Raw genomic sequence first — 72,089 nt, forward strand, 5'->3', positions numbered from 1 at the left:
GTTTTATATGTATAATATACAATAATGTTATATCTATTATTTGCATGTTCAGGAATAAATTCTGTAAAATTCAGAATTTTGCTATTAATAACAGCTGACTAACATTGTGGGATTGTGCTATAAAAAATACAGTAATAAATACATGTAATGAATACATGGAGTGTGCCATTTAATTCCCACTATAATCATAGAAAGCAGAAACCTTTGTGAAACCTATTGTAAAGATGAAGGAACTGAGCCACGGAAGGATTATGTGTCTTGATAACATTATAAATCTTACTAAGACTATAAAGCTATTGATTGAGATGCTGGAATTGTTACTTAAGTCTCATACCATCACTCTTATTTCAAAGTGCAAATTCTTAACCACTTTTACATATGTACTTCCATTCATACACACACCACAGATGGTTAAGTAGCATGTAAAGGGTACACTGTTTTGTTTTTTCTTCTTTTTTATTAATTTGGCTGATATTTACTTTCTTAGACCTTTACAAGTTAGGCTGTGAGAAGATGTCTTACATTTAGCTAATCAGAACTTTCATCTAGGTTATGGTTGGTGTGTTTGTTTTGTATTGTTGCTAAACTCTTTGGTAATATCAAGGCCAAACATGAATTTAGAATGTATTTATCTCAGAGTCATGGGAATTTGCAGTATTAATGGTGCACTGAGCAGTGCTAGCAGCAGCAATGATGATGCTGGGGATTCCAGAGCTCTGTGGAAACTGCACAGCAGGCAGGGACTGGGTTAGCACTGGTGGTGGCCTGTAGCACCCAGTGTACAGAAACAGTGTTCTACAGTTTATTTCTATCTTTGATTTGGTTGTGATTCTGACACTAATCTTGTTTCTCTTTTTGTTTTTTTCTTTCTTTTTAAATTTTGTTGTTTTGTTTTGCGTTTTGGTTATTCTCTATGTCTATTTTTAGTTTTATGTTTAGCAACTTCTGGGCTTCTGGGCTTTTGGCATTCCCATCCAACAATTTTGTGTAATTTCTTATAGCCATTTATTATTTTGCTTGAATTAGCCACACACTTGTGCATTTAGGAATAAGACTTCAACTTCCAAGTAGAAAATTCTTGCTCCAAGTCCTTGAATGTTATTCAAATCTTACATACACTTCCTCCAAATGACCTTTCAGTAGAAATGTTTGGTGTAACTTGATTTTATTCACAAGTACATAGAATAATTTTTCTGAAACATCTATAAATACAAGTGACTTTGTTGATTTTTTCTTAATTTACATAAGCTAACACTGAGAGCACAAAATAATTTTATTTTGGTAAGAGTGGTCAATGATTTAAGGCTTGGAAAGTTAAATATTAATAGTTTACAAATTTATTCTACTTTTGAGCAAGCATCTTTATTGATCATAAGCATTACAATAAGAGTTAAGGTATAAAAAAATGCATGTAGCCAGAAAAATGGTGTGCTTAGGGATATTTAAATTGTTGTAGACCTTTTCAGAAGTTATATGGTTTTGTATTAAATGGTAATGCAGTGATAAAATATTGTGTTGAAAAGTTTAACCCAAGAATGTTTTAAGTATACAACAAATGAAGAAGAAAACAACATTTGTTATAAAATGTTTTAAGGATAAAAGTGCAACTCAGAAAAAGCTGTTTAGCTATAGAATCCTCATGCTTTTGTAAAGAACATAGTATACCTAGGGAAAGGGCCTAGCTATTATTTCTACAGACTGAAAGACCTTATACTAAATTTTTCTTTTCTTATCCATATTCTGGGGTCATATACTCTGTGTATTTTTGAAACATATGCACTGTTGAATTAGTGACTGGCAGGCTAATTCAGCTGTAGTTTTGATGAGAAATCAAATAATCTGTTATTTGAACATCAATTAAAAATTATTTTTAATGATTTACATGGGACTGAAAGAACTCATTTTACTAATCTGTCATAATCAGGTTTAATTTTTTTATAAAAATGTTGGTAATTTATTTATTATTCTACTGTTATAACAACCTAGTCTGATTTTAAACAGAAAATTCAATAATTAATGTTTGGATGTACTTTTATACTGATTATGAGTTGTAGTTAGTAGGGTGAAATCATGAGACAACTCAAATATTTTGTTTTGTATTTTATTTTGGTTCCATTCAATTGAAAGAATAATCTCTTCATTAGGGGTTATAAAGAATATACCAATTTAAATCAAAATTTTGAAAGCAGGGGAATGGGGAAAAAATAAGAACCAAGATATATCATGTAAAATTACAAACTCCCAATGATTAATGTCATCGCATTGTCTATCCAAAATGTACCAATAAACTCAATAAAATAAAAAAAAGTTTAAAGTTACCTTTTTCTTCTCTCTACGTAATTCCATATCAGATGTTCATAGGGAAGCATGTTCTCAACTGACTTGTTCTTTTTATTTCATGTTCTACTTCCTCTTTTGAGCCTATGCTTTTTGTCTTAAGCCAGGTATAGAGTTGTGAGGAGGAGGAAAACAGATGGGCGAAAAATAAGAAACCAAGGCCTGTTTCTTCAGTTGTTGCTGATTTTTGCAGTTGAATTCTTCTACCATGTGAACTTTGAAACAGATTTTGTAACTTATTGGGAAATCCTGTAGAGACGTTTCATGACCTTGCTCCTTGAGAATGTTCATGAGCAAGTCTCAGGATATCTTCATGCTCCATGTTAATTTCTTTACCAAAAAAGGGTGCTATGGTTTCCTTCCTGTTTGGGAACGCATGTACACAGGCTAGACCCACAGCCCCATTGTTAACAGGAAAACCCACCCACTCAAGGCCTATCTTGTCAATGTACTTTGAATAAGGCCTCCAACGAGATTCCATCCTTTTTCTCTACTATAAATTTTCTTAAAAGGTTTGGGGGCATGTGTCAGATTCTCCCAAGGACTCACTTATGCTCATAAGTGAGCATATACAGTCTAGCTGTATAGCATTGTCATACACATTTCTTCAGCTCACTAAGGAGACAGCAGGGAGTGATACACTTATCTTTCCTTTTATAACCTCATTATTTATGATCTTATTTCTGGGTAGCCCTTTATTTTGCTAAGAAATGTATCAAAAAACACTACTCTTTTCCCCTGCAGAGAATGTTCATTATTTTCTAGGAACTTTTGTAAACATATTATATGTTGGGATCTTGAAGAGCCCCTGAAATAATTACCTCTGTTCATGGAGTGAATTATGAACCATTTGAGAAACGCAACAGAGGGCAAGGAAGATGAAACTCAAAACTAAAACTTTATAAGTGATAAGACCACAGAGGTAAGATATTTCTTGATGTTAGGGCTAAATGAGTCTTTCTAAAACCAACATTGACCTCTGGAACCAGGCAGAGATACTTATGCCATCGTAGAGATCTGTCCTGGGGCTTTCCACAGGCGATGCTGTTATGTGAGGGGCCAGAGAAGGCCTGTGCTCTCAGAATGCATCCAGCTCTTTCAGAGGAACAGGTGGGAAGTGAGCTCAATTTCTTTATTTTCAGAAAAGAAAAGCAGAGAGAAGAGTCACGAGTAAGACAGCAAATGTGTGTCCTCTTGTAGGAAATCATCAGAAGAGGAAAGGAGGATTATCTTTAATGACAAATTAATTACTTTGTGTCAAACAAAGATAAGAAAAACTTAATTCATATATAAAATAGAAAATGGTATTATGGGAGTATGGCCAAGATACCATGTTAATAGAAAGCATCTGTTCTAATCTGGAGTATAAACAATAAGACTATAATGACCTACTATTTAACTGTATTATAGTTATCTAAAGAATTTAAAATTAAAAATATAATATCCAAAAAACTAGTTCTTTTAATGCCAAACATATTTTGTAGATAAAGGGACTAAAGCCCAGAGACGATAATTTTCTAGTCAGGATATAATAAAGGGTAAGATCAGTATGCAAATTCAGATTTGTCTGATTTTTAAAATCTTGCTTTTAGTTTTCTTAAAATAATATTAAAATAATATTTCTATTGAATTTCAGATGGAAAGGAAAAGTAGGAGTATTAACTAAATTGGACATGAAAAGAAACTCCTTGTAAAATGTTTGTATAGCTTTTATCTTTTAGTATGTAACACACTATCACAAAACTTACTGGTTTAAAATAGGGATCAGTAAAATGACAATAATACTTTTATTAGAGCTATAAATTAAGTTTAAATAAAGTTTTATTGGCACACACAATCATTTATATGTATGCCATAAAAATCATTTATATGATTTACAGTTCAGAAAATATTGTCATGTAGTGCTTTACAGGAAAAATTTCCTAACTCTTGGCTTAAAAAATGCATTTTCATCATTTCTCACAGTACTTTGAGTTACTTAGATGGTTCTTCTGGTGCTGGTCAGCTGATCTAGTACAGTATGGACAAAGAGTCTTCTTTGAAGTGTTCAGCAGTAGACAAAAAGGTTGTCATTGAAAAGACTCAAACTGGGCTGGGTGGTCTCTGGTCCATATGATCTCATTCTCTGGTAGGTAGATCCAGGGATTTTTTTCCTGATCATGGTCTCAGTGCTTCACAGAGCAATAAGAGAGGGTAATTACCAGTGCATACACATATTTCTGGTCTTGGCTCACATGCCACTCACTAATTCCCCACAGTCATAGCAAGGGTGTGTGGTTACAAGGCACACAGTGAACATGCTCTCCTGAGACCCTCAGTCTCCATAGGGACTTGGAGCACCATGCCTTTCAGTGATCAGCAGTACCTCTTTCAAGCTGAGCACAGTTCAGATGACTTAACAGCAGAGTTCTTATATTTCATACCCTGGAATAAACTGCAGCTTACTTCATTCTAAAGAAAGCATGTTACATCCTTCACTTAGCTTTCTTCATTCTTTTTTTTAAAATTCTCTTCTACTAATTTGTTGTTCATGCTCAGATTTTTTGACTTTTTTCTCATTTTCTTTCTCATGGCTCCTATTGTGTCATGAGTTCTATTCTTTCATAATTTGTACTGCTTTTATTTTAAAGACAGCCCATTCTTTTTAACTTTTCTTTCTGTATTCAACTCACACTTCAGAATCTTTTTTTTAAATTAATTTTATTGGCACATTTTAGGCATACAATATAATGACATTCATCATTGGGAATTTGCACCTTTACATAATCTCTCTTGGATCTTATTTTTTCCACATTCCTCTGCCCTCCCTTCAACCCCTCCATCCCTCCCTATTTACAAAGACTTTGTTTCTATTTTTTCGTTTTCTCATATTAATTCCATTCCTTTCTTTCCTTTACTCTACCCCTCCCACTTTCTCTTCCCCTTTGCCCTTTTCTTCCTATTTCACATTATCGGTTATACCTTTTAGTCCTTATTTACACTTTCAGTTTCTCACACTACAGAAACTATTCAGAGTCACACATGTGTGTCCTACTTATTTCACTTGAGTATGGCCTCAATGTGCATCCACTTAGCTATAAATGTCTCTAATTTCTCATTTTTTATGGCTGAGTAGTACTCCATTTTATTTTAAAAAGCCACATTTTCTTTAACCAGTCTCCAGTTGATGGGCAATTGGGCTACTTCCAAATTTTAGCTATTACAAATTGTGCTGCTATGAACATGGGTGCACCTATATCACTGTGGTATGATTCTTTTAATTCTTTAGGGATTACTCAGAAGGGGAATAGCTGGGTCAAATGGGACTTCCAGTCCTAGTTCTTTGAGGAATCTCCATAGTGATTTCCACAGTGGTTTCACCAGTCTACACTTCCACCAGCAGTGGAGCAGTGTTTCTCTTTCCCCACAACCCTTCCAACATTTGTTATTCGTGGATTTCATGACAACAACCCTTCTTTCTGGGGTGAGGTCGAATCTCTGCATTGCTTTCATTTGCATCTTTTGAATGACCAGTGATGCTGAACATTTTTCTTATAATTGATTGCTATTTCTACTTCTTTGTCTGAGAAATGTCTGTTCATTTCAAATGTCCATTTTTGGATTGCGTCTTTAAATTTCGGAGGTCTGACTTTTTAAAATTCTTTATAGATTCTACATAACAGACCTCTGAGGAACAGAAAGTGAAAATCGTTTCCCACATTGTGGGTTTCTCTTCAATATGTTTGTGGTTTCCCTTGCTGTGCAGGAGCTTTTCAAAGAAGAGATCCCAATTGTTGATTCTTTGGGCTAGTTCACATGTGACTGAGGTTCTGCTCATGAAATCTTTTCCTACACCAATTTCTTCAAGAATTCTATCTAACCTCTCTTCTAGTTGGTTTAGTGTTTCTGTTTTAATATTTAGATCTTTGATTAATTTTATTTTTAGTTTAGTGGATGGTGAGAGAGATATAGGTTTAGTTTTAATCTCTGGCAATGTGAAACCTAATTTTTCCAGCACCATTTATTAAAGAGGCCATCTTTCCTCCAGTGAGGGTGTTTGGGTCCTTTGTCAAAGATGAGGTGGCTGAATGTGTCTGGAGTTCTTTCGGCATCTTCTAATCTTTACCACTGGTTCTCAGGTCTGTTTCTTTGCCAGTACCATGCTGTTTTTATCACAGTAGCTTTGTAGTATAGTTTTAAGTTAGGGGTTGTGATACCCCCTGCCATGTCTCTGTTGCCTAAGATTGCTTTTGCTATTCTAGATCTCTTCTTGTTCCAAATGAATTTTTAGTTTTCTCAAGGTCCATGAAGCATATGCTGGGATTTCAATTGGGATTGCATTGAATCTATATAGCAGTTTTGGAAATATGGCCATTTTCACTATGTTGATTCATCCTACCCAGGAGAAAGGGATGTCTTTCCATTTTCTGATATTTTCTGCAATCTCTCTTTTCAGAGTGCTATAGTTTAAAGAGAAGGGATCACTGATTTCTTTTGTTAGGTTGATTTGTAGGTATTTCAGTTTTTTGTATGCTATTGTGAAAGGAATTGTTTGCCCTATTTCTCTCTCACTGAGCCTGGTTTTCATGTTGCGCAAAGCTATTCATTTTTTTTTGTGTTGACCTTGTATCCAGCTACTTTACTGAATTTGGTTATTAAGTCTAGACGACTTTTGGTGGAGCTCTTAGGGTCTTCTATATAGAGTATAATGTCATTTGCAAATAACGGCAATAGGACTTCTTTGTTTCCTATCTTTATTCCTTTTATTTCTTTCTCTTGTCTAATTGCTGTGGCTAATGTTTCCAAAACTATGTTGAACAGGAATGGTGGTAGTGGACATCCTTGTCTTCTTCCTGATTTTACTGTGAAGGATTTCAGTTTTTGACCATTTAATATGAAATTTGCTGTTCATTGTTAATAGATGGCTTTTATCAGATTGAGGTACAGACTATCTATTCCAATTTTTTGGATGGTTTTTTATCATAAATGCATGTTGGATTTTGTCAAATGCTTTTTCTGCATCTATTGAGATGATCATATGGTTTTTGTCCTTGCCTCTATTGATATAGTGCATTACGTTGATTGATTTGTGTATATTGATCCATACCTGTATCTCTGGGATGAATCCCACCTGGTCAGGGTGTATGATCTTCTTGATGATCATCTACTTTCTATTTGCCAGTATCTTAATAAGGATTTTTGCATCTATGTTCATTAGTGAGATTGGCCTATAGTTCAGTTGGGTCTTTCTCTGCTTTGGGGATCAAGGTGATGCTTGCTTCCAGGAATGTATTTTGGAGTATCACTTTCCTTCAAATTTCACTGAAGAGTCTAAACAGTACTGGCAATAGTTCCTCTCTAAATGTCTTGTAGAATTCAGCAGTGAAGCCCATCAGGACCCGGGCTTTTCTTATTTGGTACGTTTTTAATTATGTTTTCAATTTCATTGATTGATATTGAGTTGTTTAGAACTTTTAGGTCTTCTTCACTCAACTTTGTTAACGCATACATATCTAGGAATCTGTCCATTTCTTCTGTGTTTTCCATCTTATTGGCATGTAGGTCCTCCAAGTAGGTATTGATGATCCTCTGGATTTCTGCTGGGTCTGTTGTAATTTCACCCTTTTCATTCCTAATTGCATGGATTTGGGCCTTTTCTTTCCTTTTTCTGATAAGGTTGGCTAAGGGTTTGTCAATTTGTTTATTCTTTCAAAGAAACAACTCTTGGCCTCATTTATTTTTGGTATCATTCTCTTAGTCTCTATTGCATTGATTTCTGCTCTGATCTTTATAATTTCCTCCCCTTTATGAGCTTTGGGTTTTTCCTGCTCTTCTTTTTCTAGAAGCTTGAGGTTCAGCATCAGGTTGTTTAATTGAGCTCACTCTGTTTTTCTAATATGAGTATTCACTGCTATGAATTTCCCTCATAAGACTGCTTTCATTGTGTCCCACATATTCCAATATGTTTTATTGTCATTGTCATTTAATTGTAGGAACTGTCTGATTTCTTCTTTAATTTCCTCTGTGACCCACTGGTTATTCAGAAGTATGTTGTCCAATTTCCATGTTTTTATGAAATTCTTGTGGTTTCATTTGCTGTTGATCTCCAATTTCATTGCACTATAGTCTGATAATATACAGGGGATAACTTCAATTCCTTTGCACTTTCTTAAACATGTTTTATAAGGGAGTATGTCATTTATTTTGGAGAATGACCCATGTGCACCTAAAAAGAATGTGTATTCTGTGGAATACTATACAAGCATTTTTAAGTTTATTTATTCAAGAGTTTGATTGAGTTCTAGTATTTGTTGCTTATTTTTTGTCTATTTGATATATCTATTTGTGAGTGGGGTATTGAGGTCCTCCATTACTATTGTGTTAATGCTTATATGATTTTTCTTTTTTTTCCCATTAAGTTTATTGGTACATTTTAGGTATAAAATACAGTTACATTCATCATTGGGATCTTGTACCATTATATAAGCATCTTGATTCTTATTTTTTCCCCTTCCCCTGCCCTCCTTTCACTCCTTCTACCCTTCCCTATTTGCAAAGACTTTGTTTCCATTTTTTTCTTTTCTCATATTTTTCCTTTTCCCTTCTTTCATTTACCTACCCCTCCCACTTTCCCTGCTGCTTTAGACCTTTTCTTCCTATTGCACAATATCAATTATACATTTTTAAAATTGAAATATCAAGATCTAGGAGACATTGCCACAGATTTTACAGAATTTAAAAGGATATAGAAAGCACATTACAAAAATCTTTTTTGAAATAAATTTAACACCTTCTAAGAAGTACCTTGGAAGACAAATTAATGAAACCAACTCTGGAGGAAATATGAAATTTGAATAGCACCTATCAAAGAAAGTATAGTCCTAGCTTGAAAACCTACTTATATGACAACAACAGGCTCATATACATTTTAACTGATAAATTATATCAAACAATTAAAGCAGAAAAAAGAAAGAACACTTCTCTCATTTTAGGAAATCAACATTGTACTAATCCTAAAACTGGATAAAGATAATAGAAGAAAAAAGTATGAACATAGAAATTTGTTTAGCAAAATTAATAGAAGTCAGATCTGGCAGCATGTAGAAAGTTGTTTTGTTATAGTCATGGCAGTATTGGTTCAGCATTGGAGGATCCACCCCCAAAAGTCATCATTTTAACAGAGGAAAGGAAAAAGCCATATGATCCTGTCACTAGTTGGAGAAGAAATATCGGACTAAATTCTACAACTGTTCATGGTAAAGGCTATTGGGAGACTAGAAGTAGAACAGAACCTTCTCAACAGATCAAAGACATTACTCCATACTTCCAGGAAAAACACTTTATGTGAATGGAGAAGATACAATGCTTTCTCCCTAAGGTGGGGAACAAGGGCAGATATGATTACTCTTCATCTGTCCATTAAACTTTGAAACATAGGCCTAAACCAAAATATTCTGGCAATAAAATGACATGATTAGGATAGGGTTAGCAAGGTAGGAACAAAATCTTTATATGTAGATGAAATGATCATCAATAGAGAAAATACTAAGAAATCTCTAGGAGTCCCTAGAACTGGTATTTGAATTTAGTAGGATTAGAAAACACAAGGTATATATAAAAATTCAGGTCTATGTATACTTGCTATAAAATAAAGAATTGGATATTGAAATTTAAAAGTTATGTAGGAGTACAAAGGACCTAGAAAAATAAAAAGAAAAAGAAAAAATATACAGTGTGGGAAGATGTTTAGTGCTTAATTTTAAGATTTCCTCCAAAACTACAGTAATCAAGGCAGTGTTGGTATAAAGAAAGACACATAGATCATTGGAATAAAACTGAGAATCAAGAAATAGAAACACATATCTATGGTCCACTGAATTTTGAAAGATTATTTAACATTAACGTTTTACAGAATATAAACTCAATTCAAGAGAAGAGGAAAAGATAGTGTTTTCAGCAAATGGCACTAGAACATGTGGTATCTGTAAATAAAAAACTAACCTCAACCCTTTATTTCCATACATAAAAATAACTTGAAAGGATCTATGAACCTAAATATGAAAGACTAAAGCTATAAAACTTGAAGAAGAAATTATAAGGAAAAATGTTTATGAATTTAGGGTAGACAAGAACTTCCTAGGATACAAAGGACATGACATATAAAAGAAAAAAATTGATAAATGAGATTCCACCAAAATTTAGAACTTTAAATGACATCATTAAAATGAAAAGTAGTCCTTAAACAGACCATATTTACAATGCATATAACCTATGACCAGAATATATAAAGAACTCTTACACCTCATTAATACACAACCTAATTAAAAAGTAGACACAAGAAGATGATCGCCAGTGCAGTACAAGGAAAGGTGTGTAACACCAGAATCAGAAAAATACTAATCAGTACAATAAAAAGATTGAATTGTACACTCATTAGGGAGATGAAGTCAAAATTTCTAAAGGCCTTGTCATGACTTTTTCTTTTTGTTGGATTCTCTCCCTTTACATTTAATTTGTCACACCCAATAGATTCATTCCTCTCGGCTTCCTGGGGTTATGATACTCATTTTCTTTTCCTAGGAAATGGTCTACAATTTTTTTAGAGTGGTGGTTTGGCATTCATGAAGTTCCTAAGGTGCTCTTTGTCATGAAAGTGTCTTGTTTCCCCATCAATTTTGAAAGATAGTTTTGCAGGATACATCAATCTGGGTTGGAGGGTGTTTTCATTTAGAGCTTGAAGTACGTCATTTCAAGCTCTTCTTGCCTGGAGGGTTTGCACTGAGAAATCTGCTGTTATTCTGATGGGCTTTTCTTTGTATGTGATTTGTTTCTTTTCTCTCACTGCTTGTAGAATTTTATTCTTCAGTTGGGATTCTGAAATCCTATTACATGCATGTGTGTAGATTGTTTTTATATCAAGCTTGGTTGGAGTCCTATATGCCTCACTTATCTACATGCCAAGTTCTTTTCTCCTGCTTGGGAAGTTTTCTGCCATCACTTCTGTGAACAGGTTTTTTATGTCATCTGCACACTCTCCTTTTTCTTCATTGACTCCAATCAGTCTTATTTTATTCTTCTTTGCATCGTCTAGCAGCTGCTGGATTAATTTCTCATGGTCCCTTACAGTTTTAAAGCAATTTTTCTTTTCCTGGTCACTAATTGCAATCTTATCTTCTATATCTGAAATTCTGTCCTCATATTGGCTCATTCTGCTGTGTAGACTTTCAGTTCAGGTTTTTAATCTCCTGGAAATCTGTTTGTATCTGTTTTATGGATTTTATTTGTTTCCTATGTTGGGATTCCACCATGTTCCTCAGCTCCTCTATTTTTTATCTTTATCCTCTCTTGACTTATTAATCATGTCTGCACTGTGGGCACAGTCTCTGCTGTTATCTGAGAAATTATTTCTTATTTCATTTTTTCCAGATCCTCTTTCATTGCTAGTTTAGAAAGTTCAGGTGGTTGAGCATCAGATTGTTCCATCCCGTTCCCCTTTGGGGTTAATTTATGTGATCTCGGAGTCTGTTTTTGAGTCTTGTTTAAGTGTCTTCTCATTTCAATAGAATGGGAGGAGATGTTTGCTGCTGGCTCCCATGTGGCTCACCTCCTTGGCACCAGTGTCCCATAAAGTTCACCCCCTCTGTGCTGGGGGTGGCTCTGCTCCTCGGCACTGGGGGCTGTGGTACAGTGGTCTGGAAAGTTTACCTTCTCTGTGTTGGGGGTGGCTTTGCTCCTGGGCATGCAGGGCAGTGGTATGGCTGTCTGAAATGTTTACTTCCTCTGGGGCCATCTCTGTTCCTCAATGCTGGGGGTGGTCATATGCTGACCCAGAAGTTTCACCTCCTCTGTAATTGGGGTGTCTCTATTCCTTGATGCTGACACTTCAGAATCTTAAGACAGCTTGTGATTTAGTCAGTAAGGCAGTGACTGTGGTTTAAGACATAGTTTTTATGCCATAGCTGTGACATGAAGACATTTCATAGCTCTTAATCTGACTCTAAAATGTTGTCTTTGAGTCAGATGATGAAATTCTATAGTTAACAAATAAAAAACAAAAGCAGTGATCTTTTTGGAAGGAATTTCTCAGGTGGTATTTCACAAATCAGCAATTTTCAAAAATAATTATCACAAATATCTTTGAAATGTGCCAAGGTAGTAAAATCCTGAAGCATATATACCTGGGCAGGTCAGGGAAAATTAGAGTACTTGTTTAGTTACCTTAGACATATTAGGATTTTCTCAGTTTACCCTAATGAGTTTATAAATATTGTCATATTCTACATGTTCCATACCATGAAAAAGAATGGAAAATACTAATTTTACAAACTTTGTGATTTTCTCACTTTTCTTGTTCAATTTGGGTTTCAATGTTGCATAGACTTTAAGAACAGATTCTTCAGTGTACATTTTTCATTCTTACCCTTTTGTAGCATTCTTACTGTAATATTTATTATTCCATTTAAATATTTTTATTTAGTCTGTTCCTTAATTGTCTCAATTATATATTTCAACCACAACATTCCCTTTTCCTAAGGAAAATGCAAGAATTCAAAAAATAAAAACATTCTTCTACTCTTTATCTATCATGGCACTTACTGTAATATTGGGCAAAGGGGTATATATTTGCTAATTTCTTAAATAGAATTCAAATTGAAAATTGGATAGAGAACTATAAATTTTGCAGGTAATAAGGAAGTTTCAGTAAAGAAAGCATATACTTTCCTTTGACTAACTGTGATCTATGAATAATTACATAAATTGTATAAGAAAATGTATTACATCTAAAACTCAAACAGAAAAGTTTCTGTAGATCCTTATTTTAGGACATAGTGGCTATTTAATTTACCTGAGAATTTTCCTTAGATTTCAGTTTAAAAATGAGAAGCTCAATGCTTAAACTATTTTACCAGGAAATTCTTCCACGTAGTTACCTGTTTGCTTGATTTCTAGTTTATAATGGAAAGGCTCATTGTTCAGAGGTGACACTGTGACACAGAAGGCATTGCATCCCATCATGATCAAATTAATATTAGATCATTTACTGCTGATAATCTTATTTTTTCTACTACTATCAGTCAAGTTTCTCTAAGGTTTGTTCATACTTTAACAATTTATATTTCACAGTAATGGTTTTATGGCCATGAAATATAATCCCCAAGTGCCTACACTATATGATCTTGAAACTAAGTGGAATATGAAAAATTACTCAGATCTGTGGCTAGGTTACATTATTTTGCTTGGAATAATCATGCATGCATATAGCTCTTGAAGCATGAAGAAGACAAAAATAAGTCTCTACCCTCAGGAGTCTGATTTTATGTTAGGCAGACACTATAAATATAAAGATGTCTTGTAAACTGAACAAGCATTTGGCAGGAAGAAAAAAGTTGGTGATTATTGTTAGGAGTGTTAGAATCTATAAATTTTTTATTTCTTTGTTCTTGTTGTGCTTCTTTTCCGGGAACCCTGATGAAAGCCCAGGCATAACTTTTCTATGCTCAGAAATAACATGACTAATGGGATGATAGGGGATTTGTAACTTTGACCCATGCACATAAGTTTAATACATTAGAGGTATGTTTGGAAATATGTGTGTATATATATATATATATATATGTATATATTTTGTTTATGGAAGTATTTAGGCATTTGATTTGGGAAAGAGTTTATAAAATATGTTGGAATGTTTCAGACAGTTAAGAAGTATCTGATTTCTAAACAGATTAAGAACAATACTGTAAAAACATTATCCAATATAAATTTCATGTGAGTTACAGATTCCAGCCAAATAAGTAATTTTACATTTTCCAGTTACCACACTATCAAAGTGAAAAAAACTGATAAAACTAATTTCAAATTATTTTATTTATTTCAATAAGTCCAAATATAATTTTTATATAATCAATGTAAAATTATTAAAAAGGTTTTTTTATACCTAAGTCTTCAGAATCTAGTAGGTATTTTATACTTACAGTACATCTCAACTGAGATTAGTCTAATGTCAGATGCTTGGCTAGTGACCACAATAGTAAAAGTGTAGCTTCAAATTCTTTTGTATTATCTTCCACCATTTCATGATTTTCATCCAATCCATGGGCTTTCAAAATGTTACATTCATATTCTTTCTCTCTCTGTGTCTCTTTTTTCCATCCTCCTTTTCTCCTTCTTTTCCCCCTTTCCCTCCACTTCTCTACCTCCTTCTTTTTCTCTGCTTTTGTCTTCCAACATGAATAAATGAGTCCCATTACTTAGTATTTTAATTACATCTCTAACTTTTTCAGTCTTTAATGATGTTAGGCTTTTCTCATGAAGGAACCTCTCCGTACCATTCATTATTCAAAACTCAAGAGACAGCCCCTGTGTTCTAGTGTGTCTTCTGATAACTCTTCCAATCACCAAATATTTATTTACTGTCCAGTGTACTTCTAGCATTGTGAGAATACTCACATTAGTAAGATATTTTTCATTCTTGCTACTGTAGATATTCACACATTCACATTTTATTCCAACTAAGTGTTCCAACTGAATATATATGTACTGCTAAGTATATCTGATAGGAAAAAAATCCATAACACATTCACCTGTATATTTTTCTGGTATTTTAGGGTATAGGAATTACATATAGTTATAATACATATTTGTATGAAAATTTTCAAATAAAAATTATGTAAATAAGATATGAATGAATTTACAATAAATGTTTGTGTAACAGATGTTTTTATTTTATCAACTCAGGCTGCAAAATCAGGTCAAATGTTTTTACTATGTAACCTAAGATGTTGGGACCCCTATTTTCCTATTTTAAGACTTAGCTGATTACTGACCAGTGAGGAAACTGTTGAAGGCCTTGGAAAGATGTACTTCAGGCTCCTATTATTGGACGAAAGAATAAACGGGGCTGAGACAAGTGCTTGTCACAAAGAGGCTCAAAAAATTCATGTTTCATGACTCATTTGGTATAGAACACAGAAATTTTTTACCTCAATAATGAGAAGAATTTAAACCTACACTATTCCTGTCATATAAAAATTAAAATCAATGTCTATAAGCATAATATTCTTCCCCCTTATCTTCAGTGAGTTCCAAAACAAAGCTTATAAGTTTTTATTGGTTTACAAATAGTAAACAAATAGTGTCTCCTACTAAGGCAAAATTTTTAATGTTTAGCATCCAATCAAAAAGTTATTTGGTGGGGCAAGGGATTTAGCTCAGTAGTGCTGCCACCTGCCTTGAAAGCACACGGTCCCTAGTTAAATCCCCAGTACCAAAAAAAAGTTATTTGGCAAACAAAGAAGCGAGAAAACAAAATCCTTATTGTGGAGAAAACTCAGTCAACACCAGTCCAAGACTGGCTGAAGTATTAGATGTGAGGATATTTAAAAAGTGATCATAATGTGAAATAGTTATCATGACATATAAGATAGAAAAAAGGTCCAAATCAAATTCCAGAGATGAAGACTAAAATTTGTCAAAGAAAATTCACTGATAGGAATAATGATAAAAATATATATTGTAAACATTAAACATTACTAAACTTAAAAACATACCAATAGAAATCACTCAAAATCAAAATTAGAAAGTGAAATAAAAAATGTATTATAAGAAAGAACACCAGTGGAAGGTAAGATAACTCCAAGTAGTCAGATTTATGAGAATTGGAGTATTAGAAGGAAAAGTATAGAGTGTGAAAACAGAAAAATATTTCTAGTTATTATAGACAAATACTTTTTCCAAATTCAATGACAACTATAACCCAACAGATCTAAGTAGTTACAGTCACCACAATTTTTAAAAATGACAAAAATTGGGGCGAGGATTTAGCTCAGTGGTTTTGCCGCCTTCTGTGCAAGCACAAGGACCCGAGTTTGATCCTCGGTACCAAAAAAAAAAAAAAAAAAAAAACCAAGAAAAAAATGACAAAAATTGTCACCCAGGCACATAATAATAAGAATCCTCAAAACAACAGATCAGATGAGACTTAAAGGCAGCTGCAGGAAAAACAAAAACATGATATGTGTGGAGGGACAAATACAAGATAATAACAGTATTCTTGCCAAAAACAATACAATCACTAAAGCAATTGAGTGGTTCTTTGAAAGGCTGAAGGAAAAAAAAAAAGTCAACTATGTATATTTTACCTAGTATAGATATGTTTTAAGAACAAATGAGATATAATTGCTTTAAATGTTTTCTCTACATTAAAACATACTAGGCAGTGTTGTGTTAATTAAACCATGAAACAAAACATAGGAAAATAAAAAGAAGGAAAATCTCTTGTATTTTCCTATTTTTAAAGACCTCAGTTTTCCCCCTTTCTGATATTCCCAGTTCCTTCTTACATAATTTTATTTCTGTTTCGAGAATTTACCTTAGCTATTCTTTTCAGGAAGATACATTAGTGACATAATCTGTTATTTTACCTTCATCTGAAAATGTGTTAACTTTCACTGAATAATATTTTTTTCTGGATATAAATTTTGATTAACAGAATTTTAAAATGTGCCATAGTATTGGCATAAAACTGCCGTTCTTTCACTTTCTTAATTTGGAAGGTTGTCAGTTTTACACATTACTTCATTACTAACAGGCATTTCAAGCTATAAATTGATTCCTAACACTGCTATACTTTACAACTTTAGAGTTAATTTATTGTGTTTTCTTTATCTTTTCATTAAATATATATTTCTTTTTCCCCTGTGATTGCTTTTTTGATTTACAAGGTGTGTGGACTTGTCAGACTAAATTTTCACATATTTTTGGATTTTCTAAATATTCTAGAGTTACTCATTATCACTCTAACAACATTGTGATCAGAAAACATACTCTGGGGTACCAAAAAAAAAAGAAAGAAAGAAAAAAGAAAACATACTCTGTATTATCTTTATCATTTGAAAAATTTGGGGGCTTATTTTATCATTCAGCATAGGGTCTATCACGTGGTTATCCCAAAGCATAAACGAAAAGAATGCACCTTACCTATATTCTCAGATATCCAGAGTTGCTGCTTTTTAGTTATGAAAACTTGAAATGCTTCAGAGTCATTCTCTGAGATCAGTCTTAAGGGGCTTCAGCCTAGTACTTGAGGATGTCCCTGCCTGTCTGTCTAGGGAGTTGTCTCAGCTCTAGTTTTCACACCCCTCACAGTACTACTTATATGGACCAAAAACCTGTTGGAAAGTCTGGGTGGTTGAGTGCAGATTTCCTTCATGGTTTGGACTCACTGTGTTTCTATGGTTTCATTTTTTATTCTACTTGATCTCTCCATTAGTAAGGGAGTGACACTCTCTTGCAACTTACTAAATTTTAATCAGAAGTGAAAGTTCTCTCCTTGCATATCTTTCATGACTTCACACTAATATATGTCTTCTAAGAAACCATCTGTCTTCACCTGCAGGCATAGTCAATTGCTCCTTATTCTATCTCTATGGCAATACTAGGAAACATGATTTCATGATTTATTCACATTTATATCTTTCAATTAACTGTATGCTCATCCAGCTTAAACTCAGTATTCATTGATCTTTAAACCATAATGTCTAACAGAGTGTGTAGAACATCTGTTATGGTTTTTTTATTTTCTTTGCCAAACTGGCATTGTGGAAATAGTAGTATGACTGCCAGTGTCCTAGAAAACTGCACTGTAGAAATTGAACTTGAAAGACCTGATACACATAATGATTTTGCTTTATTTATGAAGCAAATAAATAACCAATTGATACTAATGATGGATTATTAGACAACAGGCTTCTTAAGGAAATCAAGTTTTTAAAATTACTTTTATAAAAGAATGATTATGAGATTTTAAAGCACTCAATACAGGATTTTTTAGTAAACTTTTATGTTGCCTCAGGCCAACCAACTAACTTCTAACTCTACATTTGTAAATGATGTAATAAAACTTTCATTTGCTAATGTTTTGATAAAAGTACCTCAGAGACTAAAAAGTTAAAGAAATTTGATGACAGGAAATGTTACAGAAATTTGAAGCATTCCCCCTTTTTTTGCTTAAATTCTTTTATTGGTACATTTTAGGCATAAAATACATTTACATTTATCATTGGGCTCTTGTACCGGTACATGATATACCTTGGTTAATATTTTTTCCCCATTACCTGTGCAACCTTCATCCCCTCCACCCTTCCCTATTTACATGGACTTTGTTTCCATTTTTTTCTTTTCTCACAATTTTTCCTTTTCCTTCTTTCCTTTCCCCTTCCCCTACCCAGGTGAAAACAACACTGAGATTTCACCTCACCACCCCCTTTTTAAGTTTTTTCAATGTACTTTTTGTTTGTAAAATATCAAAAGCTTTTATTTTTTCTCCTAGCAAATACCTTATCACAGTGAGGTGATGAAAGAAAAGGCCATTTAAAATATCTTTCCTAGGTTTTTCCTGCCGGGTCCATATTTATTGTCAATTATGGCTATCAAAAAGTTAACTTATTACTTGAATCCCTAGTCCAAATATAGTTAATAATGGTGTAATTTATTGTCAGATATTTTTTCTTGTTTCATGGAGAGTGGAACAGCTAATCCTGTCTTTGGATGAAAGAAATGTACCAATTTACTTTCAGTCTGATCTGTTGTCTTAGTTGTGTTTACTGTAAATCTCCCTGTTCAACAGATTAATTTTCAACTCTGTTCTTATATTCTAAGCACTCTATTTCTGCTCTATCTCTTTAATTTTCAAGATATTATTTTGTTTTGAATTGTTATCTCCCCCAGATAAATCCAGTATTAACTTTTGACATTATGTCAGAAGAGCAGGTATCTTATTTCTGAACCTTAACTCCACATTTTTACTCTCGAAATTTCTTGAATGATATCTACAGTGCTCATATTTGGAAAATTTTTTTTCCTTTTATTGTTTTGGACAGGACAATGTATATTAGATATTTCTTTTACTTTTCTAACCAGTTATGTTTTGGAAAAAGAGTGTTTCCTTTGAGCTTAAAACATAAGTCAAATAAAGCACGAACCAAAACAATTCCATGAAAACATAGCATAGCCCCAATAAGGGCAAATAAAAGTTTAGGAAGATATTGATATTTTAGAATACTATTTCTCTGAGATAGGACATTTTTTCATACATTATAAAATCAATGCTAGCTTTTCTCCCTGAGTATTGGTCCTCAGATAATATCAACTACTCTGATCCTATTGAGAAATATTTATTTTAAATAAATCTCAACAATTTCAAATTTTCTAAAAATAATACAATGTGTACATTTCCTCCAAGAAAAATAACAGTGGTAGCACAAATAAAACAAGATTTTTTGACAAAATATTTTGATAAGGCATTATGTTAACCAGTTTGTGTTTTTGGTCATTCACTGTTTTGGTCATACTTATACAAAGGACACAGATTTTAAAATTGCACATCATATTTGAATAGCAATTTATACTTTATTGATTACTTTCTTCTGTTTGTTGGGTGTTGAACTTCTGTGATATGAATGATAATATAATTGGAAATGTTAAATTAGTTTAAAACCAATCTAGTCAGCAGTACAATTATAATATTGAGTGGGTGAAATAAATCTAATGAATTTAAAAGAATTTCTGAACTCTTACTATAGGTCAAAAGGCAATAAAATATAATATGTGCAATATTGTTACTCAAATTATCCTCTATATCCAAAGAGAACCACATACAAAGAGAAACATTTTCCTCCAAAGTAATAGAGTTACTCACATTAAAATACTTATTGTATAAAAAATTTTTAAACAGTATTAGAGATGCATATGATATAATCAATTGATAATAAATGAAATTATACATAAATAGCAATAAAATAATCTGAAACAAGATTAAGAAAACTAAAATGTAATTGAAATAGATAATATAGGTTTTAAAATATGTATCTCATTAGCAGTTCAGCTGAATCTAGTTTTATAATACCTCAGATATAGTTTCAAAGGGCATTAAATACAGTGGTTTCAAGGTTTGCATTCTAAATCAAGTACAATGCATCCTCATAGAAACTAAGTTTTAACCCCTCTGAACTATGGAAGTTTAGGGCTCTAAAAGTAAAGAAATGATTATCTTGAATAATGTTACACTTTATAATATCAAATAATACTATAGTTTAGATACTTTTAACATTCCATTTCATACCTGGAATCATGAACTTAGATTCGGTTTCCGAAAAAAGGTTATCAAAATCTACATTTTAGTTTGGGTTCACATGAAATAGTGTAGGACTTTGTAATTAGCCAAGTGTTAAAATGTAATCATTCTATTTGCTTTCTGTTATGCAAATTTTAAGAATTCTTCAAATTTGCTCATAAATTCCCTTATGAATTTTTCTTAAATAGAATATGCATTCAAATATAATATGCATTCAAACTATGTAATTAGAATCAAACCATTAAAATTTTCACAAAATTTTATGGCACCAACCAAAACTGAGGAAATCGATACTGCTTACAATGTCCTACAGCAAAATGCTGTTTAATGTCTTTGAGTAACTGTGGCTTGTCTCCTCCTTTTTTTTTTTATTCATTAGTTATTGTTGGTTTTACCATTTTATCTGCTAATAGGATAGCTACTCCTGCTTTTTTTCAGGGTTCCCTCACATGGAATATTGTTTTCTACCTTTTCACTTTCAGTCTATGAGTTTCTTTTTGAATTAAGTGTGTTTCTTGTCTGCAACATATCGTTGGATCTTGCTTCTTGACCCATTCTGCCAGTCTGTTTCTTTTGATTGGAGAATTGAGACCACTCACATTGATGATTATAACTGCTATGTATTGACTTATCCCTGTCATGACTTTTTCTTTTTGTTGGATTCTCCCCATTTGCATTCATTCTGCTGGGCTTCCTGGGGTTGTGAATCCTCAGTGTGTTTTCGTAGGATATGGTCTAAAATTTTTTGGAGTGCTTGTTTGGTATTCATGAAGTTCCTCAAGTATTCTTTGTTATGAAAATATTTTATTTCTCCGTCAATTTTGAAAGATAGGTTTGCAGGGTACATCAATCTGGGCTGGAAGTTGTTTTCTTTTAGGGCTTGAAGTACTTCACTCCAGGCTCTTCTTGACTTGAGGATTTGTATTGAGAAGTCTGCTGTGATTCTGATGGGCTTTCCTTTGTATGTGATTTGTTTCTTTTTTATAAGTGCTTGTAGGATTTTGTTCTTCAGTTGGGTTTCTGAAAATTCCTTATTATATCCCTAGGGGTAGATTTCTTTGTTTTTATTTTCTTTTTTTATACCAGGGATTGAACTCAGAACCTTGAGCTTGCAAAGCAGATGGTGGAACCTCTGAGCAAAATCCCCAGCCCAATGTACATTTTTTTCTATCATGTCTAGTCAGAGTCCTATATGCCTCACTTATCTGTATATCAAATTCTTTTCCCCTGCTTGGGAAATTTTCTGCCATTACTTCTGTCCACAGATTTTTTAATGTCATTTGCACTATCTCCTCTTTCTTCATTGATTCCAATCAGTTTTATGTTATTCTTTTTTGCATCATGTAGCAGCTGCTGAATTGATTTCCCATGGTCCCTTGATATTTTTAAGAAATTTTTCTTTTCTTGGTCTCTAATCACTATTCTGTCTTCTATATCTGATATTCTGTCCTTACATTGGCTCATTCTCCTGCATAAACTTTCAATGGAGTTTTTCATCTCCTGGATATCTGTTTCCATGTTTTATGGGTTCCATTTTTTTTCCTATGCTGAGATTCAATCATGTTCCTTAGCTCCTCTATTTTTTTTATCTGTGTCTGCTCCAGAGTTATTAATCATATCTTTCACTATGGAGACAATTTCTGTTGTTTTCTGAGAAATTGTTTCTGTATTTATTTTTTGCGGATCCTATTTCATTGCCAGTCCATAGAGTCTAGCTGGTTGAGTTTCAGATTGTTCCATCTCATTGCCCCTTTTGGTTGCCTTTGGTGATCTGGAAGTCTGATTTTGAGACTTGTTTAGGCATCTTCTCATTTCAACTGATGCAGTCTGCTGCACCTTCATTGAGGTGACTCTTTGCTTTCCCAGTGGGCTTCAATTCTCAGCAAGCCACCGAGAGGCCTTCTCTCTGCTGCTCACCACTGTGCTAATACCTGGGTTTGGAATGATGGCCTTCTGGATCCACATACTGGGCCATTATCCAGCTGGACTTCTGGCTGGGACCTGTACCCCCAAACTACTGGTGTCTGGGCAGGGCCCTGGCTGGGGCCTTACAAGTGCTATTGTCCCAGCAGCACTTGTTTCCTTCTTCCTTCTTTTCTTTCTTTTGTATTAACTCCTCATATTTATTCTAATATAATTAGCTCTTAATAGCTTAATAGCTTTCCTCCTGATTGGAGAAATTCTTCCCCTACTAGCAGTCTGATGTTACAGAGATTTCTTTGACTGTGGAAGATTATTGTAGGTATCTCTGTGGGTTCTCAAGTCCTTGGTAAATTTATCTCCTGTTTGGTGAGTTTTTGTTAACATTTTTAGGATTATGTCTATATATCTTCTTTCTCTCTTAATGTTTTTGTGGGGATAAATAGGTGGTCCTAAGCTTTCTAAAACTTTTCCCTTATGAAGGTGACATGTCCATTTCTTTGGAGAAAAAGCTGATCATGTCTCCCCTCTTTAGGTCAATTTTTTAAAAAAATTATTTTTCTTTTCAGGGGTCTTTGGGAAGGGAGTTTCTGTAATACTGTCTCCACATTTCTTTATCTAGATGAATACTGCTCAAATTTTCTGTAATGATGGAAAGTTCTGTATTCAGTATTTTCCAGTATGGTAGAAAATATGCAGATATACTTGATATGTGCCTGTGACTGAACAGCCTAATTTTTACTTTCAGTTAGTTTAAATTAATATGTATTTTAAAGCCATATATGGCTGATGGCTACAATATTGCACAGTACAAACTTGAGGACATAATTCTTCCTAACATAACACCTCAGAAACTACTACAGTAAATCAAATGGAATTTGCAAATGAGGTAAAAATATGGCTATCCTGATAAACATCTATTGAAGTACAGATAAAGCAGCTTAAATAACAGATGTGTTTTTTCAGAATTCTGGAGGCTGGGAAGTCCTTACCATTTTGATTTCTGGTAAGAGCTCCTTTCCTGGTTTGTAACGAGAAGTCTTCTTGCTGTGCCTGGAAGGGAGGGAGAGTGAGAGGAAAGGGGGGAGAAGAACTCTGTTGTGTCTTCATGTAAGGGCATTAATCTTATCAGATCAGGGCCCCACTCTTATGACCTACCTCCTTTAACCTTAATTACTTCCTTACTTCAAACACAGTCATATTGGAAATTACAGTTTCACCATATGAATATTTGAGAAACACAATTCAGTCCATAATTTGTACTTAAACTAGACTGTATCCTTCTTAACAGTAAAATTATCATTATTATTTTGCTGTGATTGAGATCAAACCCAGGGCTTCATGTGTGCTAGTCAAGTGCTCTACCTCTGAGTTACATTGCAGGCTGAATGAAACTATCTTATTCTTTACTGCACATTTTTGCCTGTATATGCTGCATATAGTGACTGATGTTTTAAAAGAACACCAAAGTGTCTCCCAAAAGACTCATGTATTTAAAGATTGGGATTTTGAAAGTGATTGAATCATGAAGTGTCTAAATTCATCAGGAGATTAGTCTATCCATAAGATCATCATTTGATTACAGTATTGGGAAGGAATGGCAATTTAGGAGGTGAAGCTTAGCTGAAGTGAGTGTGTCATGGGAGTGTGATTTGAGGACCCTATCTTACACTTGAATCTTTCCTCTCTAGCTCTTTTTGCCTCTCAGTTTTCTAGATTCCATTTTGCTCCAACATGCCATTCTGCCTTACCTCATATCTAAAGCAATTGAACCAGTCTACCGCATACTCATACCTCTGAAACCATGAGCTGAAATAAATATTTCCCCCTGTAAGTTGTTTTTTTCTCAGGCATTTGGGCATAGGGATGGAAAGCTGACTAATAGACTCAATGATAATTTTTAGATGAATCAACATTAATGGATAATTAGAAATTTATTTTTGAAAACCTGTAAAAGCTTTACTAAAAAGCCTTATCTTATCATAAACAATCTGTTTTGTTGCTACCTTACATTTCAATTTTAAGTATCATTGAGTTCTCTATTTCTCTTTTCCTTTCTTCTTCATACTTTCATCTTTTACCTGCCATAGCTTATGGAAAGACAGTTAGGGACTTATTGGAGATCTAAAGCAATAGTTTTCAAAAGTGTAGCCTCCACATAACTATTGTGTTTGACCTCGGATATGGTTAAGAATATAAATTCTACAGCTAGATCCGAGGACAAGTGAATTATAAACAGTAGAGGTGGGGCCCAGCAATCAATCTTTTAACAAGTCTTAAAAGTGGTTCTTTGATATATTTCTTTGACCCACTAGTGCTTCAACTAGGAAAAAACCCCTACAAAACAGTGAAAGATAGCCAACCAGTTTGAGGCATGGAATTTTATTTTTATTTTTATTTATTTATTTAATAAATTTATTTATTTTTGGTACCAGGGATCAAACTCAGGTCCTTGCACTTGTGAGGCAAGTGGCAGAACTACTGAGTTAAATTCCTGGCCCCTGGAATTTTATTTTTAAAATGACCTCCCAATTTTCATGAATTTAACAAATGTTCACTGATTATGTCCTCAAAGATTCTGGTTACTTACATCTAATGGAAGATTGTTTTGCCACTTAAGAGGAAATATTCTCAGGTGATGTGGGTCTAGAAATCATTATTTAATTAACCTTCTATCACTCTCTTTTTTAAAGGATCTAAATAATTTGTTCAAGTTCCTCTTGTTTTTACATAATTAAAATATCATACTATTCATCTTAATTTGGATTAGTAGCTAAATTGCCATGCTTCTCCTAAAAGCTGTTAAATTAAAATATAAACATTACACACCCACGCTGGCAGAGTACTCACCTAATGGTTAATTTTGAGAACAAAATAAACTGTGCTTGAACATTTCAAGTAATCACACCTTTATTCCTATATTTCATTCTTTCTCATTTATTCTTTCTCTATCTTTGTTTCTCTCCCTATCTAGTTTTCAGAGAAGGAAATGGTACATGAGATCTGTTATTTCTGCTTTTCTTCAAGTAGGGCTTATTAGGCTCAAATAAAAATATCTGTTATTTTCTTCCATTATTAGGAGTTAGGAATTCCTTATTTTTCCTGTTTATTTCACTAAGATTTACATGGTTCATTTTCTCTACTTTTTCTTTTTAAAATTTTTATTAGTATATGTTTGCAGTACATAATGACTACATTTATTTTGAGAATTGGTTCTCTTTTCTAATCATTTCAGCCCTAAATACATTATTCCATAAATTAACATATTTCAATTAATGGAAGAGAGTGGTCAGAGATTTTGAAAATAATTTTTTCTTTGAAATAAATACCTGAAACACTTAGGATAGTTTTTTGGGACAAAGTCAACATTCAATAAATGTCCATTTGTTCATTCTTTCCCTTTTCCCTGACCTTACATGGAAAGCATAGCGCATTCTGTGTTAAAATGCATTTGGATGCATGAAGAATCATACCATTTCAATTTTCTATATTAGTAACAGTTTGTTCAATAGCAATTAGCCACAGCTATAGGTAAGGAATTAGAAATACAGTTGATGAGTTGCTGTGCTTATGTCAAAATTTTTAATACTTTATGCACTAAACTTTGAATAGTTTCTGGCAGTAAAACACAGAACTTGCCACAAAAGATAAAAAGGTAATTTATATTTTGGACTGGATCAAGGATGCCAGGGTATGGAAGAGGAATGAGTGAGATTGTGGGGCCTCTTTGTAAAAAGCCAATAGTCCATGTCACCAACCCAAGAGGAAACATATTCGGGGAACTAAATTAAGAACAAATAGTGTAAAATAGCAGGGTTTCTAGATGAGATTCTTTTTCAGCATCAGTTGGTGATTTTATAGATATATCTCATTAATTTCCAAGGATGCCAAATATGTGAGAAAGTTTCAGTGGAGGAATCTATCATGAAGCATCTTTGTTCTGAGTGGAAAATAGAATCCAGGTATCAGGGACATAGAAAAATATGTCTCTAGGGCCAGGGATTTAGCTCAGTGGAGCAGCGACTGCCCGACAAGCGTGAGGCCCTGGGTTCGATTCCTCGTACCAAAAAAGAAAAGTGAAAAATAAGACCAAAAAAAAGCCCCTAAAAATACCCCCCCAAAACAAAAAAAACCCCTTGGGGCCAGGGATTTAGCTCAGTGGTTCCAGCGCCTGCCTCACAAGCGCAAGGTTCCAAGTTCGATCCCTGGTACCAAAAAAAAAAAAAAAAAAAAAAATGTCTCTAAGGCAGACTTGTCCTTTCCACAGTAATACAGAACTAAAGAAACTAAATCCAGTGACTAGGCATTCCAAACTCTTTTTTCATCCCAGGCACCTTTGATGAGTATAAGAATTAAAGAAACTTTACCATATGTATATTTGTCATTAATTGAGGTGATTAACAAGAATGCGTCTAGCTGTAACTTGCTAAAAGACTAGATTTATAACATCATGAAGACTGGTGGCCAGGAGATTCATAGCACTGTGGAGCAGTGGTTCTCAAACTTCAAATCATATCAGAATGACTTGTCAAGTTTGCTAAAACAGTACGCTAGTTGCATTCCCATCTTTGGGACAAAACACCCAACACCAGCAGCCCAAAGGAGAAGTTTTCTTTGGATGATAGTTTCAGTTGATGGTGGGCTGGCTCCAAAGCAGAAACAGCATGGCAGAAGGTGGACTACAGCTGGTCAACCCATGACAGCCAAGAAGCAGCAAGTGACAGAATGTAATAGGGGACAATAAGATACCCTAAACTATTATCAAATATTAGATAGAACACTGATATTAAAAAAATTAAAATAATATTGGCAATCCTAGAATTCCATTTCATATGTAAGTAATATTCACCATTCAAAAACACTTGGCAAGTATTTACTGAATTCTCCCATAACACATCATCACACTAGGTAGGCTAGTATAAAAGAGGTATTCTAAGCAGCCTCTCCAAGAATATGTAACTACAGCGAGATGATATTAAACAAAATATGAACAATAATATAATATTTATAATTAATAATATAATTATTATAATTCAATTATAATTACAGTAAATTCCTAGTATATATGCATGGATGAATGTTAAACCTATAAAAACAAAGGATAAATGCCAAATATTCTAAAACTGTAACTGAAGAATAAAACTTATTTAGGTGGTGAAGTGGGTGGTCAGGGAAATGATCCTTGAGAAATAATGTTTACTTAAGAAAGTGAAAATAAAACAAAAATTATCCAGGAAAAGGGGTGAATAGAATGAGCTGGTGGTTTACTTCCAGGGAGAATAAATAATTCCCTGATCCAGTGAGACATATTTACTGCCAAAAACAAAAGCAATGGATTTGAAATTTAGGAAAATAACTAGACAGTCTTAAAAAGTCATAGTGTCTTCTAAAGCAAATATAGACTCTCAAACAGAAACTAAAAAAGACTAGAGAAGACAAAAATAACCAGTCATTTCAAGTGTGTAATTTGTGCTCTGTAAAGTGCTTTACATGTAATGTGATGTTAAAGTTTCAACATCAAAAATATCCTCAATGAGTTGGCATTAGACCAGTTTTTTCAGAGGGAGGATCTGAAGCTTAAAGAATTACAGTTGCCTGGATCATACAGTTAGTATGTGACAGGATAGACATTTTCATCCAGATCTGACTCTATTACATATTTTCTTTCCACTCAATCATTGTTTATTTTTCCTCCCTTCAGTCCTTAATTCAGTACAACTATTTTCTGATTTTTTTTTTGTCTAATGAATTCAGCATTCTTGACCCTCTGGATTACTGAGTAAGTATGTCCTTCCTGCTTGGAACTTTTGGGAAAGGATCATGTATGGAGTTTCCTAGTTGATTTTAACTGAAATGGTTTTCAATTAACATCATATGGTTATAAACCAAGAGAGCAAGCACTAAAAGACTGCAGTACATGAAGACAAAGAGCATTCCCAATTTTTTCCAACCTAGAAATATAGTCCTGGGCCAGATAAATTTATGCTTCATGAGGAAATTTTCTCCATAATTTCATGTGGTTGGAAGATGATCACCCACAATCCCACAGCAAGAAAAAGTGAGATGGACCATTGGGTCAGCTGTGATCATGTTGTTTGACATCACATACTACTCATATTGCAAGACATCATTTATTTATCAAATTAAAATTTAGTAGAAATATTTGCTTGTCTTGCAGAACACTCACAGAACAAGTTACTTATAATCCAAGATTTTACTGTATTCTCAATTTTGTTACTGAATTTTCTTTATTCAAACTGTGCAGTGATACCAAGTGATGTTATATTTAGAAACTAAGGAGAAATAATGGAGAAGAATTCTTGTCCATTCAATTTTTCTCAAGCTGTACCTGTAAAGAACATTCTTGGTTTAAGCTGCTTCAGATGGTACATAAAATTTAAGATATATAATTTAATCATTTTAGGAAAGTTTAAAAAACTTAAATAAAAATAGAGATCTTTCTATCCAGTAACCTAATTTCAATTTCTATATTAGAAATGAAATCAACTTTATAAGTCAGTGTAATAATTTATGACAATTGAACAATAAAAAATTTAAGTAATTTTCTCTAACAAAAGCAGTAAGATTATGAAGGCAAAAAATGTAAGTTTATAAGCAATGTAAATAATAAACATTTTGAACTCTTTATCAGTGGAATTATTTGGAAAAACAACATTACTTTCTGTTTTCTGATCAGGAAGAAAATCAAATAATTTGATATAAATAGGTTCTATTCTGTTATTAGTTTCCTATATGTTTTGACAATATTGTAGTCTTAAAATCAGGATATATATAAAAGATCTTTTTTTTTTTTTTGTACCTGGGATTGAACTCAGGTCCTTGTGCTTGTGCAGCAGGCAGTGAAACCACTGAGCTAAATCCCCAGCCCAAAAGATCATTTTTTAAAGTTTAAAACTAAGTAATCTTACCACTTGTATCAGTCAACTTTTCCATTGCTAGGATACAATAACAAAACCCACAACTTAAGGAGACGTTTAATTGGATTCAGTGTATAATTGGCGGGCTCCTAGGGAGAAATAGCATGGTGGAAAGGTATGGAGGAGGACAGCTGTTTATCCCTGGAAGCCAAGAAGCAGAGAGAGTAGGGAGGAGCCAGAAACAGGAATACACCCTCTAGGTTATACTCCCAGTGACCTGCCTCCTCTGACAATCTCCACATTCCAATAACACATTCCACTATACACTTATCAGTGATGATTATAGTGCCCCTTGATCCAGTCACCTGTGCAAAACTCCACCTCTGAGTACATGAGAATTTGGGGAGACATTTTAGATCTAAACAACCGTAACACTTATTTAAAGAAATTAAATCATTTTGGTTTTGCATTTAATCAAAATGCTTTAATTAGAATAATAAAATTTCAGGAAAGCAAGACTTTCTCATAAAAAGCAATAACTATGGTTGCCATTGTTTCTCTAGAATGATCTCCAGAAGAGTAAGTTGCAGCTCTTTGTTAATCTTATTTTAATTTTATTAGGCAATGGGTTTTTTACCACTTCCTTTGAGAGACACACATTAAATGATTGTTGCCATTAAAAGATTTTCTTCAATGTGATTCTTGCTGGCCAAGGGATCTAACTAAATTATGAATCTGGGTCTAACTCATTAATCCTAACAGTTAAAGGTGCTACTTTCTAAAGAGATAATTCAGTTGTAGTTGGAGAGAAAAAGAAAGCTGCCAAACACCACATTCAAGAGCAGCACTCATGAAATCTTTAGAGCAAGCAATTTCAGCCCCTAGATTACCAGGTCAATGGAAGTGAGACTCTGATGCACTAAGCAGTATTAGGAAACAAGTACTGGGGAAATACTGAAAATTTTTTCTTCAGCTGTAATGGTAGGTCCAGCTACCCCATTATTCATAAAGTACTACAAATTAACACTCTCTTATTTTTTTCCATATAGCCCTTGGCTTTTAAAATAGCTATGAATGGGTATGATTCCTACTGAACTAAATTTTGTCTATGAAACTAGCCAGTTTGTTTCAGACTTTTCACACTCTTCCTGGAAGCTTCTTTATTTCATAGAGGATTTCCAAAAAATTAGCACCAATCTTAGAACAACAACATAAATAAATAAATTGATTAAAAATCCAAAGTAGCTTCCATTTACTGAGCACTTCCTATAGTATAAGCATATCTCATAATTGATCTCAAATTCTGTATCAACTATATGACAAAGGTATAAATCATTCTAATTTTATTGTTAAGAATAGTAAGAAAAGGGGTGAAAGGAAAGTGGGAGGGATAGGGGAAAGAAAAGAAGGAAATGGAATTAATATGAGAAAATGATAAAAAATGGAAACAAAGTCTAAATAGAGAAGGGCAGAGGGGTTGAAGCTAGGGCAGGGGAATGGGGTAAAAAATAAGAGCCAAGATAGAGTATGTAGCTGACAAGCCAGACCCATGTGGAAGCTGCTACCTGTCGTGGGACCGGCTCGAGGAGAACCATACAGACTTTTGACGGGTGTTAAGTATGTTGTTGGAAGGAAAAACTGTGCCATTTTAATTGACAATGATCAGTCCATCAGTCAAAATCATGCCGTGTTAAGTGCTTACTTTTCTGTAACTAACTTGTAAACAGGTGAAATTTCTACTTTAACAATAAAAGATAATTCTAAGTATGATATCTTTGTTAATAAGGAAAAAATGCAGAATGGCCTTTCTCGAACTTTGAAGACAGGGGATAGAGTTACCTTTGGAGTGTTTGAAAGTAAATTTAGAGTAGAATATGAGCCTTTGGTTGCTTGCTCCTCTTGTTTAGATGTCTCTGGGAAAACTGCTTTAAGTCAAGCTATATTACAACTTGGAGGATTTACAGTAAAGACCTGGATAGAAGAATGTACTCACTTTGTTATGGTATCAGTTAAAGTTACATTAAAACAATATGTGGACTTGTTTGTGAATGTCAGATTGTAAAGTCAGAATATTTTACTGAATTTGTTAAAGCAGTTCAATCTAAGAAACAGCCTCCACAAATTGAAAGTTTTTACCCACCTGTTGATGAACCAGCCATTGGAAGTAAAAATATTGATCTGTCAGGATTACAGGAAAGAAAACAAATCTTCAAAGGGAAAACATTTGTATTTTTAAATGCCAAACAGCATAAGAAATTAACTTCAGCAGTTGTTTTTGGAGGTGGAGAAGCTAGGTTGATAATTGAAGAAAAGGAAGAAGAAGATAGTTTTTTTTTCAGCTCCTGGAACTTGTGTTGTTGACATAGGAATAACAATTACACAGATCTTAATTCCCAACTCCCAGAAAAAATGGATTTACTCAATTATGGGTATACTCCAAAGGCAGGGTCTGAGACATATTCCTGAAGCAGAAATTGGATTGGCAGTTATTTTCACGACTACAGAGAATTATTGTGATCCTCAGGGCCAGCCAAGCACAAGGTTAAAGACAAAGACTCCAGGGCCAAGCCTTTCACAAGACTGGTCAGTCAGTGAAAAACTCATGTCAAGTGCTCCTGAGAAAACTGCAACATATGTAGCTGACACAGAATCAGACCAGGCACATACATGTATGTATTTGAGTGAAAAGCCAAAAGAAATAAAAAATCTCCAAAACGGAACAAAAATGTGGATCATCTTTACAAGAAATACCCATTATAAAAGAAGCCCCCCAAACAAGCTCCAATAATAGCATATCATCTAATACTCTGGTTAGGGCAAATATCCAAAACTATCAGCTTTCACCAACTAAATTCCCAAATGTAAATAAAAGTGGAGATCGCGCTTCTCAGCAACAGAAAAATACCATTAGAAACTACTTTCAGCCATCTCTCAAAAAAAGGGAAAGAGATGAAGAAAACCAAGAAATGTCTTCATCCAAATCAACAAGAAGAGAAATGTCTCATTCTCTTCTAGAATAAACACAACCTGCTATAACCTCACTATGGAAAAACAAAGAGCAAAAGCTATCTCAGAATGAACCTATGGACACAAAACCAGAAAACTTAATTACAGATGATGAAGATTTAAAATCCAGTGTAAAAAACTCTGAAAGTAAATCTGTTTCTACAGAAAGTTTAAGATCAAAAAAAAAAAAAAAAAAAAAGAAATTGATTTGGCTGTAGAAGATTAACCATTAGAGCAGTTATTCAAGAACACAAGACCAGAGTTAGAAATTGAAGTGAAAGTTGAAAAACAAGATGTCAACGTTAGAAAAAAGCCAAGATTGGATATAGAAACAAATAACAATTTTGATGATAAAATAATACCAGAAAGTGCCAAAATACCTCAAGAAAGTGAAGTTGGGAAGAAATGTGAGCTCAAGAAAGAATCACTGTGGTCAACTAAAGAAATATCTAATAATGATGAACTTTAGGACAGCAGTGAGATGCTTCCAAAAAAGCTGTTAATGACTGAATTTAGATCACTGGTGTTTAATAACTCCACTTAGAGAAATCTGTGTGGGATAAATAATGATCATGGTAATCAACTAAAGAATTTTAAGAAATTCAAAACGGACACTTTTCCTGGAGCAGGTAAACTTCCACACATCACTGGAGGATCAGATCTAATAGTTCATCATGCTTGAAAGAATGCAAAATTAGAAGACTGGTTGAGACAGGAAATGGAGGTACAAAAGCAACATGCAAAAGAAGAGACTCTTGCTGATGATCTCTTTTGGTATAATCCTAATATTAAAAGAAGATAATTGAGAACTTTAAAGAGAAATTATGAGTCATTGCCTATCTCACAAGCACAAGGTCCCGAGTTCGATCCCTGGTAGCAAAAAAAAAAAAAAAAAAGAAAAGAAAAAAAAAGGAAATTATGAAAACAAGCTTCCCAGCAAGCATTTACTTCAGGCTGAGATACATGAATACAGTGTGTAGAAGAGATTTAAGTTTTTGTGGCCCAAATTTGTTAAATAAAATGCACAGAACTCTAAAAAAAAAAAAAAAGAGTATGTAAAGGTACAAATTCCCAATGATGAATGTCATTATATTGTATAACTAAAATGTACCAATAAAATTAATAATATAAAAAAATGAAAATATTCCCAGAAATACATAACTAAGTATAGCATGGGTTGAATATCATGATGAACTGTATATGCTTTCCATTAGTTATAGGATGTCTTTTAAATAATAAATTCTAATTTGGAGGGAAACACATAGGTGACAACTAAACCTTTAATTATAGCTCTTCCTCAGGCGGAAAGGATCATGAAACAATAGAATTTTTCTTTAATTCAAAAGTAAGAAAATAAGCCACTGAAATTATGTTGAGCCACTGGAATTTTAAGTTTTCTAAAAGCTTTAGATAAATGAATCTCTGCAAGGGTCATTGCAAAGTAAATGTGTGTACCTTCTTGGCTCTGTGCCTGGCACAGAAAAATAACCCATAAATCCAAGGTGTGGTCTAGGCTAGTGGTCAGTGGTGTAGCATTGCTTTGAGGTAAATTCTAGTTCTGCACATGTTAGGTTAATATCTTTATGACTTGACCTCTGTATTTCAGCTTTCTTATCTATATAATGCTTAATTGTAACAACTATTTGATAGGCTGAAGAGGAGGAAAAGCATTTCAAAATATAAAATCTATGAAACATTTCTTAGTCCATTTTGAGGACTCAAAAATGTCAGCTATGTGTAATCAGTACAGGTACATTTTAAATTTTCTTTTTCTCATTGCCAAATTTTTTCTTTCTTTCTTCCATTTCCTTGGAAAACCTACTTTATTTGTCATTCTCCCACAGTCTTCTGTTGTATTTAGTAGTTGTGCAGACTGATTTTGAATATATGCATGAAGAGACCAAGGTTAGAAGATTAGTCTTGATATACAGACAGCCTTACTCTACAGACCACATAAAACTTCAAGAACTGCTTGTGGAATCTGAAATCGTCTCTTTTCCTCCTCTTCTCAGCTCACTTTAAATCAGCCTTCCCTCTCCATAAAACAGATTCTCTGCATTTGACAAATTCTCAAAAGGAAAATGTCACTACCATGTAAACTTAACTTTCTTATGGATTTACTAATTTTTTTTTTTTTTTTTTGTAAAATGGAGGAAGAGAGAAGCTTTCTCTGAATTTCTCTCCAGACTTCTCAATAGCATTAAAAAAAGAGCAAGACATGTTTTCATTCTTTGGCATACTTACATTTTCCTTTTCATTCTTTTGTATGACCAGTTTCATCCATTAGATTTAGTTGAACTTATGTAAAACAAAATATATTTTACCATTCCCGTGGGAGCCCTGAAAGAGTTTAATGTTTGCTACTAAAAAGAAAACTAACTGCTTTGTCAGTGTGAGGGAATAATAGAAATAATTAGAAAATATTTTAACATAATACATATACCCCAATGTCAGTAAAGTCTGGTTTTTCTATAAGACACAATAAGCTCTCAATGTTGCAATTCTAAAGAGAAGCTAGTGACACAAGTGTACATGAATCAGAAGGAACATGTATTATTAACCAAAGTAAAATGTAAACTTCCCAGTCTGTATGTAATTTATATGGATTAAGCTCTAGTTTTTGCATGGAGGGAAAAAATCATGCTACATTTATGCTGAGGAATACAATTTTATATTGGTTTTAAATATGTCTCAATATTTGGAAAATGATTTCCCATTTAAATTATCTTAAATTTAATTATCTTAAAATTTTCCTTTTTAATCATATTTCTCTAAAGCAGAATATAAAATGTTTTATTTCCAGGACATGTTAATGAAATAAAATACATTTTAGAATTTTCTTGTTGATTATGTTAACCAAGAGGCAGCTTTTATTTTTAAAGATGCATCATGCTAAGGCTAATCTTCCGTGTATGAAGATCCAATAAAACTACAGCTGTTGTAAACTACATATTAAAATCAGTCATTTGTTTATCTTGTATTTGAATTCTTAAAGCAAGCTGCAATTTTAGAGGCAAAAATCAAATGTGATTTGTTTTGTTTACTTTAAGGAAAGACATTTATTTAATGGGGTATTTGATAACATAATTATTGTACCTGTCTCCTTGAATAAAGACTAGGAACCTTGAATGAATTTTATTTTGATTCATATATGAGTCATATGTGATACATATCATGTTGATTATGGTTGCTGGTAGAAGTCACTATTGTCTCAATGTTACTCAACTAGGGGATATTTTCTTGAACTTTAAGAAATAAGTCATTTGGATGGTCACCCTTGTTGTTTAGCAAATGATACATCAGAGGCAAAACTTTGAATATCTCCATTAGGGAAGATAATTTAGTACAGACTCAGTGCACATTAAAGTTTAGTTTCACTGATGATTTCCTAATCACATCTTTCTGGTGTTAATTATCGTCAAAGTAGAAGAGAGTGTCTATAGAGTTGGAGGAAGGAGAATAAACAATTTTGACTTTTTAAGATTGGACGAGGATCTCTTGAAATATGAACAAATGGGTTTTACCTCTAGACATATTGATTATTTAAAAATGACTCCAATATATTCACATTTATTTTATATATTTGATTTATTTTTATCTATCTATCTAATTAAATGCCTTACTTCTCCTTCATCTTTATCATGTCTCTTGTGGAACTTTCATAGGTTATTAACTATGACACTATAAATAGACTATATAATGATATAGCAACTAGAGGCTACTGGAGCTCCTTTCATTTGAAATTCAGCTATACTTCTACATCTCAATAGAGTATAATGTAATCATGACTTTAGGGGCAAAAATGGAAATATTACTAGTTTCCAATATTTACGAGGAGAAATTGGTCCTGGAAAATAAAAATTGCACATATTTGAGCACTCTCCAATGACTGCAACCTGAGATCATTTGATTGTCCTGTTAAACGGCATACTATTTACACATAGGCTAATGAGAAGAATTATTTGAGATCATAACATTCTTATAAAAATGTAGGACATCATTGAATAATAATAGAAGGATTTTTAAAAAAATTTTTGCAGTACCAGAGATTGAACTCAGGACCTTGTGATTGTGAGGCAGGTGTAATGCCACTGAGCTAAATTCCTGGCCTGGTAATAGAAGGATTTTTAAAGAAAAATATTTGAACATCCATCAAAGGTTCCTGGTGTGAACAAAAGAAACAGTATATTTTGGTTCAGAAAATTTAAGACAAAACAGCAGTGAAAACACATTTTTTTCCATAAGATCAAGAGCTCTCAGTTCTTTTAATTTATAGTGTGGAATATGTCATGATTTTCTTTGACTTATCACATAAAATACATTATTAAGTATTTCACTTATATAAAGCAATGTAGAAATGGCATCTTCACAATTCGATGGCATGATATGGCTCTGGGATAATTGTGACAGTTTGGTTTAATGTGGCCTGATATGTGACAGTTGTGTGAACAGTTTCACAGGAACACAATCCAGGAGTACCAAACATTACATGTTATTTTCTAAAATAAGCCATTGTGAACTTGCCCTTGAGATTTCATTTTTCATGAGTGTATTTACTGAAAGCAATTGAATGATATAGATAGAACTACTTTTGAGTTTTTGTTTTTATTTTTAGGTGTGAACTTTCAAAACATATTTCTAAGCTATTCTTGACTTTTAAAATATTTTTCTTCACTTTTTATTGGCTCTACAGAATTGTAGCTTGCATTTTGTCAGATTCATACACGAACATAACATACTTTGATCATTTTCACCCCATCAACCTCCATGCTCCATTCTCCCTTGTACTTTGTCATTTTATTGAGGGCATAGTTTCAATGTGTATAGTACATTTGGCTCGCATATATCTCCTCTATTACCTGCCCTTATCCCTTCACCTTCCTGTTACTCCCTTCCTTCTATCTAATAATCATCTCCTTTCATCTTTTTATTTTTAATGGACACATACTAATTGTAAATATTTAATGTGTATGGTGTGATATTTCCATATAGGTAAACAATGTGAAGTGATCATGTCAAAATAATTGGCATTTCTTTTACCTCAGATATGTATCATTTTTAGGGGGTAAGGATATTGAAAATATTCTTTACTAGGTATTTTGAAACATTTAGTTAATCTATCTTAGCCCGCATTATCCTACCATGCTATTCAATATTAGAAGTGATTCCACTTCTGCTGCACCTTTGTACCCATTAACTATTCTCTCCATTTATCCTCCCACACCCCCTCACTTCCCAGTCGCTGGTAATCATTATTCTATTCTCTAGGTTTATGAGATCAACTTTTGACTACCATATGTAACTGAGATCCTAGGGTATTTATCTTTCTGTACTTGATTTATTTTTCATTTAACATCATATCTTGCAGTTTCATCTATGTTACTGCAAATGACAGATTTTTATTCCTTTTAGAAGTGAATAATATTCCATTGTATACATATACCACATTTTCTTTATCTATTCATTCATCAGTGGAGACCAAGTTTCCATTTCATGATTATTGTGAGTTATGTTGCAATAAGCATGGAAGAACAGAAGTTTCTTTGGCAAATGATTTTATTTTCTTTAGATATATTTCCAGTACAGGTACAGCCAGATAATTTGGCAGTTCTACTTCTAGTTTTTTGAGAAACTTCCATACAGTGTTCTATAAATCTATTCTTGTTTTTAACAAAACAAATACACAGATCATCAGAAAGCAAACATTTATTTCAAGGTCATTTTGATATGAATAGTAAAGCATTATTTCTTTTTCTAAGACCTAATATTATGTGATTATGACACCTTTTTAGGGGATACAGAAATGAATGACTTGCTTGGATTTTTGATCTCATTATGTAGAATAAAGGAGGTGACCAGGCAAAGAGGCCAAAGCTTCAAAGCTGGTTCAGCTTACTATAGAATAGCAGAAAGCAAGAAACAGTACATGGCCTGTCAATGTAAGTGCAACCCTGGCCTGCTGACTTATAAATCCAATCAAATTAATGATCAGAAGACTGAAAGGTTAGTATTACCATCTTTTGATTGTAGGAAGAAGGAAATGTGTCTTGAATTTATGTTAATACAAAAGCATAAGTTTCTGTGACATATTGTATGGAATCAGAATACAGGTCTATCCTGTTCACAGATTCTAAATGAATCATGAATCCCAAAGGTATTTTTCATAGGGAAAAACTCTTTTTCTCAATGTACATCAAAATACTTTGTAAATTTCTTTTAACATTCCAAAACAGACTAGACATTTTTGTATTCTTTTCTCCTGAATATGAAGAATTTTACCTGTGGTACAATTTAGATCTAAGATGTCCTCCAAAAATCTTATATGTTCAGAGGTGGAGCCTAGAAAAGTGATTAGATCATGAGATCTCTAACTTTATCAGGGGATTAATCTACCTATGAGACCATAATTTGATGACATTATTGGGTGATAATGGAAAGTTAGGAGGTGGAACCTAACTGAAGGGAGTGGGTCCTGGAGGGAGGTAAGACCTTGAGAATTAGTTGGCTCCTTCATCTATGGCTCATTTTCCCTTTGTACTTCCTGAATGCCATGAAGTGGACCCTTCCATGATGTTCTGCCTCACCTCAGGCCCAAAGCAAATGGAACCAGCTACCATGGATGAAAACCACTAAAACTGATGGCCAAAACAAATAGTTCATCCACCAATTTGTTTTTTCTCAGGTATTTGGTCACAGTTAGGAAAAGCTGACTAGTGCACATTGGTTACAAGGTATGACTGAAAAACAGTGTGTGTAGGGCTGGGATTTAGCTCAGTGGCACTGTGCCTGCCTCATAAGCACAAGGTCCTGAGTTTGATGCCTGGTACCGATAAAGCTTGTGTCTAAAAAATATTATACCACAAGACATATTGCCATTAATGCCTCTCAAAATATTTTTCCTCACTTGGAACACACTTATCCCATTGTTCTTCCCATGGTCTGAAGCAGTTCCAGAAGTCCTTTTATGTGAGAGTCTTTAGTTGTATTGTTGTGGCTGCCTTGATGCCCTGAATCAATTCAAAATGTTCATTAAATTTAAATAAGTTATTTAAACACAAACGCTTTTATAATTGAATAAAATAAAAGTGAATAAGAAATTAACCATCCCATATTTTAAGAATTTTTATCAGACTTAAAATTTGGTTTCTTAATCAGCTTTTCTCTCTATTTCTCTCCCTTACCTTGCCCTCCACCCTAGTTCTAGGGATTGAACCCAGGGCTTTATACAACTAAGTGTGTGGTCACCCAAGCTATACTCCCAAACCTATCTTGCCTCTCTTTAGCAATTATTTATTACCTTTTTGCATTTTTCTCATTGTGTATTATAAAGATATTTTTAATATGAAAATTTATGTAAAATGCATAAATTTATATTTTCTTCTATTGTTGGATTTAGAGGTCAGACATGCCTTGTTCTGAGAATAATGTATCTCAGTCTGAACCATTTTTGACTTGGATTCATAAAAATGCTTCTTCTTTCTATGGATATTCATTATCTTTTCCTAGTTTCCTCCTGGGTGTTAACATGATGATTTAACTTAGTTTGATATAAGGGCTCTATAGAATGGAAGACTACTCTTTTTGGTTTTTAAGTCTAAATGAACTGGGAAATAGCATTTAGTTCTCAGGACTACATTTCCCACAATATATAATAGAGTGGAATTTTAAGTTATTTATGAGTTGGACTTATAAGATATGGAAGGAAAAGATGATAAGTGAGCAAGGGACCTATTAAACTTAAGAGCAAAATTTGTCAATGAGTCATGGTTCAAAGCAAATCGATTTGAGTAAACATGAAAGTTGGTTAAACAGGTTAATTTAAAGTAAAAGGCCTCTATTTGGCAAAACCATTGATTTATATTGATAATATCCCTATTGCATTCTCTAATTTGGATCTCCAGTTTTGCCTGAAGGCCATGGGTTAAAGATAGATCTCGAGGGCGACATTATTGGACGATAGTGGAACCTTTGAGAGATGGGGTCTTGTGGGAGGTCAGAGGCCATTGGAGGCAACTGTGGGGTCTCAGCATCTTTTTATATTTCCTGGTCATCAGGAGTGCAGTTTGTTCCACTATGTGCTCTCTGCCACTGCTGTCTGGCTCCCACTTGAAAGTGATGACTCCACTTGATCATGACCAAAGTAAACTTTTTGTCTTTATAAGTTAACCATCTCAGAATAGTCATGGAAAGCTGATTGAAACAAAACATAATGGGAATTCATTGCAGAAAATTTTAAAATATAAAAAAGATTTTGATGTGAAACTTCATTATTTTAAAAATGCTTTTGTCAAGCAGACTTGTCACCATACAGGTAACAAGCTATATTTACATGGATCATTCTCTACTGTTGAGTCTTTTGATGACAGTACAACTTAGAAACCTTTAATTAAAGTTGTAGAGATTGTGGAATCATCTTGTCAAGAAAAATTTTGTGTCACAAATAAAACTTCAACTAAGTCCCATATCAATAGTATTTTAGTACTTATAGTCCCCTGCATGTGACATCTTAACTTATTATACATGGATAGCTCACAGATGACACAGTAGCCTTCTTTTCTAGAATTACCTTTAAAATTGTCTCAGAAGATCTTTTCTATACTCGTTTTCCTTCTTAGTTTGGGTTAAGTGCTCAATGTTGATCAGAAAATGTAGATGTACACTCTAGAAACATTGTTGATAGTTTTGACTTTATTGTTATGAACTTTACATCTTGTCCTGAGGTATCTTGGTCAAGAGTGACAATAAGCCAAGATAGCCACTCTACATCCTGACCTAGGTGAATTTAGGTTCAAGTGTGTTGGTCAGGTGAGACACAATGAGAAGATGAAGCCAAAATGCATGAAATAGAAGTTTGTTACAGATCCCAGAGAAATTTGGGATGCCAGAGGGCTGGATTGGGGCATTCAGAAATCTGAAGGCAGCTCAACTAGTAAGCAGGGTACATGAGAGGGAGGACCTATGAGACTCCATCTTTATTAAGTTCCATGGTTGTTATCTCTTAGGTTTTCCCTTGCAGCTTAAAGATTGGCTAGGTTAAAAAAATATATTAAGGGGGAACTTACTTATAAAACTCTGGTGCTGACCATTAGCTACTGTCATGGTCAGAAGCTATGAGGTATGTTGGTAAGGAAGTTCAGGAAGTCAGTAGATCAAGAAAAACAAAACAGGTTGTATCACAAACAACCCCAGGAGAAAGAAGTTTTAATTAGGCCAAAGATAATAGTGTGTGATGAGGTATAAAAAACCTATTCCAGACCTAAAGATGGATGCTGAGGAAGCAGTTATATTAAATAATTGTATGACAACCCTATAAGCAAAAGAACGTAAGTGCTACCAACAGCTTACATACTGTTAAGAAGAGCTCACAATATTCTGTAGGAAGGCTGAAGAAAATAGCTCTTCACTGAGCTTCCAGGAAAACTTCCAAAACCCCAGCATAGGGATCCACTGCCTCTTCCAGGATCTGAAGATCCAAGAAACTGGCTGTGGTCACTAACTTCAGCACAAGCCTCCACTTCTTTGCTAAATCAGTAAGTCAAGTTCTGGACTGAGAAGCTGTCAGATCTAGAACTACACAGTCTGTTGATCTATAGCATCGCAATAGGAATTTTCCACACTCTGTCTCTCTCCCCATATAATTCAGGATTTTAAAAATATTTTTATAAGCAATGTTACTAGTGTAAACTAAATAATTTATGGAATCCTAGATGTATGACAGACTAGGAAATTGAGGTTTTCAAAGTCTCACAAAACCCTGATCATTTCCAGAGAGAATAAAATGCCAAAAAAGTGGTGACTTATAGAACCTGTCACATGGCTCTTAATTGTTCTCACTAGTTATTTATGTGAAGCACTCCCTTTATTCATGTAGTTTCTGTAATTTTAAATCAGTTTATATCAGCAATACCAAACTCATAGTATCATTATATCTCAAATACAATAAATACATAAGTATACTTTAATACAGTATCATCCACAAATTAAGAACTTGAAAATAACTAGGATTATGACTCCACACTCTTATGTAGCTAGCTATTGTACATGGCACATTCTTCCAAGATAGTGATTATATTCTTGTTTTATCTGTGCTTATCAGAAATATGTCACATGTTAAGTGGCCAAATAATCTTGATAGAAAAAAATATATAAGTGCCAATAAATGCATTTTGTTAAGATTTCTTCAAGGTTAAGGTCATAGGATTATTAAATATATGTATTAGTATTTATTGAAGCTTTTTGAATTTTAACAAGTTAGGGCAGTTTATATACATAATGAAATCAAATTACTGTATCTCATTTATTTTCAAGGCAAGGAAAAAGTGAAGTGGTTAATGAGAATACATTTTGAAAGAATTAAATATGTATTAAAATATGGCAGATCTTCTGTTAACTCATATGTCACATAATTGGCAATGCTAAGGAAGGTAATACATTTATTAATCATCAATATATTTATCTTTACATTATGCAGAAGTTATTTTAGTAAAATAAATTTAGTCTCTTAGGTGCTTTTATTATTACTACTGAGGAACCAAATGAAATCTAATTTAGCTTGTAAGAGATAATTCTATATGTATTTTATTTAATGTATGTGTGGAAATTTTTCAGTTGATGTGATGAATCTGAAGTTTGAAAATAAATAACAAAAAAGTGCTATTTAAGATTTTCTTATCAAGCAATTTACACTTTTCCATTTTATTACTTTGTCCTGGTTTTTGTCCTTTTGGGAATGAATTTGTTCCTGTAAGTACTTTCATTCTAGTCTCTCAGAATTGAAAAGGACTAGGGACTTTTGACTGTTTGCTGATGTCTCATTCTTAGTGTTGAGGTCCTGGCATGTGATTCCTATGAGGTGGTTGTGAGGTCTCTGCTGGGTGATGGTAAAACAGCCATGAGGAGAATTGTCACTTCAAAGGTAGCCTAATTTCCTACAAAATTCTAATTTTCATAAAACCCTTTTGTGAAAGACAATACATATTTGTTTTCATCTGCCTCATATTTATGTTGCAGTACATTAAGGTTTTGAAGTAATTACCAACTCTCCAAATATTCTATTTCTTTCATGTTTTTGCAAAAGGCCTCCAATCCACTTGAATTTTCCCCCTTATGCTGATAAATTATATATTAAATAAATCTCTATTGAAAATTCATTCTGCATCTGATCCTCCTCTACCTGGCCCAAGATACACATTTTTGCAATACAAGCAAGGGAATAATTTTCTCTCGTAAGAAGTCCCCCTTCAATTTTTTTCTTTGGGATGTTTCCATTATGTCTACCACAAATCTATAGATTAGCTCCAAATGTACTGTTGTTAATATGTAAAAACAGCATTTTTTTAAAACGAGGCAATACTGTTTCCTCACTGGTACAGAGCTGCCTTATCCCTCAAGGTAGAGCCTTTTACTTATTCCATCATGGTTGGGCAGAGCTGTTAGTAATGGTCAGACATCAGAGATGGTCATCCAGGATAAACCCCTAACTTTTTAATAGATCACCAAGGAAAGAGAATCATCAAAACTACAGAGTGGACAGAGGTCCATGGGGAAAAGGGAGCTTGAGAAGGCATCTTTTTTATATTGCACACAATAGCTCCCAACAGCAATGAGTTATCCAGGTGAAATTGTCAATAGTGCTAACAGCGAGAAAACCTACAATTACCAAAGGCTTATACAGGACATTTTGTACTCACCCCAAACTGGAACATGCTAAATGACGCTCAGTGACTGAATAAGCAAAGTGTGATATAGCCAATTCATGGAATATTACTTTAAGAAGACATAAATTGATTTATAAGTAATGACTCAAGTAAACAGCAGATGCTTTCTGCTAAGTGAAAGAACCCAGTTTAAAAATGTTAATGTCAATTCCATTGACATTATATATTGCAAAAGACAACACTTTAATGGCAGTGAAAACTTTTAGTGGATTGTATGGTTTAGTGTTTGAAGGAGAGTTTAGCATGAAGAAATCCTTGGAGGTGCAAAAATTGTTCTCTATCATATTAATGGTGGTAGTTTTATGAAACTATGAATGTGTTAACACTCTGCATAGAAAGTTAATTTTACTGAAAACAAATTTTAAAAATAATCAGATTATAAACACAGCATCTCCAATCTTCTTTTATTATGAGATATTACTGTTTTTCTTAAGTAAACTATAGCTTTATGAAAACTTTGATATACCATTATTTGCTATATGAGATGATTATATGCCACATTACATATGAGGTGTGATAAAAATATACCGAATGTTTAAATTTTAAAATGTATGACAATAAAAGATACATTGTCATCAATTCCCTTCAAAATACTTCCCCTCCTTGTGAGTACACTTTCTTGTGGCTTTCTGAAACAACTGTAAGAGTCCTCTTTCATGGGTGTCTAGTTGTGCTGTTGTGGCTGCCTTGATGTCCTGAATTGATTAAAAATATTGACATTTCATGATCATTTTGACTTTCAGGAAGAGCTAGCAGTCACACAGTACCTGATCCAGTGAATAAGATGAAGACCCACCATATATTTTTGTAAGCCTCCTTTTTTCTTGCATGGACTCAGCAGTAGCATTTACTAGACACTCAGAAAAAAGGACTTCCAGAACTACTTTAGAAAGTCTGAAGTATGATGGGATGAGTATATTTGAAGGGTGGGAGCATTTTTAGGTGAATTAATGGCAATTTTTTTTTTACTGTAACAAAGTTTTAAAATTTAAAATTAAAAAAACATTTACCATGTATTTTGATCACCCCCTTGTATCCTAGCTAATTTAACCCTGTGAAAACACTTTAGCAAATATGTTATTATGATTTTACAAATAAACATTTAGTCATTTATACTACAGACTATGGGTAGGGGCAATAATTTTTTAAAAAGCCCCTGAATTATATTTTGTATGTTTTCTCTACTCATTTTCTGACATAGTGTGTCATATTAGTAGTCTCCATTCTCAAAAGTTATCTATCATTTTTTTTCTTAATGAAAACCTGGGAAAAGAGAATAATGATAAACATCATTACTTGCATTTTCTTCAATTGTTCCTTTGATCCTACACTTAGTGTTGTTTGGAAATTTTTAAATAGTATTCATCTTTTAAAATCTCATATCATTATGACTGTTAGTAAGAAACAACTAATTATCAAGTTATCGTTAACACATGATCTGGTTTTTTTCCACCCTAGTGATGAATACTTCCTTTCTTCAGTTTATGAAAGTTTTTTGAACAATCTCTTACCAAGAAAATATTCATATTTATCTTTATTGCCCCTCTTATGGAATATATCACTTATAGCCCTTTTTGATCACTTACAATAGCATTTATTTGTCAGCAATTCAAGGCCCACTTTAGAGGCAAATGAAAGCTTGCACTTGGCTGATGTGATTTTTTTGTGGTAGAATGAAATAGTAAAAAGCTACATGGGAACTACAGAGACCTTGGTTTGAATGCATGCCACATATTTTTTTACACTACATGATCATGTCTGTTTTTAAACTCCATGAGCCTCCTTTTCAAAATTTATAAAAAGTAGGTGATTGTAGTGCCTCCTTCATGATTCACATATAAATTACATAAGATGACATGTAAAATATCAAATTCTCTGCCTGATACATCATAAAAAGTTAAGCAAATTTTTATTCATTAAATATTTGGTAGTCACTCCATATGTGCCAAATGATAATCCAGATACCAGGAGTCCAGTGGTGAAAAGCAACATCTTGTTCACAAGTACATGACAATAGTATGTAATACATAAAGTAAGACTTAGTGAGAATCCTTTCAAAATGGTATTTTGTCAGATTACTGTAGAAAAAATATTCCATTGCTGTCTATCTTTGAATGAATTCTATGGTTATTGCATTACTATATATGATTGTTCTCTAAAGATACCTCCAAAGTACCTCCATACACTTTTGGTAAGTGCGCACAAAAATACCCAATGGAAATGCCTCTTAGGAAGTGATCACATAGGGAAAAGAATACTTCCAGAACTGGATTCTGGAGGTGACTGGCTAGTTCCTATTTAGAAAAGAATGTATGGAATCCTTTTTTTTTTTTTGTACTGGGTATCGAACTTGGGACCTTGCACTTGCAAGGCAGGCACCAGAACCACTGAGCTAAATCCCTGGCCCTGGAATTCTTGATTGTATTATAAAAAGACAGCATTTCTAAATGAATCTTTTAGGAATAGAGCATTAAAATTGTCTTGATTTTGAAAATAATATACTGTACTAAAATTCGGTATGCTTTTGCAAACATAAGTGCTAACTTCAAATTTTCAATAAATTCAGTATATACACACCATTTTGTCTATTATTACTATTTTTGGGTTTATTTTTCTTTGACTATTCTTTAGTATATTACTGAGTTTTAAAAAATCACAACCAGTCTCAATTTTGCTAAAGGAAATAACCCAAAGGACTTCATTTTCCACATTCTGGGTTCAGAGTATATAAGGGAAGCAGCAGTGCCTGAAGGTCTATGCTGATAATGATTTCAAAGTTATGGAAGTCTGAAAGAGAGTTGAGGAATCACAAGGGTAGAGTTGTAGATATATTCATTAGTCTTACTATGTTATAAATGAAGAAACTGAGCCTTAGTGAAATTAAGTACTCTGTCTCCAGTGCTAATTAAGGTATCTAGATTTTAGTTTTATTAAGAAACACATCTTTTCCTTACACTAATAAATGTAAGATCTATACTGATGCAAAATTTGTTTGGAAAAACTTCACAAATGGAAAAAGTACTTACTTATACATCAATGAAGTCACTTAATACACTTTTTATTGGAGTTCTTTCATGTGCAAAGTATAATACAAGACACTCATAGGAAACAAACAAAAATTTCCACAATTAAAAATCCTACAAGATTTTTCAGGATAAGTAGGCATTATGTTTGAGAAAATGTAATGTATATTTTTTTGTCCTGTTAGTGATATCTCCCTTAAACTAGATTTACAAAGTGAATTCTTGCATTAGTACATTTATAGTTAAAATTACTTAAGAGAATCTATAGTGTTAGCAAAATGCTACTTTACTGCAATAATATTTAAAATAATACTTTTTCTCTCCTCAGAGTGACACCATTATAAAGTAGGAAAACTTAGTCTGGAAGATTGATATCAATAATTGTATTACATATAATAAATACATATAATTTACATAATATTAATAAATTAATAGAAGGAAGACATAGGCAGGAATACAATTTAAAGGGAAGTCAAAAGCCTTGGGATTGTTGGTCAGCATAAGTCTATTTCTTTCACTGGCACTTGGCATCTTTTCTCTGATGTAGATGAATGCAGCTGCAGCTCTCTGCCAACTATAATTTATTTGGCAGTAATTCTATCCTAGCAGAGGGCACAGGATTGCTACTTATCAAGCAGAAACAAAGCACTGTGATGTGTAATTCCATGTTCATGATACTTCTTCATTACTATACTTATAAATCATTTATTCTCTTTGCTTTATTTTAAACTCTAGGTATTTGAATATGGTGTGACATGTTTTACTCTAAACTACCAACAAAGTGCTCATAATAGAGACACCAACCAAAAATAATAATGATAATAATAATAAATTTAAAAATAACATTTACTGGGTGGTTATTATGTTCCAGACACTGTGAAAAGCTTTTTATGCATTAACTGTGTAATGCAGTAATTGATATAATATTTATTATTCTTACTATTTTATAACTGAAGAAACCAAGACTTAGATAAATCAATACTCTACAAAAAAACAGACACTAGCACACTGAAGTTTAGAGACTGTCTTTCTATCATTAGGTTAAAGAATAAAGGCTATTGCAATATTATAATTTATTTTTCTGCAAAATAAGAAAGGAAAGTCTGATGAAGAGAATGAAAACTGTAAGACATATAAGTATTTATTTTTTTACTCAAACATTTGAATCTCAAGAGAGAAAATTCATATTCCAAATATTTTATAAGCTGTGATAGATAACTGATAAACAATCTACTTTGATTTATTTTATCCATGTAATAGTATCTCAGAATATTAAAGATTTGTTCAAATCTTTAGGATGCTATTGTGGCCTATATAAACAGTATATTTACTGTAAACCATTAAATGATTTTTGAAAGGTCTTAAATGTGAAAGAAAACTCTGAAACATCCTTGAATATGATAAAACAACAATCTGAAGTATCAATTACATTGTTTTTGGCGATGACATGTGTATTTTCTACTTAGTATTCAATTTCTACAGGAAAATAAGAATATATGTTTGAGTCTAGTAGCCAATTTAATTTCATAATGCTGTAGAAAAATTGCAGTTTATTTAGTGTGAATTTACATTAATCTTTGTTAAGTTTTTTTTCTTCTTTTTATTCCTAGGCAAGCAGATATATTTTCCTATTATTCTCAAAGACTCCCAAGTCAGTGATATTTTTTCTTGTTATCCATTTAAAATTTAAATTCTATGCACATAATTCAATATCTCTCTTCCTAATTTGTTTTTTTCCTTAAAATTTATAATCATCCAACATATCATGTATTTTATTTATGCATTTCTTATATTATTGGTTTCCCCAAAGCTTAGTAATATTTTTTTAAGGGCTGAATTTTCCTGTTCTGTTAACTCCTGTATTTTAAGTGCACAAAATATTGCCTCTTCCTTAGTAGATACAGAAATTTACAAAGTGAGTAAATAAATAAATATGAACCATCTTTTCTCATATTTTGTCAATTTTTATTGGAAATTTGATTTTTCTAAAAGCTAGGGGAAAGGAAAGAAGGGAAAGGAATAAATATGAGAAAAGGAAAAAACAAAAAGTCTTCGTAAATAGGGAGAGGTGGAGGAGTTCAAGGGAGGTCAGGGGAATGGGGAAAAAAATTAGAACCAAGATATATCATGGAAAGGTACAAATTCCTAATGATGAATGTCATCATATTGTGCACCTAAAATGTACTAATAAACTTAATGAATTAAAAAAAACACTAAAAGCTACTTACATATTAGATTGGAAAGATTTTTAGCTTATGAGTTATGCACTGTTACTTTTATGTATTTTGGCTTTTCTTACTTTTATTCATGTAGATAGTTTTATAGTTTTAGGTTAATTTTTTTGTATGGTATCTGGTGTTCAAATAAATGGTCCAAATATTATAAGAAAAATATCCCTGTCCCTTTCTCATTTGTGTGAAAATTTTCATTCTTTTGGAGTATGTCATGATACCCGATATTTGATATGACTCAAGCTTTATTGCTTTCTATTCCTAGAGGTCTACGTGGTTTTTTTCCATACTTGTTGATCAGACCACTTATTCTCATTGACATGGTCTTCAAGTAAAAAAGTAAAATAAGACTCAAAGGATTAGGCAGTATGAGGACCCTGGAAATTCCTGTCATTACCTCACCTCCTGTGTTTCCTTACCAAGTTACCCTGCCACCCAAACCCTGAAGGGTTACACCTAAAGGCTGTAAGGGCTCTGCCAGCTCTCCTTAGTCCCTGCCTCTGTTCTGTTCTTTTTTTTTTTTTTTGTATTAAATTCTTTTATTCGTGCATTGTAGGTATACAACACAATTACATTTCTCATTGGGAATTGTACCTTTATATAATGCATCTTGGTTCTTATTTTTTCCCCATTCCTAGCCCTCCCTTCATGCCCTCCACCCTTCCCTATTTACAAAGACTTTATTTCCATTTTTTCCATTTCTCATCGTTTTTCCTTTCCCTTCTTTCCTTTCCCCTGCCCCTCCCACTACCCCTACCCCTTTGGACCTTTTCTTCCTATTTTACATTATAGATTATTCATTCTAATCATTGGTACATTTTAGGTATACAATATAATGACATTCATCATCGGAAATTTGCACCTTTACATAGTCTCTCTTGGTTCTTATTTTTCACCCTTGCCCAGCCCTCCCTTCAGCCCCTCCAGTCCTCCCTATTTACAAAGATTTTGTTCCTATTTTTCCATTTTCTCATATTAATCCCATTCCCTTCAAATCTTTCCCCTATCCCTCCCACTTCCTTCCCCTTTGCCCCTTTTCTTCCTATTTCACATTACCTATTATACATTTTGTCCTTATTTACATTTTCAGTGCACCCATGTTCATAGCAGCACAGTTTGTAATAGCTAAAACTTGGAAACAGCCCAAATGCCCATCAACTGGAGACTGGATAAAGAAAATGTGTTTTTTTAAATAAAATGGAGTACTACTCAGCCATAAAAAATGAGAAATTAGAGACATTTATAGCTAAGTGGATGCACATTGAAGCGATACTCTTAAGTGAAATAAATAGGACACACATGTGTAAATACCGAATAGTTTCTCTGGTGTGTTCTGTTCTTGAAACAGAGTAGTTGGCCAGAGATTAGCTAACAACTAAATATTTAGCAGTTTTTACAAAACCACACTTGACATTTTAGTGAATGGTTTTTTCCTAACCTTCACTTTAGAGGGCATAGAATGTAATGGGCATAATGAAATAAAAGTATTCCACAGTTTTGTAAGAAACATTTCTTAAGATTCAAGGGTAAACAACACATGACAGATTATTTTTACTGACAAAAATACAGTTTCATGACAGCAGGACTTCCCGGATGATCTGAGTTATTGACATGCTTTAATTTGCTGTTGAAGTAGCACTGTCTTCAAATAAGTATATAAAGGCTCCATATCTGTGTTTTTCGTCTTATTTTTTTCTATGTTCTCATTCCACTATAGTGTGTCTGATAAATGTCAAACAACAATAAAATCAATAATTATTATCAATATATAATTTCCTCTCTAGTTTTTCTGTTCTTGAAGTGGAGAATTCTGACAGTAATATAATTAAGTGAAAGAACATTGCCTTACGTATTAGTGAGATTAAATAGAAGGCAGGCAAGGCAATGAATGCTGGTAAAAGGAAGATAAGCAGAGGAGGTGGGAGAAGATTCGAATTAAGGGAGCTGAGTAGATCTGCATTTATGAAAAGTTTTCAGCAAGAATAATTAAAAACACAAAAAAGGAAAACACTGGACTTCCATGGGAACTGTAGACAACATAAGTATAAAATGAATTTGTAATGATAAAGAACTCTTTTTAAGTTATCTCTAACTTGATATCTAGGCAATGGTTAGTTTAAAATACTGGAGACACAGATGACAATCAATTGTCAATACTTAGCCATTTTAGGATGGGTGATGGACTAAATAAATAACTAAAGAATAAATATATAAGTATGAACCATCTTTTCACATACATACAAATCTATACATGTGTAACATACTAAGAGTGAAGAAGTTTTTGGTTATAAAATAATACAGATGTAATTTGAACATGATATTGCAACACAATTCAATAGAATCTGTTGAAGATAGGATCTACAATGGGTTCAAATGAATGGTATGGGGAATCTAAGGTAATGTGAAAAGTATTTTCATCCCTTTGTGAAGGATGAGACATTTATGTGAATTATATTTAAGAATAATTATTTCAAAAAAGTATTCATTAATTTATAAGAAAAAATTCCTTAATTTATTATAAGACTTGGGGGTAGGAAGAATTGCCATGGTGTTGGTTCTGGACCACACAAAAAAACTTGAGTTAGAAGAAAGCTGTTAGGGGAAAGCAAAGCAAATAGGGGTGGAGGGAAGAGTACTGTTATCCTCACATGGCCTGGGATGTGTGGCACATAGTGTCTGATCTCCTCACTGGAGCAGACATGTTCTGAATTTGAAGCTTCTGCCATCACCATAGCACCATTGTTCTAGGACTTACAGAGTATTTTACTCACTGTCAGGATATTCCTTAAAAATATTTTTATGGTGAAGGAATTATTCCGCAACACAAAAATGGCCTTATTTCTGAATAGGAGAAGCAAAAACAAACATATAAAAAACAAAATCAAATCCATAAGGTGAGTGCAACTATTTTCCAGATATAGGACAATGACTCTTTAAACTGTGTGTCTCCTCACTTTGAGCAGAGGCTAAGAACAAAAAGTAGTTTCATCATTTTTTTGAGTCTAGAGTTGTTATTTTTGACTTACAGAAATTTGAATATGTGTATTGGCCATTTATTGTTTCTGAAAAGGCAAGAAGTTGAATTACACCTGTTACTAAGCTATTATTTCTCAGCTTCTAATCTACCCTTCTGCTCTCTGCTTTTCAATGCTTTGGCTAACATTTTGGAAGCCATACTTATCTATGTTATCTGGTTTCTTAGAATACTACGCCAATATCATTCTTACTGGAGAACTGAAGTAGCATACTCTCCACCCAATTTGCTTCCCATTTTCTACTCATTGAGGTTCCTGTTCTTATTTACCCCATCAGCAATATTTCTTCTTTATGTGGCAGCAGGGTTTTTTTTTTTTAGACTAAGTTTAATTTAGTTTGCCAGTTTTGTAACAGTCAGTGCCATCAGCACCAGCTGGCTGCACCATCACTTCAGAGGCCTGAGTCTCAGCTCCAGCAGACAACTCTCAGAGTTCAGAAAGACCAGTTACCTGGCAAGCAGCAGCCACTTCCACATAGATGAGTTTCAGCTCTTTTTTTGCTTTGGGCAATTACTCCTGTGACACTTCACTGTTCCCCTGTAACTTTCAGTTACCTACTTAACAATGATTTATGTCCAGGTTACAAGTCCTTATAGTGTAAAACTGTCAGATTTATGAATGAATCTGATTTATGAACATTCCCCTTAGAATGGAATTTATTCATAAATCAGGGATTTACTGTATGGGATCACCTCTTTAACTGTTGTGTTATGTCTCCCCATTGAAGCTTCTTATTACTCAATATATCTGAGTTTGTGTCCTAATCTGAAGTTGAAGAATAATACTATGTAACTCACAGGATTGTTGTAAAATTAAAATACTATACAAACAAATAATTTATCATGATTTTGGATAAATAGTTTAATTAAATGTCATTATACAAAACAAAAATGTGAGGGTATGGAGAGAAAAGGCCTAAGGTCCTGACTGTGTAGAAATGAAAACGTAGGGGTAGAATTAAGCTAGGAAATGAAGAGTGGTGAGCTTAGAAACAGAAATATTTAACAGTCCTGTGAAGCTGTGTAGTTTAGTCTTTAAAGGGACAAATGGATCAAAAGAGAAGAACCCTTAGATGTTTCAAAGATAAGGTGTTGATTGAAAACAAATTTAGGATGTAATACAAAAAAGCTCAATAATGTTTGGATGATGACTGTAATGTGAACCTATATATAATTTGAATTTTTCAGAAAACAGAGTTCTATCAAAATCTCAACTCTAGATCTTAAGGCTAATTTTCTTGATTCGGTCTTTCAGATGTAGACTAAGGAAATATTTAACTATTTTGAAGTTATTTTGTTTGTAGCATGGTATATATTTAAACAAGGGTAAAGTGACAAGTGTTTGATTTTTATTGGATAACTGATACTTTTTGAAATATAAGCTCTGTTCTTAGCACCTCATTATCAAAAAATAAACTCATTGGAAACTAAAAGAAACATTTTAAAAAAATCATGAATAACTGATGAAATAGCTTTCGAAGAAATAGTGAACAACAAATTGCCAAAAGCACGGTTTAGAATTTTTAGAAAAAAACTGTGTTAATTTCAGTTTTCTCACATTAGGAGAGTTTATGTATTTTTATTTAATTGCTTTCATAGACATAAAATAATAGTTTCAGTATCTCGACCAAGTCTCTGTCTCGTGCAAATAGGAATAAAACCAAATAAAAGCAGAGGAAATATGCAGGCCTAGGACACAGGGATTATTCTATAAACATTACTTAATATAAAACAAACAAAAGAACAAGAAGGAGGACTTAATTTACAAATCAATAAAATGAATTAATATTCTTTAAAGCATCAGCAATATCAAACCCAATGAAAATATTTGCCAAGAACCTTCAAAGATCCTCTACTCACCAGGAAAAAAACATTTTTAAAAAACATTAGTAATGATTAATGCTTTTTTTTTTTTTCTGGTTCCAGGATCAGACTTAGGACCTTGTGCTTGCCAGACAGGCATCTTGCCACTGAGCTACATCCCTAGCCTCAGGAAGAAAATTTTTACAACATTCCCAAAAGTGAACATAAGCAGCACATCACATTCAGTGTAAATGAACTAGAGAGCTGTTTTCAGAGCTCATTTCCTTTACCTGTAAAATGTGCACAATAACAAATTCTATTACCTAAAGTAATATATGCAAACATACTTCATAAACTGTTAAACATTATCAAGTGTGGATTACTATGAGGAAACTCTGAGAGAGATAGTTGGGCAACCAAAGGTAATGTTTGATTAACATTAGGAGCTTTTCAAATTTGGAGACATTGGAACAAAATGGAATAGGCAGATATTTTATGACTTATTTGAGGGGAAAGGATATAACTAAATAAAACATTTTAGAATACCTACTATATACAAGACACTGTTGGTGTGTCACATAGGTTTTCATTAAACTTTAAAATGATTGGTTTTTATATTATGTAACACATACATTAAACGGATTTTTTTAAAAACTGCTTTTTTCATAATAAATAAAACATATAGACATGTGTAGTATTACCATGAGTTACATAAGGAAATTGTTACACAGATATTAAACTTATCTTAGTTTTCCCAGTCAGTGGGTAGTAGAGGTGGAGTGAGTGAAGATCTTTCTGATTCTAAGCTTTATAATCTTTCCAGTGAGCTTTGCTAGATTGGCCCCTTTTCTCCAAATATTTCTCATGTCAGCATTGTATTAAGTTTGATAAGGAAATTGTTACACAGATATTAAACTTATCTTAGTTTTCCCAGTCAGTGGGTAGTAGAGGTGGAGTGAGTGCAGATCTTTCTGATTCTAAGCTTTATAATCTTTCCAGCTCATGTCAGCATTGTATTAAGTTTTAATGATTGCAACTAATTATATTAGTCAGTATGTCCACCGCTGGGACAAAATACCAGATACACACATCTTGAAAGAAGAAAAGTTTCTTTCGCTGACAGTTTCCACTGGGGTTAGTCCATGATTAGTAGGCTACAAGCAGAAAGAATGGTGGAAGGGCCTGGCCTGGCAGAGGACAGCTACTCACGCCATAGCAAACAGAAAGCAGAGAGAGAGAGAGAGAGAGAGAGAGAGAGAGAGAGAGAGAGAGAGAGAGAGAGAGAGAGAGAGAGAGAGAGAGAGAGCAGTGAAGCCAGGGACAAGAATACACCATTCTAATTCATGCCTTCAGTATCTACCTCCAACAAGGCCCTGCCTCCTAAAAGTGCATTCAGCTACTGAAGTTATCAATGGATAAATCCACTGATGGGAATAGTATCCTCATAATTCAGTTGCCTTCCAAACACTTGAGACTTCTAGGGGATATTCTAGATCTAAAACCAATAGTAATTATCTTCTCATCTAACTACTTAAAATTTCTGTAAAATTTTTTTCTCATTAATGTGTGTTCATTTATTAAAACAATGAATGAAATGAACAAACGAAAAAGCAGAAGATTGTGCAAATGTGGTGCTTCTAGCAAAGTACTAGGCACTCAAACTTCATTGCATGCAGTCCATTTGAAGTGGATTTCTTACATAAAACATGTGGTTGAGTCTGCTTTAAATACATTTTGTCAGTATTTGTCTTTCAACTGAAGTTTTATTTTATATAAAGTGATTATTGATTAATATATATCACGCTTTTCCTTTCTTTTTTTTTGCTTTTTTATCTTCTCTGGTTTTAAACAAGAATTTCATATTATTTCATTGTATTTCCTTCCATTGGGTGCTAAAGATACTTTCTTTTATCATTATTACTTTAATAACTGCTGTAGAATTTTCAAGGTATATTTTTTATCCAACTTCTAATAACTATAGTATTATAGTTGTGCAGCTACCTTATGACTGAGGTTGCTCAATTTTCCCCTGAAATTCCTCTGACCCTCCGTTTGTTTATATGTTACTGTCACCTTATATATTGTTACAATTATTACTTTAGGAAACAGTTATCTTTTTAAATAAATTAAGAATAAGAAAAAATATTTTACTACCAATATCTATTCTTTACATCTCTTCCCTTACGTATGTAAAACCAAATTTCTGACCTATATTATTTTCTTTGTATGGCAATAAATGTCTTGTTTTTCTTTGTATGTGAAACATTTTGTTTTTCCACACCTTTGAAAGATAATTTAATTAAAGTTAAAGTTTACTAGTGAGCAAAATAGACACAAAGTTTTATTCCTTTTAACATTCTAAATACTGCCCGCCTCTTCTTGCTTTCATGGTCTTCTGAAATTGTTACTCTTATTTTTCAATATCAATATATATTTTTAATCTGGCTTCCTTCTAAAATTTCTTTTTCTTTTATCCCTACAAGAATCACAGGCATTATTTAATAAAGGTCACTTTTTGTCATTTATGTCTTAATACAAGCCAGCTCAAATAGCTATTATACTTTGAACCTAAAGTTTTATTTTTCACAGAATTAGTACTTCCTACTTATGTTCATTTAAGATACATTGTTTGTACTTTTGTCCCAGCCAAAAATATACTATATTCTCTTTATTATATCTTGGGTTGTACTCAATTCTGTAGATGTGTATTTTGTTAAGTAATCTGAGAACTAAAGTTATGTCCATCCTTTTAACCTCATGTAGGTGTATCTCTGTGTTGTGCACAGAGTAGGCATTCAATGAATGCTGGATGCATTGCATTTAACTTACCATAACCCCATAGATTTAACAAACTTTTATTATTTTTTTTCTAAATGTGTTCTTGAATTTCTAGGCAATCATTGACTTTCCAAAAATGTTACATTTTCTTTTGATGATGTATTCAGTATTTCTTTAAGATGGAGTAATTTGGGGAAAATAAGAATTTCTAAAAGCAAAAGTATATTATCTAGCTAACCACAAGGGACATTAACATAAACAAGCCAAAGCAAATATATGAATGTACAAAGCAAAATTCAAAGTTGAGACAGGAAGATTTCAGGTTTGAGTCCAGTCTGGGCAATTTAGGAACTTGCTGTTTGAAAATTAAAAACTAAAAAAGGGCTAGGAATGAAGCTCAGGGTGAAGGCTCTGGGCTCAATCCTTACTACTGCAAAAAAAAAAAAAAAGAAGAAGAAGAATTTTCTGCAATGAACATGACATTGGCTTTCAGTTTGAAATGGCTATTAATCCATTCTAGAATAGCATGGGTCCAAGAATTGGTACTGTTGCTGAGTGATGATATTATCTGTTAGGAAAATGGAAAAGTAGACTTGGCTTATCCATTTATTTATCTACTTAGCCAATAAACACTTACTGATAAATTAGTATGTATCAGACATAAAAAGGCATGCAAAAATAAATGACAAGTTCTTATCCCTAAACACTAAAGGGGCAAGATGGGAATAAATAAGAAATTATAATACAATATAATGTGTATTAAGATACAGTTCAGTATATCGTGAACAACTAAGGGTGGTTCTTCACTCAAAAATGTTAGATGGGTCTTTGTTACTATAGCAAAATACCTGAGACAAATTAACTATATGAAGTACAAAGGTTTACTGAACTCACATTTGGAAGGTTAAAAGTCCAACATCAAGCAAATTTATGGATTTGGCCTATGGTGAAGTTTTAATGGCAGATGCCATGTTGATGTGATTTTGTGTGGGAGAGAAGGATCACATCATCAAATAAGAAGCCAGAGGCTAATCCTAGGGTTCAACTTATTCTCATAACAATTTGCTCTTGTGAAAGCTCAGGAGTCCTAAGAAAATGTCTTTAATCTCTGAAGTTCAGTCCCCTGTGACTTCTATTTAGGGTCCACCTCTTAAAGGTTCTGCACTATTTCCCAGCACTCCCACCATGGGGATCAAGCTTCCTACACATAAACTCTTGGGGGAACAAACCACATAGAAATCCTATGAGATTTGCACATATCATTTCAGGAACAAAACATACAATCCATTTATATGAAATATTTATAATAGCTAAATACACAGAACCAGAAAACAGATTAGTGCTTACCAGAAAATCAGGGCTAGACAGAATGGATAATGGTTATTTAATGGATATTGGGTTTTCTGAGGTGATGAAATGTTTCAGACCTAGGTAATTCCAAAACTTGTACAACATTGTGAATGTATTAAATGCCACTGAATTGTACACAGTAAAATGGTTAAATGGATAACATTAAGTTAAAGTGAAAAAAAAGTGAATTGAAAGTCAGGTCAAATTATTTTCATTGCCCTTCACCACTCTTTAAATTTACCTTTCATTTTTAGTGCTCTATCTATTTAAACACTCTTTGCTCTACACCTACCTTCCTGCCCTAAAACCAGGGTCACACACTGCCTCCTTGCTACAATTCTCTTACTTTCTAGTTGTATCCTCTACCTTACATATGTTTTTACTGTTTAATTGAAATTAACTTTAATTTTTTTTCTTTTAAATTCCTACTATCACATTTCTTTAGTGACTAGCCCTTCTTCTATGCTACTGCCTGAAAGGAGTCTTGTTTTTCAGGCCGTTCTTAGTCACTTTATTTTCCTTGGAACAAATATCCAACACCTACAATTTAAAGAAGTTCATTTTGACTCATGGTTACAGTGCATGGTTTGCAGACTGTGAGACAGGAAGGGCGTGGTGGGAAACTGTGGCTCAGAGGAAAGCTGCTCAGGTCATGGTGGCCAGCAAGCAGAAGGAAATGCAGAACCAGGATGGGAGATACATCCTTCAAGATCATGCCCCCAGTGACCTATCTCCAACTGAAACCCATCTTCTAACAACACATTTAACTCTGAATTCATCTATGAATTAATTTTCTTCCAAAAGCCCTGCATCTGAACATGAAGCCTTAACACCATAAGATTTTGCCCTTCCCTGCAGTGCTCTCTTATCCTTCTCCTATTGCAGTAGACTTTGACACATTTAAAAGGAACCAGTGGTCAGAATTTATTGTCCTTGAATGAATATTCATGACCATCTATTTTTACTTCTATTTTTATTCATACATACAAATCGTACATATTTATGGGGTACTATGTGAAGTCTCCATACATGTATACATTATGAAATGTTCTAATAACAAAATTAACAATTTTTATACATTGACTTCAAGGTCTCCAAAGTATAATACAAGGTTTACTCTCTTTTACTTTGTTTTGTTCTGGGAATTCTCTCACTTTAGTATGGACTATGAATCTAGAGAGTCAGTTAGGAAAGTGGAGGCAGAAATCAGGTGGTAAATGTTGTGAAAAATGTCCTTAACATCACAATAATGTGTACAAGAGGAATGTTATATTTCCCTTGTTTACAAATGTAGTTCCTACTGAATTCTTTGAATTCATGTATTTGCCTTGTTTCTAAATCTTTAGATGAATAAGCAAGTAATAGACATACAGTAAATCTGTAGTATCAGTATTAACAGCTAATACTAGGGAGTGGATCTTATTTCCCCTTTATCTCATATGTTCATATAGAGAATTTTTGTGTGTGTGTCCTGGGAATTAATCTTGGGCCTCACACATACTAAGTACATTCTTTATCACTGAGTTACACCCCCAGCCAGATAGAGATTATGACCAGAGTTAAACCCCCAGTGACTTGGTGAATAAAATTCATTAGTCTATGTTATTTTATTAAACTGTGGCAATCATTGGAACTTTATTCTCCTTATTTCTTTCCTATTGGCCCTAGACCAATATGAGACAGTATTTCCAAGTAAGGAGATAGGCTCTATAGACTCAAACTTTCCTTGAATGTACTTCCAAGTTATACACTTGCAGGAGGCTGGAGGATAATGTTAATAATCTTTTTTTGTCTACAAACCAAACATATTTTCTTTTTAGCCTGTTAGATGTAAAGCTAACATTTCTCTTGACTTATTTTGTGTACACTGGTTCCAAATTAGAGAGGAAGAAAGGGGAAAAGGCATTATAAACTGATATTCTAATCTCTCAGTTAATATTTATTGGATGTTTGTTACATGCCTGACACTACACAAAGATCTTTATTTGGGCCATCTCATTTAATCCTTACAACAAAACCCTATGCTTACACTGGAGATGAAGTGAGAATTTCCTTTTTCTTCTTTAACCATTCCCTTCAGTCTTCAATTCATGCTTCTTTAACTTCCTTTCTTTATAAAGGATACTTACTAATATGACCTGACTTTCCCTGGAGAAACTAAGGAGGGTGACAGAACACCAGCAACTTCAGATTCACACCAATCTGAATTATACTTCTCAATCAAGAAAAGCTTTAGGAAGGAAGGGTATTCCAGACATCTCAGGTCAAAGTTGATTTGCTTGGTAACATTTCTAACAAAGAATTACCAACTACTGAATAAAAGCCATTTGCTATTGGGGCTGGGGATTTAGCTCAGTGTTTCCCCCTCCTGCTTTGCAAGTGCAAGGTTCGATCCCCAGGACAAATAAATGAATAAATAAATAAATTGATTTGTTTGCACACCACACATACTCCAAAGACTTCCCTTGACCTTTTATCTATAAGATGAATAGTTTTTACTTGTTTCCCTGTTCTGCTGAAAGGCTACTAGAACACTGTTTTTAATAAGTAATAACACAAATCTATATTGTTGTACACTGGAGAAAGTTTAGAATTGTTTACAAGGGACTTTTTAAAATGATTTTAGAAAAGAAACAGGCAAAGCATTATTTCCTCCATTATCTATATAACCAATTCTTAAAATATGTGGTTCAAGAAGAAAACATCATTGAAAGTCCATCTACAATGTTCTCAAGATATCCAGTAGCCTTATGCTGGTGTTAAGAACTCAGCCCTGAGAGGAAGTGAGCCAATCACAGAGCCCAGGAGGAGGCTCCCAGGCTGCCATAGCACCACTCCCAGCACAGAAGAGGTGAGCTGCTCCCAGTGTCCAGGAGGAAGCTCCCAGGCTGCCATAGCACTGCTCCCAGTGCAGAGGAGGTGAGCCAATCCCAGCACCCAGGAGGAGATTTCCAGGCCACCATAACACCAGTTGAGTGCAGAGGAGGAAAGCCACTTCCAGTGCCCAGGAGGAGGCAAGCCAATCACAGCAGCCAGGAGGAGGCTCCCAGGCCACCATAGCACCACTCCCAGAGCAGAAGAGGTGAGCCAATCCCAGTGCCCAGGAGGAGGCTCCCAGGCCACCATAGGACCACTCCCAGCACAGAAGAGGTGAACCAATTCCAGTGCCCAAGAGAAGGCTTCCAGGATGACATAGCACTGCTCCCAGTGCAGAGAAGGTAAGCCAATCCCAGCACCCAGGAGGAGATTTCCAGGCCACCATAGCACCAGTTGAGTGCAGAGGAGGAAAGCCACTTCCAGTGCCCAGGAGGAGGCAAGCCAATCACAGCAGCCAGGAGGAGGCTCCCAGGCCACCATAGCACTGCTCTCAATGCAGAGGGGGTGAGCTGCACAGGCGCCAGCAGCACATACCCCCCCACCCCATCAAAATGAGTTGACAGGTAAACAAGCCTCAAAACCAGACTTCCAGATCACCTACAGCAACCACAAAGGGAAAGGAGATGGAACACTCTGCTACTCAACCACCTGGACTCCCTGAACTGGCAACAAAAGAGGATCTGGATAAAATAAAAGCAGAAATAACTTCTCAGATAATAGCAGAGATTGTGTCCACAGTACAAGACATGATTAATAAATCTAGAGAGGACACAGATAAATAAAATAGAGGCACTTAGGAATATGATGGAATCCCAATGTAGGAAAAAAATGGAATCCATAAAACAGACACAAACAGATTTTCAGGAGATTAAAAACTCCATTGAAAGCTTACTCAGCAGAACAAGCCAATGTGAGGACAGAATTACAGATATAGGAGATAAAATTGCAATTAGTGACCAGGAAAAGAAAAATTTCTTTAAAATTGTAAGGGACCATGAGAAATCAACCCAGTAGCTGCTACATGATGCAAAGAAGAATAACTTGAGGCTGATCAGAGTCAATGAAGAAACAGGAGAGAGTGCAGACGACATAAAAAAATCTGTTCAAAAAGTGATGGCAGAAAGCTTCCCAAGAAGGGGAAAAGAATTTGACCTGCAGATAAGTGAGGCATATAGGACTCCAAATAGCCTTGATCAAAAAAAAAGAAAAAATCTACACGTAGGCATATAATAGTTAGGATTCCAGAAACTTAAGAACAGAACTGCTGGTTCTTAACAGTAATACAAGAAATTTCTATGTTGTTTTTCAAAATAGTTTTATCATTTTACATTCACATTAGCAGTATTCTAAAATTCTAACTGGTTCACACCTAAGCTGACATCTCTTCTTTTAAAACTTTTAACTTAATCTCCCTAATGAGTGTATAATATGATCTTGTTATTGTAGTGATTAGTATTTTTCTGATTCTAGTATTGCACACCTTTCTTTGTGTTGTACTGGCTAATTATCATCTTCTTGTGTGTACTTTTTAATTCAGTTGTCTATTAAAGAGATGTAAGTGTTCTTTATATATTCTGGCCATAAATTATATATATATATTATAAATATTGTCTGTTTAAGGACTACTTTTCATTTTCTTAACGATGTCATTTAAAGTTCTAAATTTTGATGGAATCTCATTTATCAAATTTTTCTTTTATACATCATGTTTTTTGTGTTCTAGGAAATTCTTGCCTACACTAAACTCATGAACATTTTCCCTTATAATTTCTTCTTAAAGTTTTATACTTTAATATTTCATATTTAGGTTCATAGATCCTTTCAAGTTATTTTTATATATGGAAAAAAGAGTTGAGATTAATTTTTTACATACAGATAACAGGTGTTCAAGTACCATTTGCTGAAAACACTATTTTTTCCTCTGCTCTTTAGTTGAGTTTATATTCTATAAAATGTAAATGTTAAATAATCTTTCAAAACTCAGTGGACCATATATGTGTGGTTCTATTTCTAGATTCTCTGTTTTATTCCAGTGATCTATATGTGTTTCCTTATGCCAATACTGCCTTGACTACTGTAGCTTTAGAAGAAGTCTTAAAATTAGGTAATATGGGCGGGGGATTTAGCTCTGTGGTTGTGCCACCTGCCTCACAAGTGCAAGGACCAGAGTTCAATCACTGGTACCAAAAAATACATATATATATATATATATATATATATACTGGGTAATAAATGTCTCCCAACACAGTTATATTTTCTTTTTATTTTTTCTAGTTACTTTGTACTCCTACATAACTTTTAAATGTGAATATATAGTTCTTTATTTATAGCAAGTATACGTATACAATTTTTATAGCAAATATACATATACAATTTTTATATATACCTTGTGTTTTCTAATCCTGCTAAATTCAAATAGGAGTTCTAGGAGCTCCTAGAGATTTCTTAGTATTGTCTCTGTAGGTGATCATTTTATCTATATATAAAGATTTTACTTCTACCTTGCCAATTCTATCCTAATTGTTTCTTTTTATCTCCAGACTATTTTGGTTTGGGCCTATGTTTCAAAGTTTAATGGACAGATGAAGAGTAGGCATATCTGCCCTTGTTCCCCACCTTAGGGAGAAAACATTGTATCTTCTCCATTCATATAAGGTGTTTTTGCAGAAGTATGGAGTACATGTCTTTAATCTGTTGAGAAGGTTCTGTTCTTCTTCTAGTCTCCTGATAGTTTTTACCATGAACAGCTGTAGAATTTAGTCTAATACTTTTTCTGCAACTACTGACGGAATCATATGGCTTTTTCCTTTCCTCTGTTAAAATGATGACTTATGGGGGTGGGATCTTCCAATGCTAAACCAACACTGCCATCCCTATAATAAAACCACTTTCTACATACTGCCAGATCTGACTTCTAATAGTTTGTTTTGTTAAACAAATTTCTATCTATGTTCATACTTTTTTCTTCTATTATCTTTATCCAGTTTTAGTATTAGCACAATGTTGATTTCCTAAAATGAGGGGAGAAGTGTTCCTTTTTTTTTCTGCTCTAAATATTTCATATAATTCATAAGTTAAAATGCATATAAGCCTGTTGTTGTCATACAAGTAGGTTTTCAAGCTAGGAATATACTTTCTTTAATAGATGCTAATCAAATTTTATATTTCCTCCAAAGTCAGTTTCATTAATTTGTCCTCCAATGTACTTCTTAGAAGTTGTAAAATTTATTTCAAAAAAGATTTTTGTAATATGCTTTCTATAACCTTTTAAATTGTGTAAAATCTGTGGTAATGTCCTCTAAATTTTGATATTTTAATTTTAAAAATGTATAATTGATATTGTGTAATAGGAAGAAAAGGTCTAAAGCAGTAGGGGAAGTAGGAGGTGTAGGGGAAAGGAAAGAAAGGAAAAGGAAAAATATGAGAAGAGGAAAAAAAAGGAAATAAAGTCTTTGCAAATAGGGAAGGGCAAAGAGGGTGAAGGGAGGGCAGGGGAAGGGGAAAAAATAAGAACCAAGATACATCATTCCACCACTCCCAGCAAAGAGGAAGGGGCTTCAGGGCCATCATTCCACTGGTCCCAGCCCAGAGGAAGGGGCTTCCAGGCTGCCATTCCACCACTCCTAGTCCAGAGGTAGCAGCTTCTGGGCCACCATCGCACCACTCCTAGCCCAGAGGAAGGGGCTTTCTATCTGTCATTCCACCACTTGCAGCCCAAAGGAGGTGAGCCATGTGGGTGTCAATAACACCCTCCCCCAAAGACATGTAAACAAGTCTCAAAACCAAACTTCCAGATCATCCTGCAACAACCCCAAAGGGAAATGCGATGGAGGACTCTGATACGCAACCATCTGGATTCCTTCAACTGGCAACAAAAGAGGATCTGGAAAAAAAGAAATCAGAAATAATTTCTCAGATAACAGCAGAGATTGTGTTTATAGTGGAAGACATGATTAACAAATCTAGAGAGGAGCTGAGGAACATGATGGAATCCCAACATAGGAAACAAATTAAGTCCATAAAACAGATACAAAACAAATTCCCAGGAGATCAAAGACTTCATTGACTGTCCACACAGCAAAATGAGCCAATGTGAGGACAGAATTTCAGATATAGAAGATAAGATTGCAATTAGTGACCAGGAAAAGAAAATTGCTTCAGAATTGTAAGGGACCATGAGAAATCAATCCAGCAGCTACTAGGTGGTGCAAAGAAGAATAACATAAGACTGATTGGGGTCATCGAGGAAACAGGAGAGAGTGCAGATAACATAAAAAACCTATTCACAGAAGTAGTGGCAGAAAACTTCCCAAGGAGGGGAAAAGAACTTGACATACAGATAAGTGAGGCATATAGGACTCCAACTAACCTTGATCAAAAAAAAATCTACACATAGACATATAATTGTTAAGATTCGAGAAACCCAACAGAAGAACAAAATTCTACAAGCAGTTAGAGAAAAGAAGCAAATCACATACAAAGGAAAGCCCATCAGAATCACAGCAGACTTCTCAATGCAAACCCTCAAACAAAGAAGAGATTGGACTGATGTATTCCAAGCCCTAAATGAAAACAGCCTCCAACCCAGATTGATGTATCCTGGAAAAGTATCTTTCAAAATTGATAGAGAAATAAGATAATTTTATGACAAAGAGCAATGTAGGAACTTCATGAACACCAAACCAGCACTCCAAAAAATTTTAGACAATATCTTAGGACAGGCAATGAGGATCACAACCCCAGGAAGCACAGCAGAATGAACCCATCAGGCACAACAAGAAATTAAATGTAAAGGGGGAGAATCCAACAAAAAGAAAAAGACAATGCAATGATAACTCAATATGTATCAGTTATAACCATCAATGGTCACAATTCACCAATCAAAAGAAATAGACTGGCAGAATGGGTCAAGAAGCAACATCCAACAATATGCTGCATACAAGAAACACACTTAAGTCAAAATTAAACTCATAGACTGAAAGTCAAAGGGTGGAAAACAATACTCCATGTGATGGGAACCTGAAAAAAAAGCAGGAGTAGCTATCCTCTTTGAAGGTCAAGTAGATTTCAAACCAACACTGATTAAGAGAGACAAAGTAGGACACTATATCCTTGTAAAGGGAATAATCTAACACGAAGAGATGACAGTAATAAATATCTATGCACCAAACACTAGTGCACCCAAGTATATAAAAAAATACTAATGGACATGAAAAGTCATGTATGCACAAATACAGTTTTAGTAGGGTAGCTCAATAGTCCACTGTCACAGATAGATCAACTAGACAAAAAGTAATGAAATACTAGAACTCAATTGAACTCTTGAACAAATGAACTTAACAGATGTTTGCAGAATGTTCCACCCCTCAAAATCAGAATACATATTCTTTTTCAGCTGCACATGGGTCGTTCTCCAAAATAGACCACATGCTCACTCATAGAACAAGTTTAGGTAAATGCAAAGGAATTGAAGTTATCCCCTCTATATTATCAGAACATAATGCGATGAAATTGGAGATCCATAGCAAAAGAAACTGGAAAAATTTCATAAACACATGGAAATTGAACAGCACTTCTGAATAACCAATGGGTCAGAGAGGAAATTGAAGAAGAAATCAGACAGTTCCTATAATTAAATGACATTGACAAAACAATATATCGGAATCTGTGGGACACAGTGAAAGCAGTCTTACAAGGGAAACTCATAGCAGTGAATGCACATATTAGGAAAACAGAGCAAGCCCAATTAATTAACCTGATGCTGAACCTCAAGCTTCTAGAAAAAGAAGAGCAGGACAAACCCAAAGCTCATACAAGGGAGGAAATTATAAAGATCAGAGCAGAAATCAGTTCAATGAAGGCTAAGAGAATGATACAAAATATCAATGAAGCCAAGAGTTGGTTCATCGAAAGAATTAACAAAATTGACAAACCCTTAGCCAACTTTTTCAACAAAAGGAAAGAACAGGCCCAAATCCATGCAATTAGGAATGAAAAGGGTGAAATTACATCAGATGCAGCATGAATAAAGAGGATCATCAATACCTACTTCCAGCACCTATATGCCAATAAGCTGGACAACACAGAAGAAATGGAAAGATTCCTAGATAAATATTAATTACCAAAGTTGAATGAAGAAGACCTAAAAATTCTAAACAACCCAAAATTAACCAATGAAATTGAAAATATAATTAAAAACTTACCAACTAAGTAAATTCCAGGCCTTGATGGCTTCACTGCTGAATTCTACAAGACATTTAGAGAGGAACTGCTGCCACTACTGTTTAAACTCTTCAATGAAATTGAAAGGGATGCAATACTCCCAAATTCATTTCTGGAACAAGCACCACCTTCATCCCCAAAGCAGAGAAAGACCCCACCAAAAAAGAAAACTACAGGCCAATCTCACTAATGAACATAGATGCAATAATCCTTAAAAAGATACTGGCAAATAGAGTGCAGAAGATCATGAAGAAGACCATGCACCTTGATCAAGTGGGATTCATCCTAGGGATGCAGGGATGTTTCAGCATACAGAAATCAATAAAAGCAATACACTATATCAATAGAGCCAAAGACAAAAACCATGTGATCATCTCAATAGATGCAGAAAAAGCAGTTGACAAAATCCAACGTGCATTTATCATAAAAACCCTACAAAAAAGTCAGAAGAGATGGTCTCTACCTCAACCTGATAAAAGCCATCTATGAAAAACCAACAGCCAATATCACATTAAATGGTCAAAAACAGAAATCCTTCACACTAAAATCAGGAAGAAGACAAGTATGTCTACTACCACCACTCTTGTTCAATATAGTTTTGGAAACATTAGCCATGGCAATTAGATAAGAGAAAGAAATAAAAAGAATAAAGAAGTCAAATTGTCATTATTTGCAGATGATACGATACTCTATACAAAAGACCCCAGGAACTCCACCAAAATTCTTCTAGACTTAATAACCAAATTCAATAGAGTAGCTGGATACAAGGTCAACAAACAAAAATCAATAGCTTTCCTCTACAGAAACAACAGACTCACTGAGAGAGAAATAGGTCAAATAATTCCTTTCACAATTGCATTCAAAAAACTGAAATACCAAGGAATCAATCTAATGAAAGAAATCTAAGAACTCTTCTCTGAAAACTGTAGCACTTTGAAAAGAGAGATGGAAGATAATAACAGAAAATGGAAAGACATCCCCTGCTTCTGGGTAGGAAGGATTAATATAGTGAAAATGGCCATACTTCCAAAACTGCTATATAGATTAAAACCAATTCCAATTGAGATCTCAGCAGCATACTTCATGGTCCTTGAGAAAACAATCCAAAAATTCATTTGGAACAATAATAGACCCAGAATAGCAAAAGCAATTCTAGGTAACAGAGACATGGCAGGGGGTATCACAATCCCCAACCTGCAACTCTACTACAAAGCTACTGTGATAAAAACAGCATGTGACTGGCAAAGAAATATACATGAGGAACAGTGGAACAGATTAGAAGATGCTGAAACAACTCCAGACACACTCAGCAGTCTCATCTTCGATAAAGAATTGAAACACCCTCACTGGAGGAAAGATAGCTTCTTTAATAAATGGTGCTGGAAAAATTGGGTTTCAACTTGCCAAAGTTTAAAACTAGACCTATATCTCTTTCCATTCACTAAAGTAAAATCAAAATGGATTAAAGATCTAAATATTACAATAGCAACTCTCAACCAGCTGGAACAGAGATTATATAGAACTCTTGAAGACATTGGTGTAGAAAAAGATTTTATGAACAAAACCTCAGTTGCCCATGAACTAGCACAAACAATCAACAAGTAGGATCTCTTCTTACTAAAAAGCCTCTGCACAGGAAGAGAAACCACCAGCAGTGTGAAGAGACAACCCACAATGTGGGAAAAAATCTTCACCTGGTCTTCCTCAGACAAAGGTCTACTATCTTGAATCTATAAAGAACTTAAAAAGATCAGACCTCCCAAATTTAAAGACCCAATCCTAAAATGGGCATCTGAAATGAACAGACATTTCTCAGACAAAGAAGTAGAAATAGCAAATAAACATCTGAAAAAATGTTCAACGTCACTGGTCACTCGAGAGATGCCAATGAAAACAAGGCTGAGATTCCACTTCACTCCAGAAAGAATGGCTGCTATCATGAAATCAACCAATAACAAATGCTGGTGGGGCTGTGGGGAAAGAGGAACCCTGCTCCATTGCTGGTGGGAGTGTAGACTGGTGCAAGCACTGTGGAAATCAGTATGGAGATACCTCAAAGAACTAGGACTGGAAGTCCCATTTGACCCTGCTATTCCACTGCTGGGTATCTTCCCCAAAGAATTAAAAGAATCATACCACAGTGATGTATGTGTCCCCATGTTCAAAACATGGAAACTTGGAAACAGCCCAAATGCTCATCAGCTGGAGACTGGATAAAGATAATGTGTTTTTTTTTAATATAAAATGGATTACTCCTCAGCCATTAAAAAATGAGAAATTAGAGACATTTATAGCTAAATGGGTGCACATTGAGGCAATACTCTTAAGTGAAATAAATAGGACACACATGTAAATACCGAATAGTTTCTCCAGTGTGAGAAACTGAAAGTGTAAATAAGGACTATAAGGTATAATAGATAATGTGAAATAGGAAGAAAAGGGGCAAAGGGGAAGGAGAAGTGGCAGGGGTAGGGGAAAGGGAAGAAGGGAATGGAATTAATATGAGAAAATGGAAAAATGGGAACAAAGTCTTTGTAAATAGGGAGGGATGGAGGGGTTGAAGGGAGGGCAGGGGAAGGGTGAAAAATAAGATCAAAGAGTGATTACATAAAGGTGCAAATGTCCAATGATGAATGTCAGTATATTGTATACCTAAAATGTACCAATGATTAAAATGAATAATTGATAATGTGAAATAGGAAGAAAAGGTCCAAAGTAGTAGGCCAAATGGGAGGGGTAGGGGAAAGGAAAAATTATGAGAAATGGAAAATATGGAAACCAAGTCTTTGTAAATAGGGAAGGGTGCACGCATGAAGGGAGTTCATGCAATGAGGAGAAAATGAGAATCAAGATACATCATGTAAAGGTACAATTTCTCAATAAAAAATGTAAATGTATTGTATACCTAAAATGTACCAACAAAAGAATTTTTTAAAAAAGATACATCACGTAAAGCTACAAGATCCCAATGATGAATGTAACTGAGTTTTGTATATAAAATGTATCAATCAACTTAATGGAAGAAAAAATAAAGAACTCAGACCTATGTAAAATAACATCTCTACACAGAGAAACAAAGGAACAACAAGAGATAAAAAGCAAAGTGATGCCTCTAATAGTGAACCAAGGAAAATCAAGCCAAAAACCCAAGAGAGAGGTTGTCAGGAAATATCATTTTACCTTCAAAAGCTTCACTTTGCCCACCCTCGAGCAATGCACACTCAACTTCCATGGAACTCTGCAGTGTTATTTGCTCCAAGGAGAATACACCCGCATTGAATTCCTTGTAGGTGATTTAATTAATTTCTCTGCCTTGTCTCCACTCACAAAGAACACGAGCAAATCATAACAACACTATAGTTTTGACAGACAAATAAAAATTAGTTTCCCTTTTTTTAAAAAAAGTAGTACTATCTTCAAGATTGGCTCTAAAAAACAGAAGAGAGACAAAAGGAGGATGAGGGTTTCTTTCATCTAACTCGAGTCATTAGTAATGGGGGATATTTTAAGCTTATATGCTTCTATATAATTGTAACATGTGAAATCAATTGTGTTTTGATGAATAACATATGCTTCCACAGAACTCAAATCTCAAGAAGGAGGGTACTTACTGTCAGTTGCACAGTATTAATGCTTACTCTTTGAGAGAGTACTGATATGCCTATTTCCATTTGCGTCAAGATGCACAAAGAGAAGGGGAGTTATTTGTAAGGATCAAGATTGGCATTTCTGTGATCTTGAGGTAAAGTCATAATATAGCCTGGCTGGTAGCCTCTGTGTCAGTCAGTAATTGCCAAAGTCTCCCCACATACTTGTGTCACAGAACCAAATGGGAAACTAAGCTAGCTGTCTGCTCAAAAGAAAGCAGAGCATTCCTAAGCTATTTCTCTCCCTTCCCTTGTTCTTTGTCCTTCCTTCCTTCCTTCCCTTCCTTCTTTTCTTCTTTCTTTTCTTTCTTTCTTTCTTTCCCTCTCTTTCTTTCTTTCTCTCTTTTTCTTCTTTTCTTCCTTTCTTTTTTCCATTCTCTCTCTCTCTCTCTCCCCCATCCCACCTTCTCCTCTCCCTTTCCCTCTTCCTCTTTCTCTCCTTCTCCCTCACAGTATAGCCAAGCAACTCTGAATACAAGGGAGTTTTCACTTTATTCACAGTCCTGTTTTCAGTGTCAAATTCAGTGTTTGCACATTAAGGAAAATGTCAACTCACTTTAAAGGGTTAAAAGGCACAACTCTTTTACTGAACGTTAATAATACCTAGAAAAACTTTTTTTTTTCCACTAGGAAAATGAGGCAGAGTTTGATGTTCTTTAATTTTTGTGAAATAGAGAATTTTAGCTTTAAAATACTGACAGAGCAGGATGTATATTAAGAGACCATTCTTGTCCACTCATCTTGGACCATCCTCTGCCTCCTAATACATACCATTATCCTGTGCTTAATTTATTTTATATACACATGAATATATGTTCACATATACATATATATGAATAATATATCTGAACCAAGTGCTGGGGTTTTTTATTCTTTCTAAAATTGGAACAACAATTGGAAAAGTTGAAGGGATATTCTGAAATTTAGAACTGTTATTTCTTCCATAAAAAATAAAGCTTTCTCTAAACACACTGAGCTAAACTGCTTTGTAAATTATTCAAATGATAATCATTCCACAAATCTAAATTGTATAAGTAAAATTCCACTTATGTGGCTTCTTTTTTATGCTTGTCAACATTGTAAATATTACTTCAGTTCTGCGAACAAATTTTGAAATCTAAACTTATTTTAATTTACAATGACCAATAATGAATGTG

At 33.8% G+C, this 72,089-nt stretch overlaps 1 pseudogene across 1 annotated transcript; it reads left to right on the plus strand.

Annotated features, from left to right (window-relative positions):
* Positions 1-14,207: 14,207 nt before the first annotated feature.
* On the plus strand, positions 14,208-47,434 carry LOC147827860 (nibrin pseudogene; annotated as a pseudogene). The gene has a single exon (XR_015451603.1). The product of XR_015451603.1 is annotated as a nibrin pseudogene (transcript).
* Positions 47,435-72,089: the final 24,655 nt, after the last annotated feature.

Source organism: Heterocephalus glaber, unplaced genomic scaffold, assembly GCF_053883595.1.
Source record: "Heterocephalus glaber isolate CG9 unplaced genomic scaffold, H.glaber_assembly_v1.0 deba00001429, whole genome shotgun sequence".
In the NCBI taxonomy this organism is placed as follows: domain Eukaryota; kingdom Metazoa; phylum Chordata; class Mammalia; order Rodentia; family Bathyergidae; genus Heterocephalus; species Heterocephalus glaber.